The sequence below is a fragment of the Vigna umbellata genome, chromosome 10 (genome assembly GCF_029865625.1).
Source record: "Vigna umbellata cultivar VRB3 chromosome 10, Vumbellata_1.0, whole genome shotgun sequence".
Taxonomy (NCBI): domain Eukaryota; kingdom Viridiplantae; phylum Streptophyta; class Magnoliopsida; order Fabales; family Fabaceae; genus Vigna; species Vigna umbellata.
The window spans coordinates 17,397,462-17,457,795 of NC_142174.1; the positions used below are offsets into that span (position 1 = coordinate 17,397,462).

Genomic DNA, 60,334 nt, shown 5'->3' on the forward strand with positions numbered 1-60,334 from the left:
ATTTAAGAGATTATTTCATTTATTTTATGAATGTAATAAAATAATATTTATTTTAACGTCTTTCATTTATACATTCATAACATGTCTTTTGATGATATCTTAATTGAAGAGATTATATTCCTTTCATACGCAAATCTTAACCCACGAAACACAATTAATCGTCAATTATACATAGGATGATGTATATATGGAAAAAATTGTTAAAATGTCATAATATACTCAAAAGAATATCACAGGATATTGTATTAAATTTCGCAAATATATGGTATTATTAGCTTGGAAAGTCCTTCATTAATTCAAACATACTGAGAGATAGTCCATACAAAATAATCCGTTGTAACTTAATAGATGTATTTTATCAATTTTAACTGAAATAAATATGTAACTAAATTCTTCAGCTATGATTGACAACTATAATTAATATATAACTGAAATAATTGTCAATATAGATTTTCCATAAAAAAATATAATATTAAATTGTGTACGAAAAGGATATTGACGTGAAAAAAAAGATAACAAAAAATTGGATAAAGTGTTTTTTACAAGCGTATTAGATTGTTTGGATTTTAGTTATAGAAAAAGGAAGAATGAGACAAATAGTGGCATTAATATAGAAGAAGTTGTGGGGTGAATTACATTTAATCTAATAACTAAGTCAATGATCATATAACATATAAGTTAATTCAATATAATAAACTTATTTATTGTTCGTTGTTTCGAGATTGATAAATAATAGAGGGGTACGATAAAAATAGAAATGATCAAAAGAGGAAATTAAAATTAATTATATAATGTTAGAATAATATCAGTATACTATTAAAATGTTATAAAAATGATAGATATGTTATAAATCTCGTTTCAGTATTTTATTTAAATAATAGAATAATACCATATAATATACAAATAACAACATTTATTTAAAATAGAACTCGTCTTGTAAGATGCAAAGGAAGAAATAACAATCATAATAAAATAAAGCAACAATGATTAAAAAAATGTATACAAGTAAAATAAATAATGAAATAATTTATATTCAGTGGAAACGTAGATTCTCTTAAAAACTATTTTACAGACGTCATGACAATAAACGATACCGACAAATTTAAATAATATTTTTTAAACTGTGATAAGTTCTAAAAATATAAAAAAAGTTTCTTGCTATTTAACAACAATTATAACATAACTATGTTATTTACACTATACAAAAGACTTTTTAAAATTTTGAAAACATAGAAAAATAACTACTTTTAAATCGTTAGATATAGTAAACATGAGATTATAAATAATAAAGAATAAATGTTTATGGCATTAAATCAATAAGTTAACGATTTTTAATTAAATTATAGCATTGTCTCTTATTAAAATTATATTTAATTTAATACGATCCTAATTAGTTTTATACTTTAATAAATTCCAAATGATTAATATCACTGTAATAAATAAATAACACAAAAATTTCACAAAACAAATTTTAGCACTCTTTTTTCCTCAACACTCTTTCTATTAGTAGACATAATTTGTTGAAATTATAAATTTAGTGAATTTTACTTATAGGTTCAGATAAAGAGTAAGTAGGATTAACAATTAATGTAAGTTATAATAAATTTAAACGAATAAACAAATACAGTGAGCACTTTTTCTTTCATTACATAAGTACAAAAGTTAGTCTTACAAGATGATTTAATAGAACAATTACTTTATTTGATGGATATATATTTTTATAATAAAATAAGTTATTTAGATATAAAAAATAAAAAAATATTGAAATTTTAGAATATAATTGAAATAATTAAATATAAAAAGTCAGAATAAAAGAAGGATAAATAAAAAAAACACGATAAATAATTTTCTCTTTATATATATACAAATGAAATTATTAAATACTTTTTAATTTAAATTTGATTAATGTTTTTTTTAAAGTTAAAGTTTAAAATTGTGTATTTTAAAATAAAATTTATCGGAAAAAAATTAAACATAAAATATTTTAATTACTCTATCGACTAACAAAAATAAAAAGAATTATAATAGACAATTAACTTAGTCTTTAAAAATAAATTTAATTAAATCATATTCCAGAAGAAACTAAGACAAAAATATTGAACAATGTAGTCGTTTATTTATTTTCCACTACTAGGGATGGCGTGAGATATTTTTCTTTCTCGGCGTAACGTAAAAACATTCGGCCAGAAAAAACAAAGAGGAATAAGTTAAAGATGCGTTTCCGAAATTGTTGTATGAAGAGAGGTGTGAGGATATACACTGAATCATGTGATAACGATCGTACATAACGCAAAAGATATTTCATTATTCAGAAGACCATAACCAAAATGGAGCCAATTAAATAATACTACCAACTCGCACTATTGCACCACCAACATTTTTCCACACTCCCTTTTATCTCTCTCTCTTCACCTAACAACTCTCTTTCTCTCTCTTTTTCTGTTCATCGATCTCATCAATCTCTCAGCTACCATGGGTAACACCATACTCTTTCACTCTCACTTCTTACTTTATTCGTCAATCCAATTTGATTCGCTTTTGTCGGTTTCATTGTTTGGATTTCATTTTGATTTTGAAGTGTTTGGTTCGTTCGTGCAGCGACTGAGAATCCGTTCAGTAGCATTCTGAGGACGCTCGAGAAGCCTGCTGGTGGTGGCGAGTTCGGGAAGTACTATAGCTTGCCTGCTCTCAACGATCCTAGAATTGGTGAGTCACTGGATTTTGTTTTGAAATGATTGATGAGAGAAAATGTTGAAGGAAGCGCCGTTCAGTTTTGTTTAGTTTTACTTCCTTGTGTTGATTTGATGGCTCTGTTTTGCGATTGTATTTTTATCTGTTGCTGCGGTGTGTGTCTGGTGAGATCTGCTACTGTTTTTTTTTTTTTGTGATGATGATTTATGAGTCAAGTTTGAATCTGAAGAAGCTGGGAATTGATGGCGGCATTCATTTGTTTGTCACGACAGATAAACTTCCTTATTCTGTGAGGATACTTTTGGAATCTGCAATCCGTAACTGTGATGAGTTTCAAGTTAAGAAACACGACGTTGAAAAAATTATTGATTGGGAGAATACCTCTCCCAAACAAGTGGAGATTCCGTTCAAGCCAGCTAGGGTGCTTCTGCAGGTGAGTAACATGAAGATGTCGGTGCTGAATGTAAATGCTTTTTGTTAAATTCTTGAGTGTCTGCTATATTTGTTTTGTTCAGTTGACCGAGGTTTATTGAATGGTGATGTCAGGATTTTACTGGGGTACCTGCTGTTGTTGATCTTGCTTGCATGCGAGATGCAATGAACAAACTTGGTGGTGATTCAAATAAAATTAACCCCTTGGTAAGCCACGTGTTTGTGAACATTAATGAATTTAGAATGACATTTTTTTTTTCCAATGCAGCGGTTATGTTTTAATGATTTTAAAATTGGTTTCCTTCAGGTACCAGTGGATCTTGTCATTGATCACTCTGTTCAGGTTGATGTGGCAAGATCTGAAAATGCTGTTCAGGCAAACATGGAACTTGAATTCCAGAGAAACAAAGAAAGATTTAGTTTCCTTAAATGGGGTTCAAATGCATTCAATAATATGCTCGTTGTTCCTCCTGGATCAGGGATAGTTCATCAGGTATTTGCTTCATTCAATATCCATTGATGATCTATGTATGTGTGTGGATACAATACATAATATTTTATTTGATTCTGTAATATTTAATTTCTGAATGTTTTTATTTTTTTCATGGAAGAAACACTTTTTCTTCATTAGTCATTCCTACTTGTCTTCGGAATCAAGTTTTATGATTTCAATTTTTGCAGGTTAATTTAGAATACCTTGGTAGAGTTGTGTTCAACACACATGGCGTGCTTTATCCTGACAGTGTTGTTGGAACTGATTCACACACAACTATGATAGATGGCCTCGGTGTCGCTGGATGGGGAGTTGGTGGAATAGAAGCAGAAGCTGCAATGCTTGGCCAGGTAAAACTAACATGCTAATTTGTCATAGAACTCTTGGTTAAAAATTTTAAAATTAGAGTGGAATTAATTTATTGAGTATTTGAAAATTTCAATTCTCTTTGCATTGACATTATGTTCGTGATATTATATTTAGACCTGTGTGGTTTTGACCAATTGAAATTTTTTTCAGATAAATTTATTTATCTCTGATATTTTTGCAGCCCATGAGCATGGTCCTTCCAGGTGTTGTTGGGTTTAAATTATTGGGAAAACTACGAGATGGTGTCACAGCTACTGATTTGGTGTTGACTGTCACTCAAATGCTGAGAAAGCATGGGGTTGTTGGCAAGTTTGTGGAGTTTTATGGTAATACCAATATATGCAAATGATGCAGATGCATCTTTTTGTACCATTACGTCTAGCTGATTAATCTTTACTTGGATAATTGATTTTTACCTCGCTACTACAGGGGAAGGCATGAGTGAACTGCCTTTGGCAGATCGTGCCACCATAGCAAACATGTCCCCTGAGTATGGTGCAACGATGGGCTTCTTTCCTGTGGATCATGTCACTTTGCAATATTTGAGACTGACTGGCAGAAGTGATGAGACTGTAAGTAAACATCCATGTCACTGTCATGATATTTTATGTTGTCTAGTTGTGCTTAGATGTCTTTCTTTCAGGTTTCTATGATAGAATCCTACTTACGAGCAAATAAGATGTTTGTGGATTATAGTGAGGTATGCTATGCATATATTTTTCCATTGGATATATATATCATAAATGTCTGGAAGAACCTCTTCTGAGTGGGATTTTGCTTTTGTACAGCCTCAAGTGGAGAGAGTGTACTCATCCTATTTGGAACTCAATCTTGAGGATGTAGAGTCCTGTGTTTCAGGTCCAAAAAGGTAACGAGTTCTTGTGCTTTCTTCTTAAAAGTAAGGGTAAACTACTCTCCTATATTCTTGTATTGTGCATTTACCACACATGCCCTCCCACTAGAACTTCCTTGCTTTAGATAAATTAAAACGTTACCATCCTAAATGTTATCAGGTCTTACAAATTCATTGAAAACATCATTCCTGCCCTTATTCAGACACATGTTCTAACAAAAAGGGAAGAACGCATTCATTTCGCATAGCACAATTGATGCTAACTTTGACTACAAAACATCTTAAGCTACTTAGTAAACAAGTATGTGATGTTTAATTACATTGTTGAGTATTGCATTTTATATTTTAATGAATATAGGGGAGTTAAGGTTTTAAAATGGAGGGTCTATATAGTAAGTACAGATTAGAAGGGAAGAGGACATTTAATCGTAGAAGTAAAATTACATTTTCAGCTTTTTAATGGTGTAACCGTTGCTTAAATATTTTCAGGCCTCATGATCGTGTCCCTTTGAAAGAAATGAAGGCAGACTGGGTTGCCTGTCTCAACAACAAAGTTGGATTTAAGGTATTCGTTTTATTTTTATTGTTGAAATATATAGTAGTAATGTTGTATATCTTATCTGTTCAATCTATGGTGTCTAAGTTTTCATATCGTAAGTTTTTAGTATGATTTTCAAAAGGCATTGCACTCTAACTACTAGCATGTCTGTGTGTGTGCATGCGAGAGGGGGTTTGCTTTGAAATCATCCTTGAAATGTGCCAATCCAAGGCACCAGTAAGATAAACAGTTTAGTTTTAGTGTGCACGTTCGGCACATCTTAGTGGTTCGGATAAGGCACACCTTTAGCACCTTACTGATATGTAACAGATTAAAAGAGCTAAGCCATCTAACATTTGTGACAGTAAAGGCCGTAAAATAGTGATAAAATAAAAGAGTCCAGCCATTTGATTTTTTTTTTTAATGAATGAGATAGTTATTCAATCAATTCATATGGAAAATTAATACAAAGTACTCATATTTTACTTTTTTTTTTTAAAATTTAATAGCCATCTTGTTTGAAGTGTGCAATGTTTGACCCCTCTTCATGCGTGTTAGCCCCCTTAGCACCTCACAAATGTGCTTCACCTTTGACTGCTTTGGATGAAATTTGAACTTACAATCCTGCAGATATGTCCTGAATGCCTCTTCCAGGAAGTTAAATAGTGCAGTTGACTGTATATTTATCTAGTGAAATAATTTCAGAATTTTGGGGTTCGTTGTTTTTGTTGTTTTAATTGTATAAAACTGCACTGTTACAGGGTTTTGCTGTACCCGTAGAATCTCAGAATAAGGTTGCAGACTTCACATTCCATGCTACACCAGCACATCTTAGGCATGGTGATGTTGTTATAGCTGCTATCACCAGTTGTACAAATACTTCCAATCCTAGTGTTATGCTTGGAGCTGCATTGGTTGCAAAGAAAGCATGTGAATTGGGTTTGCAGGTTAGTAGATTGTTATGTATTTTGTGCCTTCACCATTATAATTCTATGATTTAACTTTATAATGATAGGCTTGCACGCACTATATACATAGATCCAACAAGAAGGTTTGCCCCTTGCTATATGCTTTGGTGCCGTAATTGGGCAATATGATAGAGTAGTGAAAAACATGATCTCAATTTTACTTTCGGTGTCTGATTGCATTTATATATTTATATCATTGTTAAAATGCAATGGAATTGCATTTATATTTTTATATAATTGTTGAAATGCAAGGTAATTGGACTTATATTTATTAAACATTATTGCCTTGGTTAATGTAGCACTTTGTATAGCTTCATATTCTTGCTCCTTTCTCATTTATGAATAATGTTGAAGTTATAGTAGCATTTGTTTTAGGCTTCTTTTCGTTTTTGTCTACTAGTTAGAGAGGTATTTGAAACACAATGATATTCATTTTTTTTTTCTTTTTCCCAATGTTGTTTGTTGCTAATTGTTTGCATTTGTTTCACAATTTGATATTGAATATTAGGTAAAGCCTTGGATTAAAACAAGTCTTGCTCCAGGTTCTGGTGTTGTAACCAAGTATTTGCAGAGGAGGTAGTCTTTAGTATACAGTCAAGTGTATTGAATCTGTAACTTGGTGTACTGAATTGTCCTGATTCCTAAACTGCTCCTGGTGCCTGCAGTGGCTTGCAGAAGTATTTGAATCAGCTAGGTTTCCATATAGTTGGGTACGGATGCACAACTTGCATTGGAAATTCAGGTGATATTGATGAAGCTGTAGCATCTGCAATTACAGAAAACGGTACACACACTTTTGTAAATGATGTTTTCTTAATACTCACTTAACAATCTCTAAGGTTTTACCTAAGCATTGGTTTTCTAAATATTCCAGATATAGTAGCTGCAGCTGTATTGTCTGGAAATAGGAACTTCGAGGGCCGAGTTCACCCTTTAACAAGAGCTAATTATCTTGCTTCTCCTCCTCTTGTTGTTGCCTATGCCCTTGCTGGCACAGTATGTGACTTGTCAATTGATTTCATTTTGTGAGTATGCATTTCAAAACTTGCTGTCACGCTCTAATTTGGACACACTACTCTGTAGGTGAACATTGACTTTGACACTGAACCCATTGGGATAGGCAAGGATGGAACCAATATCTTCTTCAGGGATATTTGGCCATCCAGTGAAGAAATAGCAAATGTAAGTGGCTGTGGATTTAAATGACTTTGTCATAAAACCTTTTATATTAAATTTGAGCCATCACACTTCAAACCTGGGACTTCTCCGACATCAGCCATATCATTTGAACCCCTCAAATACTGTTGTTTAAATTTAGTCAATATCAAATTATCTAGTTAGGACGAAAAGTTTTTATATTTAAAATTTACTCTTCTATTCTAAAAGCCTCATCTCATAAAATTTATTCTTATATAACTAACAATATCAAAATTCTTTATTTTAATTCACTCCTATATGTTGAGATTTTTCATGATTGGTGTGGATATTTGGATTGTGGCAAGTTAGAATAAGGGATTTCGTTGGAGATAGGCTGAGCTTGATTCCTACCCGACCCAAAATTTTAGTAGGGTCGTTCAGTTGGACCCAAAATTTAACAGATCGTGTATTGTAGAGAACCTGATCATCTTGATTTGTTTAATAAAAAATTTTAATATTATGTATAAGCTAAATTATATAATTAAAGTAGTGTAAACCTGAAACTAAGGCATGCTTTAAAATTTTTAGTATATATTGTGAAACGATATTAATATAAATATAACATCATCTCATGCAAGATATCATCTGTTAAGTCTGGAAGTATTACATAATTATCAAAAAGATATATAATTTCAAAAGAATGAGACCTAGTTGGGTTGGAATGACTTGAACCTGAATCTGTCTCCAATATGCTATCAAGTACAGTATTTAAAACCAAAACCCGTCAAAATTAGTTTAGGTCAGGATGTGTATTGAACACCCCTAGTTAGGATATCTCCATTCTTTCTTTTTATCGTGATACTGTACATGATAGTTAGTAAGCCTATTCTTTCTGCTATCTCTTGTATATATTCTTTCCAAAACGATGGGATTCTCCATGTACAGATTTTTCTTGTATAAAGTTGAGAGGATCACTCGAGCAATATTCATACAATTCTGAGTTTCCACTCTATAACAAAATAGAACCTTATCTAAACAATGAGGACATTTCTTATCTTATTATTCCTTCTTATGACGTACTTTTGCCATTTTATAAATTTATATTTTTAGTTTTCTCCTTAATTTGATATACCTGTTATATGCCCCCAAACTAGCAAGTTTAAATAAAAAATATATTGTCTTAGATTCTTCATAATCTTTCCAATCTTCAGGTCGTACAATCAAGTGTGCTGCCTGATATGTTTAAAGAAACATACAACGCGATCACCCAAGGCAATCCCATGTGGAATAATTTATCTGTTCCGTCGGGCACTCTTTATGCTTGGGACCCTACATCAACTTATATTCACGAGCCACCTTATTTCAAAAATATGACCATGTCTCCCTCAGGCTCTAATGGTGTGAAGAATGCTTACTGTTTACTCAACTTTGGAGACAGTATTACAACTGACCACATCTCTCCAGCTGGTAGCATACATAAGGACAGTCCTGCAGCCAGATATCTTATAGAACGTGGAGTTGATAGACGAGACTTCAACTCTTATGGAAGTCGTCGTGGTAATGATGAAGTGATGGCAAGAGGAACATTTGCCAATATTCGCATTGTCAACAAATTTTTGAATGGAGAAGTTGGACCTAAAACTATTCATATTCCTTCCGGGGAGAAGTTATCAGTCTTTGATGCTGCTGAGGTAATATTTCTGAACCATGTAATATGTTGGTGTTTTAGTCAATGCTTTTACTTTCCATCTGATATCCATCACTTTCGGTGGAACTGTATTCTATTTGATTGCTGCTGTATCTATAAAATAACAGTGAGCTATATCTGACATTTCATTGTTCAATAAGTATCGAATAGCCAAAAGGGAAAAAACTAGGGAAAGATAGTGTCAGTAACCTTAGTCAAATGATTTATGATTCCATATCTTTTTCATCCAACTGTCCCAACGATTGGTAGTTGGCTTCTTGTTAATCTTGTATGCTGTCATATTGTCTGAGGTAGATTGCAAAATGCTCAATCTATAAATAAAATTTCTAACTCTTCAACCTTCACTGGTCCCTTATGGTATCGACACTACTTAATTTTCAGAGGTACAAGAGTGAGGGGCATGATATGATTATCTTGGCCGGTGCTGAGTATGGGAGTGGGAGTTCCCGAGATTGGGCTGCAAAAGGGCCAATGCTACTGGTACATTCTGGAGGCCTTTTGTGATCTCACCGATTTATTTGTGCATATTTTGCTGGTTTGTTTAATGCTGAATTCGTTTACTTTTTGTTCTAGGGTGTGAAAGCTGTCATAGCAAAAAGTTTTGAAAGGATTCACCGAAGTAATTTGGTGGGAATGGGTATCATTCCTCTATGTTTTAAGCCTGGGGAGGATGCCGATTCTCTTGGATTAACTGGTCGTGAACGTTACACCATTGATCTACCAAGCAACGTGAATGAAATAAGACCTGGTCAAGATGTCACAGTGGTGACAGATACCGGGAAGACATTCGTATCTATCCTGAGATTTGATACAGAGGTAACATCTTATCTTCCAATCTCTCATGGTGTTGGTGGTAGTGATGAGTTTCTTGTACCTTGCTCTTATTCTTTGGCATTCTCCTTTTCCCTGCTGATGTTTTGGTTACTTGATTACAGGTTGAAATAGCATACTTCAACCATGGAGGCATCTTGCAATATGTCATCAGAAACTTGATTAATGCTAAACATTGAATCAGATATACACCAAAGGTGCAGGCTGAATTGCTAGCTCCCATTGCCACTGATTCTTAATAATTTACTGGTAGTATGGCTGCTACCAGGAGACCCATGCTATCCTCTTAATAAACCAAGGAACTACGTGGCTGCTGCAAGGAAGAGTTATGACTGTCGTTTGTTGGAGAAATGTGATTTTCTTTTTCAAATTTATGTCATTGAGGATGAGAACTGCTTAATTTTTTTACTGGTTTTACTACAGGAAAGTTTCTAGTAAACATTGACCTTCTGCCCCTTGACACTTGAGGATTAAGAAATCAGGAATATTTATTAAAATTAAAAAGGATTGGACCGTAATGTTCTCTATTTCAAGAACTCTTTTGATGATACATTTTGTCTTTTCTATGAATATATTTAGAAAGTTTCAATTTTTTTACTGAAAACTTGTAAAACTAGAAAAGTGAAAAAAAAATTCAAGTTGTTTCAACTTGAAAAAGAGAATAATTTTATTATTTTTCTTTATGATAATTACATTCTTCTTATCTTTATTTGTAGCAATAAAAAGGGAAATAAGGAAACAAAATAATTTAGAAGATTAAACATATATTTTCTTTAATTAGAAGATTATACATATTTGTTGATAAATAAATATTAGTCATTCTTAGTCTACAAGATCTTAAATCTTAAAATCTATTCAGAGAAAACTTTTTTTTGAAAATGTATGGTATATGAAGTCCTATAGGAATATAAGTTATAATTACAAAGTCTCTATTTAGATTATCTTTGATGAGATGTATGATCATAATCCTTACAAAAGTTTGCATCTACCTATATATTTTAAACTGGTCTTATCTTTAGTTGATGGTAGACTTTCAACACACCCTTTCATGTTAAGGTATATATACATTTCGAGTATGAGACTAGACATTAATAAGTGGTTCGATAGCAATCTGATAACGGGTGAAACAATATGCTCAACAAACAACAAATATCGTTAGGATATGCTTTAATTTGGCTCTGATACCATGTTAAGAAATAGACTTTAAGCTTAACTCAATCCCACAAAAATAGCTTGATTCCATTGTTCAAGTTTCATGGCTCCTAGAGTGAGGAAGGAATTTTTGTGGCATCGATGGAAACAATAAAGCTTTTATGCTTATTAGAGAGATTGTTAGTGCAAACATATTTAAAAATATAACATTTAGCACATGATCTTCTTTCTTTCTTAATGCAATGGGTAATTCCTCATTAATACTTACCTTCCCTTCATTGATATCTTCAGGGATTCTCACATTTGGATTAAACAATTTTTCTTGCTCGAGAATCAAAGTGGGTTGTTTTCTATTTTCATATCTTTTGTCAAAAAATTTGTCTTCTTCTCTTTTTCTTCACTATGGACTATGGTAGCTTCATAGCTCATATTTTGGGCATCCTACAAAGACAAACATGATAATGACAAAAAGGAGAGTTCATCCACTTTAAGTGCTTTATCCCTCTCTAAGTGGTGAACTAACATAAAAGGATTGTGTTTCATGAAAGGTGGCATCCATGGTGATAAAGACACGATGATTATGAGGATAATAATATTTGTACCATTTTTATTAGAAATATACCAAACAAAGACACATTTAAGAGGTCTAGGATTTAATTTACTACGGTCAGGATGATGAGAATGAACAAAAACAACACATTCAAAGACTCGATTAGGTAAACTCGTTATTAGAGGAGAAGAAGGAATAAAAGACAATAGATACTCTATAGGACTAATGTCATTTAAGATACAAGTGGGTAACCTGTTGATGAGATATGTGGTAGTTAACACAACTTTTCCCCATTAATTTTTTGGAAGAGACATTTGAAAAAGAAGAGCTCTAGTCACTTTAAGAAGATGGCGATTCTTTCTTTCTTTAACCCCATTTTGTTGAGGGGTGTTTACACATGTTAGTTGATGAATAATACCATTATGAGACAAAAAATTGAGAAATTCATGATTCACATATTCAATTCGGTAACATTATCATATATGATTCTTTTGATATTTTTTCCAAATTAATTTTCGGACAAGACGAAAAAAATGAACAAAAATTTGAAAAACTTCTGATTTATTTTTCATAAAATATGTCCATGTGACATGAGTACAATCGTCAATAAAGGTAATTAATCATTTGGCTTCGAAAATAGATTCTATGACAAGACTCTAAACATTAGAGTTAATTAAATCAAATGAAGAAGTACTCTTTTAATCATTAATAGGATAAGATGCACAATGATGTTTTCACAACTGACAAATATCACAATTAAAAGAGTCTACAAACTATTTGGTAAACAAATGGAAAAATAAGGACTCGATAAAATCAAAGGAAGGATGTACAAGCCTTTAATGATGTAACCATAGTTGGGAATTTGCCCACGTCTCAAATGTAAATGGTTGACTCATGATTTTTGTGTTGCTTTGGTCATCAAACTCTAAAAGATACAACCTATTTTGCTCCTTAGCAATTAAAATCGTCTTCCCCGTGACAAGGTCCTGAAAAATACAATAAGTTGAAAAAAATGTTACTAAACAATTTAATTGAGAAATATGTTAAACATCCTTTAATACAATAGACGAGTCCAAAACTATATTCCCAGAGTCGCATATAAGTATACCCTGACCATTAGCAACTATAATAAGTTGTTCTCTATTTCTTTTACCATGAGTCGAAGGACACATGAAAATGTGTCATATGATTAGTTGCTCCTTAATCAAGGATCCAAATACCTTGAGACACATGACCAAGAGTATTGAGACAAATCTTACCTTTCATGGACAAAGTACATGATCCAAAGGGCTTACTCATTGATTCACCAATTGCTTTCAAGCGCTCGAGTTCCTCCTTATAAGCTTTCATATCAAGATCCAGTGATGGTGAAGAACTAGAATGTGAAGATTGATTGGTGGCTTCCTATTCTAAGGTAGTATGATTGACCCATTTTTGAGTAAATCCTTTGTTGTTTCCCATGCTCTCGAGAACATTTTTCTTCCATGGACTTTGAAACATGTTTCCTTGATGTGTCCAGATCTTTTACAATAGGAACAATAGTTTCCATGAATACCTTTTTCAAACGAATTTTCTTCAGCATTTGTTCCTTTATGGACTTCTTTTCCAATTGTCATGGCAGAGCCTCAATTGGAGGTCCCCCATCAAGCATGACAGTTCTCTGAGTTTCTTTTCCTCTTACTACCATAAAAAAAACTTCTGATAGGGATGATAATTTTCTTCCTACGATTTGTACCCGGATTGGGTCGTATTCATGATTCAGGCCATGGAGAAATTTAAAGATTCTTCTTTTTTCCATGACTTCAGCAAGTGCGGTAACATTTGTTTTACACATCTTTATTGTTTGGTTATGATATAATTCAATCCAAATCCATTCAGGATTCCATGATATTCTGATACAGAAAGAGAACCTTGTTTTGTATTAAATATCCTACTTTCAATGTTATAGAAGGCAGCAAAATCCTTTTTTACTGAAAAATCACTTTGTAAATCATCCCATATTTCTTTGGGAGAAGAATGAAACATGTAATTTCTACTTATCTTAGGAATCATTGACTGTTACATCCAAGTCATAATTAGTGAATCTTCATCGTCCCAAATTGGAAAATGTGTGTCATCCGGTCCTGGTCCTCCTCCATCTATGTGATCTAGTCTTGAACGTCCCCTGAGAATCCTTTGAATATATTGACTCCATTGTAGGAAATTTCGACCATCCAATCGATAGACACCCATCATATCAGGTATATCATTAGGATCTAAAGGAATAATTTTTACTTCAAACATTACGTAGAACGCAATCAGATGTCTTCGGTGACCTTATCCGAGGCGACAACGACGTGTGGGTTACACCAAGAAAAGGAGCAAAACTTAAAACTCAGATCTACGCAAATTTGGGTCAAAAGGGACGTCTCCGACCCGTGGAACGGACTCAGGAGGCTCCAACGACCCTATCTATGATGACGGCGGCGAGTGAGTCGCACCGAAACTAGGCACATGGGCTACACGTGCCGGTGACGATGGTGGCGCGTGGCGACTGCTTTCCCGAAGGGATTTCTTGTGTTGTGATTGGTGGAGTTGGTGCACCTTTCTGCCCTATCAACGACACCCAATTGGCTACGACAACGACTGTGGTGGTCGAACAACGGTGGTGGTGACTACTATTGCAGCGGAAACGGATCTCCCAAGATCAAGAGTTCTGATACCAATTTGAAGAAGAGAATGATTTTATTATTTTCATTCATGATAATTACATTCTTCTTACTTTTATTTGTAACAATTTAATCTTCTAGAAACGGAAATAAAAAAACAAAATAATATAAAAGATCATATACATATTTTTTTTAATTAGAAAAATTCTACAAATATTTTCTATATTTGAAGATTATGTAGATATTTTCTTTAATTTTAAACTGAATTGAATCAAATTTTCCCTTTTAACTAAAAAGGCAATTTGACATTCTTTCCTCAAATGTTAAAAAACAAAAAATTCTTTTCTTTTTGTCATTGAATCTATTTTAAAGCAAGGGTGGAAACTTCTGAGATATTTACCTTTAGTTAGGAATGGAAATGAGTCTCTTCAAGGGTGGGTTTATGTTACCTCAATCATCTGTATCAAAAGTAGCGCGGAGCGGATAGATTTAAAATTTAAAATTTTATTTTCATCTTTGTCGGTTTTATCCTTCAATTATGAATAACTTACCCGTCATTATATTTTTTTACAGAATTTTAATTTATAGATTTTTAAAGCAAACACATGTGCCTTTATTTACTTTTTCTTATTATGATAACTATAAAAATAGTTTTTATCATAATTATTAAAAGAAATGATATATAAAATAAATAACTATAATTTTATTGTAAGCAATTAAATTTCAAAAACTATTATAAATTTTAAAGAGTAAATTAATAAAATGATTTATAGATATATAGAATTTGACTCAAATATAATAATCTAATTTTATATAAAATAAGATTTATGAATAATATATTTAATTAATTACAAAATCTAATATAAAATGATAATGAATTAATGTCAAAATGCGCAATAAATGTTTAATTATATTTTAAGTTTCTCGTAAATTTATAATGAAATTTTTATTTTTTATTTATTGAGTAAAATTTTTATATTTTTTAATTGAGTTCACGTTAATTTTTTACTTTTATTTAAGTGATATTATTATCTTACATTAAACATTAATGTATTTTATAGTTGATATAATTATGAATAACAATATATAATTATAAACATTTAAACGTAATTATGTTGTAAATAAATTATTTATTTAAATATAATAATTATTATATAAATTGTCTTAATACAGATTAAATTATTTATTTAAATATAATAATTATTATATTAATTGTCTTAATACATATTAAAAAGAGAGACCCCACAGTATTATTTATTTTCTTACTATTAATATTTTTAATAATATTATTATTTTTAATTAATATTTATTATAATTATTAACCGTACATTATTATTATTAACATTAACGTTAATATTAACTTTATTAGCATCAGTATTATTATTACTTTTTTATTATTATTAGTATTATTAACATTATTATTAGTAAGAGTAAATTCTTATATCATAAATTTACAAATAACAAAAGACAAATTAAAACATTTCATTTAATATAATATATAATTAAAAAGTGTAATTCAAAATTTTAATCATATAACTACACACTACTAATAAATTATTAAGTCAATTTTGTAATTTAGTACAAAATAAATTCATATCTAAATGTTATTTATTAATCTTAATATTTGTTATTAAAAATAATATTTTTTTTTCTGATTTCATATATCAGTATCTTTCCATATATCTTTGTATGTTTATACGTGCATTTGTTTTTACTCTTAAATTTTAAGATCAACTTCGTATTATTTTTATTTTGTACATGAGCAAATTTTCATGTCTATATTTTATTTAAAAGTGACCCATTTATATGCATTTCATTTTAATATACACATCACTGATAAAATTATTATGTAAATTTTACAATATCCAAATATTATTAGTTAATCTTCCTTATTATCATTCCAAACAAAAAAAATGACGTTCGTAAGCATTAATAATTAGTTATTATAAATTTTATGTCTACATTGATAAGAATATATGTATTTATTTTTCTTTAAACAATTTAATCTCAATTTTATGTTACTTAAACTTTATTAATAGAAATTATAAAGTTGATTATTTCTACATATTACTTTTGTTTATAATATTTTAAGTTTAATTCATCTGTTACTCAATTCATATGTTAATATTTCTGTTTTTAAGCTGATTCTATTTATATGTTTTTATTTACAAATTTTAATATTAACTTCGTGTTTTTTTTAAAGTAGCATATTTTACAATATACTTATATTTTACTTTAGGTTTAATCATTCATTAAGTTCCTATTTTTGCATGAAATCTCAATTTCGTCCCTTTCTTTTTGAAAATCTCAATTGGGTCCCAAATTTATGAAAATTGCAACAATTAGGTCATTTCCGTTAAATTATCTCTAACGGTGTTAGTATGTGTTTCACATGGCACTCTGTACGTGGCTGATCGAGCAAGTGGAGAGACTTGAGTTTCGACCGGTTTCACGAGAGTGGAGCTCGGCGATTCGTTTGCGTACCTGAGAGTGGAGCTCGGCGATTTCGTGGCGTACATTGCATCCGGCAACATCCTTCTGGAGTACGTGGTGGGCGGCGCCGCCGTGGCACGCTCCTGGACCTCCTATTTCGCCACTCTCTGCAACCAAGACCCCGACAAGCTCCTCGTCCATGCCCACCACCTCTCTGCCGACTACAGCAACCTCGACCCCATCGTCGTCGCCGTCCTCTTCATCATTGGCCTCTTCGCCGTCTCCAGCACCAAGGGCTCCTCCCGCTTCAACTACCTCGCCTCCATCCTCCACCTCCTCGTCCTCCTCTTCATCATCGTCGCCGGCCTCACCAAAGCCAACGCCGCTAACTACTCCTCCTTTCTTCCCTTCGGCCGCGACATCTTCCAGGTAAAGAAAACTTAGATCATTTGCATGATTCAAAACCAGTTCTGGTGGTGGCTTGTTCCAAGGTGGAAGGCACAACGACATCCCCCAAGTCGGAGGGAAGACATATCTCACAGAAAAAGAAGAGGGGAGCAGCACCACCGGCTCTAAATCAATGATATAGTCACACTTCCAAAACTGTATAATTTGCTTCTATGTTTGTGTGTCCCTGTCTCCGGCCACAACTTTCCGGTGGCGTCTACTACTCGGTCTCCGTTCTTTTCCGTGCTTTCCAGGGCCCCTCCTGGCAACCTTTTCTGATGATGTTTCATGCACACGTTGCAATGGAGGACTGAGAGCAAATGCCACCGGAGCAGCCAGACGTTCCAATATATCCCTATGGTATTTCTGTAACCAACAAAAACAAATCATCAGTGACAATAAAGTTGACTTCATTATCAACATGTTTTCCTGAGTAATTATCAAACTATCCTTTTATTGAAAAAACACACGAACTTATCATTCATAATATAATTTGTAATTAGAAAACAATTCTTTCACGGTAAACACAATACATGTTGAGTAAAAAGTTTATAACTTGATAGTGTGAAGCGAGCTTATCCAATCATGTATGATAAATGTACTGATTTAACAATAATTACTTTAATAATTGTATTTATTAAAAAGTTTGTTCGCAGAGAGTTAAAAAAATAAAATATATTGTTACAGATCAATCATGTTGTTCTGTAAGAAGCCTCTGCTCTGAGATTGTTTTATACAAACGAAATAAAATCTTTACCTGAACTACAAAGTTGCGTCTTTCACAATCCAAGAACATGAGAAGATGAAAATCCACCCTGGACAAAAGTTTGTCCCTGACAGTTGAGAAACTAATCTGGTCTCTTGAAGTGAACCGGTCAACTTCGTTGAACCAAAGACAAGTAAAAAGGTTGCTGATGGGAACATGCTCTCTTACAATTACACATCCTTCAGGAACATCTGCAATTTAGCCATCAGGGTTGAGAAATGAAGCAGAAGCAGAAGTAGAGGCATGTCATCCAACTGGGAAACGAAGTTTAGCTTACCACTTATAAGAGGAAGTTTGGCCTCTGTATATGGAGTCAGTCCCTCATTCTTGTAAAACTCAATCTGAAAGTCTATAGAGGCATTATCATACTTTCCAGCAGCTTTATTTGCCTCGGCCTCAGCAAATACATCGAAGCGTCTATAATGTTTAGATATTGCAAAAGTTGCATTCTTCCTCCACAAAAACCTAAACAAGGATTACTGCATGCTGTCGGTGACCCTATGTTTGATGCAGAGGTTTTCAGAGGTTGACGAGAAAGCTGCTTTCTCTGTGGCGTTTGAAGCGGTAGGGATGAGTTGGGCGAAGTACATAGTTGCATTTGGGGCGTTGAAAGGAATAACAAGCGTTCTCCTTGTTGGTGTTGTGGGACAAGCCAGGTATCTCACTCACATTGCTAGAACGCAGTTGCCACGTCAGTTAAGAAACTGACTACAGAGTGCCATGTGAAACACATACTAACACCGTTAGAGATAATTTAACGGAAAGGACCCAATTGTTGCAATTTTCATAAATTTGGGACCCAATTGAGATTTTCAAAAAGAAAGGGACGAAATTGAGATTCCATGTGAAAATAGGGACTTAATGAATGATTAAACCTTTACTTTAACAACTATCTATATATATACAATTTATGTTAATATAATATATAACTTAAAATGTACAACATATATTTAATTATATTTTATATTTCCTGTAAATTTTCATATTTTAATTTATTTTTTATTTATTGATTAAAAAATTTATATTTTTTCAACTGAGTTTACGTTATTTTTTTATTTGAATGATATTATTATCTTACATTAAGCATTAATGTTATTTTGTAATTAATATAAAAAAATTAAATTTAATATTAAACGACAAATAATTTTTATTATTTTAATTATAATTTATTGTTCCTATAATCAATGGTAATAATAACAGCAACAAAATTCTTTAGTTGTCACAGTCAACTCACTTATTGTATTACTAAAATCAATTAGTCACAATTATTTAACTCTAAGAAAGCGAGATAAACAATCTAGTTATTAGCTTCTATTAAACGAGCTTTTATAATCTATTTAAGATTAACATAACTCATTATTTAATAAATAAACAAATATAGAATATTACAGTCATGGCATTGACGGAGTTCAGTTTGGCAAACACGTTTATTATATATCATTATGCATATCCTTTTACCCTAATACAAAATTAATTCAGAGATATTGAAAAGAAATTAAATTTTAAGAATAGTTAAGAATGACTAAAAATAAGTTTTCATAAAAGAAATACTGACATCTAACTTTATAACAACAAAGTTTTCCTACTAGTTTCCTTTTCTTAATCAACTTTCCCACCCAAAAAAAAAACAATTTACATGCAAAAACACATTATTCACATTAATAGTGAAAATTTATAGAAACTTCTTCTATAAGTGTCTATTAGTATTCTCCTATATCCTAAGAATTACATAAATACAAATATTTCTTTTTATCTTGAAATGGTTTCCTCAACTAAATTTTGCTATTACTACTAGAACTTTCGCTGATCCAACTAGTTCTCAGTAAAAATGGAACATGAATTTCCTAGCTACATGGATTCTTTCCACGTGAGTGGAAGATATCTAATTACTACACCATCCAATTGGCTTACCTAATAATAGGCTTTACCGTCATCACATTAATTTATTAAGTATAGCAACCAAGAATTTCAATAACTCAACATCAATTTTCTGCAGAAAATTTATAGCTGTTATTAAAGGCGAGATATAGGGGTATAAGGGTAACAACACGAGCAGACATGTAACAACGATCACAACCAAAGGTACAGGAGTTCCGAGGAAAAAAAACTGGTATACTTGCTCCGTCTATTGGTTTCATACATTTTCTTGAACATCCCTATTGTAAATTAACCAGTACATAATCTTTTTTTATTGTATTTTCAAATATCATAAATGAAAAGGTAGGGGAAAAAATGAGTTAGCTTACAACTGAACATCCAAAACTACAGAATGCCACATCATGCTGTAATATTTCCTTCCAAATCTGAAGCATTATCACGCAAAGCTTTAGCTGAGATTCAAATCGTACACAACTGGCGTGACGAATTCAGAAAAACCTGATAACTAAACAGATAAACAGGAAAGATAATTAGCGACAACTTAGCATATTAAACATTATCAAACAAAAAGCAACAACTTGGAATAATCCTAAGCAAGACACCATCGAGCTGTGAATACAATTCGGTAATAAGTGAAAAATGTGAAGCATACATATATCAGTTTTCCCATTTTAGCAGTCTCACTCCTAAAGAATTGAACGGTTTGCAGAAGATTCTGACTAACCTTCACATAAACAGATATTTTGGGACTACATCTATGATCTGACTATCTTAACATCAATTGAATCCAAAAACTAGAGAACAAGATAGTGTAACACAAATCAACACTAATGGTCACATTTATATAAAGTCGTATTCAGTGCAAGCAATCTATTGGCCAAGTCTCAAACAGTTAACATAATAATGTAAAACATCGCCAGATAAGCATGGATGTCTTTCCCCAACTGTAAAGTGTAAATAATACATTTCGAGAGTATTACAGGAAAAGGTGAGATAACTACCTATATCAATGTATACTCAAGCTTTGTATTCGTTGACACGCATCCATTTGGTACTTGACCACTTATTACCCTTAATCACTGGACAACCTCCTGAAAATAATCAAGAAAACAGTTTTGTTAATTTATCTCCTCCATTCACTACTAAACCTTGTTTACGTAGCAGCACTGATATAATTAGAATTAGAGAAACTAACCATGTAAGCTTGATGGATCTAATGTTGCATCTGGCTTCATGCTCCAAAAAAGTAAAGCATCGCCTCGCTTCGGCTTAATTGAAAGTCCTTTTTTTCCACAATCAGAAAGCTCATTCCACCATGGCACAGAACTAAAATTCCCTTTCGCAGCTGGGAACACAGTCTCACCCCCTTCTTCAACATCAGTACTGCATCATCGAAAAAGCGACAGAGTATGAACACCTTCCTCATATACAAGAACATTTGAAGTTAACAACTAAGAAAACACATTATGTCACTTACAGATACATCAGCACTGTTGCAATTCGCTGACCCCCATTCTTAGTGTTAAAATCATCCAGAAAGTAGTCATAGTGAGGCTCATACTTTTGTCCAACTTCATAGTGCAGAACTTGAAGTCCTTCACCATGCTCTGTATATTGTGAGACACAGCTTATGTAATGCTTTGTGAAGTATATAATGAAAAATAGTGTACTATCCTAGATCATACACCAGAAAACCAAAGCCAAAGGCGACTGAAAGTATTCCATTAAAGGCACATGCACAACATGTACAACTACACAAAACATCTCGATCATAGACAAAATGTTCACCAGAGAAAAGCAATTTATGGCGAACAAATAGAAAAGTTATGAATTATCATCAACTTAAACATGTAGGTGAACCAGAAAAAATAAAAAGAAACAACAACACATATTTGTCATAATAATATTTTTAAGGTACTATAAACAAGATAAAAAGTGTAAAATACTTACCAACAGGAATGAAACTAAAGTGAGCAAGTTTTTTCTCAATCTTCCTGATAATCTTATCGCGACCTCTGGCCAGAAAAGTTCCAGAGCTTGTACGTACTCTAAATGTTAAAGGAAAACATACAGGTAAATTTATCATTTTGGCAGTTTTAATTAACGAAAAAAAAATCATTATCAATACCAAAGGACTTGAGACAAAATAGGAAATAGTCCAACCTGCTGTCTTTACTCTTTCCTGTGTCACTGTCGACAACCGTTGACTTTTGCATGTTTGGCTTTGCTACGTCAATTAGATAATCACATTCCTCCTTCGTCTACCAGATCATTCAGAATAAGATTTAGTATTTCAAAGGTGAAGACATTGCAATGCATCATATCAAATCATTAATGCTACAAATGAGTAAGAACCTTAACCAAAACACAATGTCATCCCACCATGCCAAAATCACATCCAAACATTGAAATACACCATTCGAACATTATGCCAAGCATAATTCAGCCAACGAAAACTCAAAAAATTGCAACGATATCATAACCTTTCATTTACAAAGACAGTAAAAAAAGTCAAACTCCAAATCGAGAACTATAAGGTCCTAAAACACCATGAAAACTGCATCAAGATGAAATCTTAGCACTAAACCCTATGTCCATTCCTCTTCAGCACAATCTTCGTAAATCTAACCCTAATTGCACTTTATCATTAACATAAGATCCACCGATATTAACTTTAAACCTCATTTCTCAGAAAATTTTCAACGAGCCAACAATATTCCACATTAGTATGCATTTCCTTTTAATTTTCCAACATTAACCACAATTACAACATCAAGAAAAATCAAGGCAAAATATCGTGAATAGGCGAATGGCAACACGAAATAACTTCGATTAAAATCAATTACAACATCAGCTCACAGCGATTTTTCAACCGCGAGGAAGAATTTGGCATAACGCGAAACCTACCAGAAAATTGTGATAAACAAAAGCTCTCGGCTCCCACGACACTACTTCAACCCACTGCTCTCCCCTATCGTCGTCAACGTCGGAACTGAAACACACAAAAATAGAAAAGGAGAAATAATTAAATAATAGATTAATAACAGACAATGAGGAAGGTGAGGTAACGTACGCTTGGGTTGTGCTGTGAACAATGGAAGTTAGATCGTTAGGTTTGGGCAAATCGGTGCGCGAGGATGAGGGAATGGAGAGGATACCAAGCGCGAGGAGAATGAGGACGAGGAAGGTGAAGACGAGGAAGAGAGTGAGGATGAGCGTTGACGAAGACGATGATTTGCGAGGTTGAAGACGAGAGTACCTCGGTTTCGCCATTGTTTGTTACGCTTGAGCTCGGATCCACGAGATCTGAAACTGCGATCAAACTCAACACGTGGAATGGATTTTAACAGAGTGCGTTATTTTGTTATTATGTCAATAATCGTGTGAGAGTGTGTGTATGTATTGTATTGTGTTGTCTTTGGACCAGAGAAGGTGGAACGAAGAAAAGGTGGAAGAGGGCTTGTCTCTTTCTCCTCTTCCTTTTCTTATTTCTACACTGCACTCGTCATGCAACTTTCTAAACTTATTTATTCACGCCATTTAATTTATTTTTATTTAATTTAATTTTTCAATTTCTACACTTTTATTATATTATTTCATTTAATTTACCATTTTTTCAATAATTTTTAATTAAATTCCAAAATTAGCAACAAGGATAGCTTAATTATATAAACTTAATAGCCTCCACTTTTTCTCACGTTGAGAATAATTTAAGAATTTCATTCGTTGACATTAAGCTGCGCAACTGTAGTCTCTGTTTTTTCTCTTCCAATTAAGCGTAAAATTAGCTGGCAGAGATAATAAGGTAGAAAATATAATAAAAACTCTGACATCTGTGTAAAAATATTCTTAAAATAATTACGTCCCATCTTTTCTTATTAAAAAAATGGCATATTTGCATCCAGCTATATTTGAGAAATTCTGCGAAGCTGACCGGTGAACAGAAGATCTTGCAATCATAAAAGTTGGCCAAAAACCACATCACTGACAAATCAAAACTGATAAACTTGGCTCACTTTGTAAAAATCTTTCATACTATTCACGTTTCATAGTGGCATTGGTTTTTTTTTGTTTTTCTTCTTACAAACGAGTAAATTTGGAATGAGTATTAATAATTGGAGTTCATCTGTTTTTTTTTTTCAGAGTTGGTATGCTGTGGATTCGGTCAAATTTGGATGATTAAATTTTAGAAATTGTCTAACTTCATATTCAATTTACCTGGATGAATGATTTAATTCTTTAGAAAAACGTTCGTTTTAGTCCTCAAAATTTTGTTTTTAGTCCTCGTTTTAGTCCTCAAAACGTTCGTTTTTTCGACTAAAACGAACGTTTTTTAAAGATTGAGGACCAAATCGTACCTTAGTTTGGAAGAGGGACGAAAACCAGAAACGGTCAATAGTTTAGGGACTAAAAACATATTTAACCCAAAATTGTTGATTTCTTTGATTGGTAAGGGTGTGTTCGTTTGAAGCGATTTAACTGTTCACACAGTTTTGCGAGCGAGGAATTAAGCTCGTTATGCGTTCGGTTGGAGTGAAATGCACGAACGGATTTGCGGTGAAATGCGGGATGGTTGCACTGTTCAGTCACCCGCGGTTGTGAAGAGATTTGCGCGGATTGTGAGCGAAATGTCGTGTGTGCCCTCGGTTAAGAAACGCACCAGATTGGTGGAAACGCGTAACCGGTTACATGTTCGCGTAACCGGTTACGCGTTCACGTAACAGGCGCGTAACCGGTTACGAGTTCGCGTAACCGGTTACGCGATTTCCTATTTATTTTTTTTCCAAGTTTTTTTATAATTATTTAAATATTAATAAAATTAGGTATATTATATTTTTTTTTATTAAAAATAAATTGATTATTATATTTTCTAATTTATTTTTAATAAATTGATTATTATATTTTCTAATTTATTTTTAATAAATTGATTATTTAGTTTTCTAATTTATTAAAAAAAATTGATTATTTAGTTTTTTTAATTTTTAAACATTAATTTTATAAATTATTCATAATTTTTTTTTCTTTATAAACATTTTTACAATTAAATATAACATTTATAAATAACATTTTATATTACTTTTATAATTAGGGGTATTTTGGTAGTCTTTAATTTCTATCAATTAAACTAATTTTTAAAATCTATCACATCAATCAAATCCTACACTAATTCTCACAAACTTTACTTCCAAATCCACTCTCAATTACCCACAAATACACTCAAAAAAACAACAAAATAAATGTTGTTGTAAAAAAAAAAAGATAAATGTATATAGAATTATAGCTGGGACTTACATGAAAATGGGTCATGTGAGTTAGACTTTGTATCATCTAAGTCTTTTTGTCTAACGACAGTACTTTTCACATTTATTCTTATGCTTTTAAATAGTTTATTTGTTTTAAGAATTCACGTTGGAACATCTTTTTTTTAAAATAGATTTAGAAACTTATTTGTAGATACATTTATAGTCATAAACTTGAAATCCTAAATAAGTTAATAGGTATATATATTTTTAAAATGATATACTTGAAATTAGGTATATTGTTTTTCGTTGAGAAAGAGAGTAAAAAAAAATGTTATACTGACAAACTTTTTGTAAGATGTAAGTTATTTAGTTTAAAGGAATATGATTTTAAATTGAATGGAGAATAGAAATATTTTAAGAAATGTTTATAAGTAGATTAAAAACAAATAACTTTTTATTTATTTTAAGATTTTATCTCTCTATACTTGTTTACTTTCTTGAAAACAATATTGATTGTTTGATTAATTGTTTATCGCTTTTACTGTAAAATTATTTCTAAGTAGATAATCACATAGATTAATCAAAATCTTGATTTATATAATAGTTTTGTCTTTTATAGTTTATATTTTTTTTTTTCTTTTTCGAATATGTAGGAGTAAAAATCATTTAATGATCTAACAAGTGGGGATGTTGTATATTGACATAGTGGATATTTCTCCTTTTAAGTGGAAAGATTGTATGTGTTGAGATTTTTCTTTCTTTTTTTGAAGTTAGTTATCTATCTCCGTGTAAGAAAAAGTAAATAGATGTGAAAAATACATTAATGTTAACGCTATTCATATACAAATATAAAAAATAATTTGTTTTAGCAGAAAAGACAATTTTAACCTTCATGTTGATTAAGTTGGAGAATTGTTCAAGTTCTCAAATATCATTTTGGAGAATTTTTTTTTTGTTTTATTATACAAATTCTAGTTTTTCTGTACAATATGTTATCATTGAGTTATTTGGTATTTGGAATGGTATTAAGACCCTTTATAGTTGAGTCATTGAATATAATTATTACTCATTAAGAAAAATATATCTTCTAACTTTACTTTTCTAAATCACATATAGAAGTGATAACTTACATTAAATTTGTTTTTATAATAATAGAACAAAAACATTATCACATATTTTAAAAAAAAAATCTACTAAAATTACATAAAACATGTGCTAAAGAAAGGTTCATTAATTATTTGGTTAATATAAAAAGATGGTCATTTTTTAAGTAAAAAAGCATTTTACCTATAAGAAATAATATAAGAATTTATTAGACTAAAAAGGGATATATCATTTTAAAATATATTACAAATGTACCACTTACTTAGTTTAATTTAATAAACATATTATTTTACAGTAAAATGAAGCAATTATTTTTCTTAAATGAGTTTACCTTTTTAAAACATGTATATTAAGAACTTGTACACTTATGTTAGTTTTAATTTTACATTTTACCAACTTTATACATTTCGTGAATTATATTATTAAATTTTTTATAATACAATTTATCATGTAAGTGTAAAAATTAAACGAATTTTACCAATTCACCCGTTGGAAGACAACAATGCTAATGTGACAAATAAAACATGGCTAAAATTATAAGATGGAAACATTACTTGATAAATGGAACATGATGTGGGCTATGTTTTTTTTGGGAGGTAACCCAACCATCACATTTACAAATTAAACACTTAAGGTATACCTATGGTTTGTTGAAGTAGTATTATTCTTCACCGTATATTTTGTTAAGAGAGCTTTGTATATTTGCTAAGGAAGAACAGATTGAATAAAAGGAGGACATCGTTACTCTCTATGTGAAGAATAACAATGGAAATGTTGAAGATTTTGGTCCTTTTGCAATTAAACAAAAAAGGATGTATTGTTATCATAGACACAAGAGTTGGGGTGTGTTCACTTGAGAGAGATGATTTGAGAGAGAAAGTTTGAGAAAAAACAAGTGGATGAATTTGAGTATAAATTATGTATTGTATTTTTAAAGGAATTTATAATTGATTACATTTTTCAATGTGAGAGCATGAAATCGCATCCAAATAATTGGAAGTGAACACGAATTCCTCTAAAGAGTAAATTAATTCCAAACGAACATAGTCAATAGTAGAATTTGATATAAAATAGAAAAACATTTGAGTTATTATGTATTAACCGCTATTTAGTATCAATATTATAAAAACATTATGAAATATGAGTTTAATGATAATTTATTGTTTTTTTAATCATAAAATCTTTTTAGTTATTAATTTATTTTTTTGTTATTAAATTTTTTTCTGTGACATCTACTTTTATATGTGAGTAAATCCTAAAAGATTAAATTATTTAAGCATATATATATAATTTTTTTAAATTATTAGAAAGTATGTTAAATATTTCATATATTAATTAAATATATTTCTAAATATAGATTATTCTAACAAATTTTACTAGTTCTATAATATTATCTGTCATCATGCTATCACACAACAATTTATAAATATTTGATCTCATATATACGTGGAAAGTAGCACAAAACATAACATAATAAAAAAACGAAATATTTAAATTTATAATAATTAAATATGTTTTACTGAGTATTATTTTTACTGGGTGGTTTCATTAACGAGTATTTTAGAAGGCATTTGTGAACTATAACTCGTATGTAAGTAGAGTTTTAATATTCATATAGCAATCCTATATATCACTGACAGAGAACGGAGCAATATAGAATGATACATAGACATTACAAAATAGTGGCATGTTATTTAGAATGTCCAGGACTGTACATAAAAGGACATGGACACACATTTGAATGACAAACCAAACACTGAAGAAGGGTGTTCCCCCACAAAAAAAAAATGACGAATGAAACGACGACGTGAGAACTACCAGCAATTTCAGATAATTATTAATCGACAAACTGCATGCAATGTGGCTTAAAAGACACCAATAGCAGAAGCATACAAAGGCTTGGGCTGGTAAGAGAGAAAATTGGGAACATAGGTAGAGCTTCGTTTCTTAGGAAGATCCATGGAATCTATTGCTGGTTGATTCAAATACGCATATTTGCTTTTTGTCCACCTGCACGCGTCACAGCAAATTATATATCTTATTCTTTACTATTAAAAAAATCCTGTAATAAAATTATTTATAAAATTAAAAAATAGGGAAAAAAAACTTGGTGATATCATAAATTTAAATTATGATTTTGTTTAGAGCTAGTAATATCATAAATTTCATGGTGGGATCCTACCAATGGAAATCAAAAGTGTGAAGCAATTTTTGTAGTCCAGATACATTGTTATGATTCGTCCCATCTCTCAATTTCCGATTATGTACATCATTTTGTCCAGTCAGCCATATATATCCCAAAATCAACATTATTACTTCATATTTAAGTTTTGTAACAAAAATATTAGAAGAAAAATAATTAAAAATAATAAAAATAAAACAAAAATATTTCGTAGTTAAAATAATAAGATGCCTAAGATTCAACCAAAATGATTAATTATGTCTATGTTTTAATACTTTTTTGTGTCATCTTAACCCCACAGCCCCACGTCAACCATTGAATAGAAACTGCAACTTGCTGCATCTATCTGGAATAGAAGGGCCAATAACCTAGTAGAATAAAATATTCTTGTACAATGGAGTGAACTTAAATCTCTCTTCCGTTTTTCCCTGTCGAACCATTCATTTTCTATGAATTACTTTTGAAAAAACAAAACTCTGAAAGAATAATAATTACCTCTACGGAATAACTAATCCAAGTATTTTCGTAATAAAGTCTGATTAATTGTCAAAACTTTAAACAACCATAATATAAAAAATAAGTTAAATGTTTATAATTTTTCGTTATTAAAATTGTATTACATTATTAAATTTATTTTTAATATTAAAAAGTTAAATATACTTAAATAAAGTCTTGATGGTTTAATATATTTTTTGTTATAAATCAATTTTCATTATACTCTATTCTTTTCTGAAAAAAAAAATTATTTACACATTGTGTATTCTAAATTCTAAATATTAATACAAATAAAATATACTGACCAATCCTTGATTCCAACGCGCACTTCTTGGTCCTTAGCAAGAGTTTTGCTATGAACATTTGTCTCTCCTTTCCATTTCACACTCTCTTTCTCGGTTTCAGCATAGTCATTATCGGTCTTCAGGGACAACTCGAATCTCTGATAATCTTGCTCCTGTAAGACATTAATTACAGAACAAAATTACGCAAAAAAGAAGAATCACAATAATATCACATGTATAAAGTAATTAATCAACTCCACGAATAAACAGTTTTCTTTCTGTGGAACAACAAGGCCAATTAAGATATACATCATTCATGAGAGAGGATTGAATCAATAATGGCTAAATTTTAATTACTGCATGCTTGATTCATATTGAATGTAGTTTTGTGCATTTAAGCACTGAATTATGAAACATAAATGATAATTAATAATTACCGTGAGATTGCGTGCACGGAGTCTAGCAGCAGCTTTGATAGCAGCAAGGAGGTGGTCCTCTTCCTCGATCCTCTTTTGCCTCCAAAACCTGGCAATTTCTCGGTTTGTGACACTCTCTTCTGGCTTTCGTTTTGAGAATTTTGGAAGTGGAGGTGGTGGCGGCGGCGGAACCGGTGACCTAGGAACCACCTCCGCCATAGATTCATAAACATCACCTTCTGATTTTTCCTTTCTCTGCTTCATCCTCAATCACAAAGACACGAATTCAATTGTGAGCTCTGTTGCTGAGCTTGATCTGTTATATGATCCAAAGAAAAAGTTGAGATGACAGAAAATGACAATTAATTTGATGAGCTAGCTAACTCACCATCAAACCTACCTTTCCTCTCGCTAATTGTAGAAGAATTGATGGTTGAATTTCAGAGTCAGGCAGAATATTGAATATGCAATGCCTCCACTATATAGTTGCGTGTGGATGGTGAGAAACGATAAAAGGAAATTGGAATGGTGGTTGGTTGTTTCTTTATCTTGTTCTAAATTGACTGACTTAAACGTCTTCAGTCTTAACTCGTAAGAATATATAATAATTACTTACCCTCTTATCTCCCTCATGCACTCAATTTCACTCCTCTTTCTTTTAATAAAAAGGACCTTCATTTATTTCAATATAAATAAGTCTCTTTTCCTTTTCCCGCATCATGAATGAAGCTTCCCATCGCTGTCAAAGAATATTCAATACGTAACTGTGGTGGCCCTAGATTAACATGTTGATATTTTATAAATTCATATTTTTTTTACTGTTAAATAATTTATATCACTATTATTCTGATTTGGCTTAAGAGTAATGATTGCATATATCTGTGGTTATGGACTTATGAATTAATGTCTCTCTAAATGCAAATTTAAAATGTTTAGGTTAGAGAAATTGGGTATTATGGGACGATTAAAAAAAGTATTTATGTGTCTTAAAAATTATATTTTAAGTTTAATTGAATTTCACAAAATCGATCGGAAGACGAGATTTACAGTTATTTTTATATTATAAATTAGTTTTATCTCTAGTTGATAAGTGAATTTTAAGTTTAATTCAATCCTACAAAATTGATTTGGAAGGTAACGTTTATACTTACTTATATATTATAAGTTGGTCGAGACTTTTGACAAAGATTTTTTTGTAATTTAAACAAAAAAAATTATTTATTAGTAATGATTCATCTTATTTGACAAGTGGACTTGTCTAATGGATAATTTAAAACCTAAGTTTACATGTGAATGTCCAAACAATTGTTATTATGTTAATTTTTTTTTCATTTTATTTATTTTACTCATCGTATTATTCAAATGTTCAAATTTATTATTTAATTGATAAACTATATTTGCCGTTGTTGTTCCATCCTTTTTATGGTAATGATACTAGTAACCAGATACGATTTATTTTTTCAGATAAAATATTTAAATATTATTTATTTTTACTAATAGTTATCGTCTTTTAATTTAAGAGGTATAAATAAATATATTTACAGGACTTTTATACTCCTCTTTTAGTATTACTAATTTCATTCTGAGTGATTGAAAAATTAAATTTTATTTATTAACCTATCTAGTAAGCTTAAATATCAATATTATATGGATTTTTCATAGTTTAAGATTATTAACCTTAAGATTTTGTTTCGACTAATGGGTTGGAAACGATAAAAAAATGTGAAATTGAGTGAGAAATGAGATTGTTTAAATGGAGAACTAGAAAGAGAAAAGTTGCTTGATAAAATAAATTTGGTAGTATATTAGTATATTTAGAGAATAATCTATAAAATATAATTTTAAAATAATTTAATGTAAAAAGTAGTGTTGTCAAAATGGACTAAAATCCGTAGGTCAACCCGGTCCACCACGGGTTAGAATCCATTTAGGTTTAAAAAAAATAAAAATTTATATGGACCAATTTTCAACCCGGCTTACTAACGTTAAACCCTTGATGAGCTGGTTGGTTTTTTTATTGTATTGTAAATGGAAATAAAGAAAAAAATGTTTCAAGACAGCAAAATATTATAAACTTGTTTATTCACTTTTTGAGCTTGCTTTTATATTACATTTGAGTTGTATGCTAATTTTTTTATTTCAAATTGTTTTTGGAGTTTAACATCATTTTAAAATAAAATGAAATTATTTAAATTACAAAAAAAACGTATTTTTTTAAATTAAAAAAAAGTTGTAATTAAGTGAGTTAGTAAACCAACCCATTTAATCCACCAACCCGTCATGAGTCGAACCAAGTTTGAATTTTTTTCAACTTGTTAATAAATGAGTCAAGTGAAGTTGACTCACTAAGTGATCAACCCGTAAACCGAACCGAGTTGAATGATTGACCGTTTTAAAAATAAAAAGTGATGTTTTAATAAGGTAAAGTTAAAATAAAATTTAAATTAAAATACAAAAAATATTATAAAGTTATAATTGATTTATTGGTAGGAAACACATGTATTTAAGATAAAATATTTTACTCCCGGAGATTTTCTAACCATCACATTAATTTTTTTATTAAATTAGTTTTTTAAAGTTATAGTTTAAATTTATTATAAAAATAAAATATTCAATAGTTTTACATGTACAATATTTAATATGCTATTAATATTAATATTTAAAAATAAAAAATATTTTATTACTTTACATAGTATTTCTTTATAAACAGTTTTTATTGTGTTTAATACATCATTTCAGATTTTATATCTTTTTTATGTCATATGTTATATTGATATTATTTCTTAAAGGTAAAAATTATAACACAAACAATGTCTAGATACCTATCTGGGACTGAATTTAACATATAATATTGATAAAAATATAAAGTTAAAAATATTCACATACATAAATAATAAATAATATATAAATAATAATTTCAATAAGTTGATGTAATTTTAATAAAACTTGAAATATCAGTATTAGTATAGATACTGCATAAGTAAAAAATATTAAATTATAATCTGTAATAAAATTATGTAGTGACGGTTAAAAATATTGGTTTGTTAAAAATAAATATTTTAAATACGAGTGTTTACTGAGTTAAAAACCACTATACGAAAATTTAACCTTCTTTTTCTTATTCTTATGTTATGCTATATATAATGTGTGTTTAAATTTATTACTTGATTTATATAATTAAAGATTAAGTTATATATAATTTTAGGTATTTTTTTACACGAATATACCGATAGTTTCGTAAGAGGAAAGATAATGATGATTAGATTTAACAACTTATATAAGAGGACTTTATGTAACCAACGGTCCTCTCTGTTATAACCTAACCATCAAATAATCAATTATTATCACTCTAAACGAAGATTAATTAATAACATAAGACCTTGTAATATTATACTTTTACGAATAAATTTTACACCCAAAGGACTTACTGTTCTTCCAACCAAAAAGAAATGAAAAAAATTTATTTAAATATTGTTTCCTTATTTAAAATAAAAATAATATTAATTTTCTCAATATACATTGAATACATGTTGTGTATAGTATTAACGGAACGTTGAGCCATTACAGATTTTAGGATAATCTTCGCCATGTCCGTGTTTAACGGAATATTGTGCCATGACGTACGTAATGTTATTCAAAGTTCTATTTCTTTTAATTTTAATAGGTGATAATGATCCGTTAATTAAAAAAAGACTATAGTCTAGGTTGTTTGTACGAATCTTATATCCTTTGACAAAACAAAAAAAATAAAAATAGTTGTTTGTACCAACCACTAGACACTTCCTCGTGGCCCTTTCCCAAATCAAAAGGGTGAAAACTAGTATTGTCAAATATTTTAAAGGCAAAACAACTCGTAGCACTTATGACTAATTCAAGAAGATTAGGTGTATCATATTTCAAGGTGAATATAATGTATTATAAAAAAATGTTTGTTTAACAATTGTAATTATAAAGAGATATTGATAAAAGGAAGGATTCTTCTTCTCATTTCTTTTCATTTCAAAGAAGATTTTGAGTTCAATCATCATAATAATAATAATAATATTAATATTAATAATAATAATATTATTATTATTGTTATTATTATTATTATTATTCTGATTAAAATAAAATATCTCATTAAAAGGAGTTATTTAATGAAAAAATTTATTATCATACTATTAAAATTAAGAGTATACATCTGAAATAATTTATTAAGATTTTTATTAAAATTTCGTTTGAATGATAGGAAAGTATTGTTAGGATGAGAAACCTTAAGATATTTTCCACCACGAGAAAAAAAAAGGATTAAGTTTTAGAATTAATTTATGGATTATTTTTCTCTCTCCGTTTGTTGATCTCCGTTGTCCATTCAGACAGTTGACCAGAGTACAGGTGGTAAAGTTCAAGGTTTTGGAGTAAGTATTTTAAATTAAATGTCAAGCAGGAGCACCTTCGGAATAGGTTTATTTTTTTATTTAAATTTTTTTAAAATAGTTTTGGACAGCTTCAATTTAAAGTTTATTAATATTAAGTACTTAGTACGGTATAGTCATTAAAAAAACACGTGACCAAATTAGTTATTTAATTGAGTTTAATGATTAAACACTTATATTAAAAATATTATATTGATTAAAAACGTATTGAAGCAAATATTATATTGACAATATAATTATTTTCAATAACTAAAAATATTATTATGACATATGAAGATTAGTTAAGTAACTTTTTTAAGATTTTAAGATTGTCTTACCGTTTGAGAGTACAATATTTTATAATTTAATAGTTAAAAATTGTTTGGTCATTTAGGATTGTTTTATTTAGTAATTTTTAGTCAGATATTAATGGATTTTAAACTTAATTTATTTAATAAAATTGATTTAAAAAGTTGATTTAGTGTTACTTTTTTATAAGTTAAATATGTTTTTTGTTTGTAAAATTGAAAATGGTTCTACGTAAAATTTTAAAGAATTTTGATCCATATCTTTTCAAAAATAATGGTTTTAGTCACTAATTTTGAACGTTTAAAATGTTGTTTATTATATGGCAAACGATATTTTGTCACCTATAATTGCACGTGGTTGTCATCATCTTTTTTTTTTAGTAAAATTGATTTTTTTATAAAATCCTAACAATAACATGTGAAAATAAAAATTGGAGGTTGCATAAAAAAATTGGATTCAATACATTGGTTAACTCTTGTTCGAAAGAAAACTCTAAGAAATAAGAGTTTTTTTTTTATATCTTTTATCATGCACAATCTTAACACCACTTTTCTTATTCACGATCACACCTTCCACACCTGGATAAAGAAACTACTATCGACATAAACCATCATCAGAAACTTTGAAAAATGGATTTTAAATCTAACTTAACCTCATAAAACCAGTTTATAAGGTAAGATTTTCGATAGCAACCTGACAACGGATGAAATAGAAATGCTCAAGAAATAAGAAATATCATTATCTCGAGTCGTTAGAATAGACTCCAATCATTCTTCTGATACCATATTAGAAAGTGAGTATTAAGTCTAATTCAACTCCACAAAACTAACTTGTAAGATGAGGTTCATTTATATATTATAATTTATAATTTGGCCTTAGGACTTCCAACATTTGTGCCATAAATTGGTGAGACTCCATCGTGCGACACTACACTTTAACCATGTTTGTTTTCCCTTCAATTGATTATTGTGTTGTTGAAATGTGTGTTTGGTAGTATCTGAAGGGAGGACCCCTGATTTTTCTGGTCTATATGTATATCCTAGTGTTGTGTGTTTATATGAAGGTGAAGATGATGATGTTTGTGTGATCATGGTGCAAATGTAGTTTTTTTGTAGGTGAAGATGGATGTTATGATGATTGTGTGGGTCTATGTTGCATGGTAACGGATGAAGGTGTAAATGGGAGAAAACTGTAATGAAGGTGGAGATGATTGGATATTATTTAAATAAGATAATGAAGGAAAATAGGGGATGATGAAGACGAGATGAGGAAGAAAAATAATGATGATCAAGTTTATGTAATGGAACACTGGATATACATGTGCGAGAATGATCATGATGGCGTCGTTTGAGAGTTAGGAAGAATAGAGAAATGGAAGAATGAAGAAGATTGGTGGGTGGAGGAATGTAGAAGATTGGTTGGTAGTGGCAAATAATGGGTAGAGAAGAAAGAAAAAACATTGGATAAAGAATTTTTTTTCAAGCTTAAAAGCCCATACAAATTTTATAAAAAAATAATTTTAATTATAAAAAGTAAACATATGACAACCACATGTCATTATACGTGGAACATCATCTTCCATGTGGTGAAATTGTAACTCTATTCAAAACCAATTACTAAAATCATTGTTTTTGAAAGAAACGAGAATTTAAATGATTCAAAGCTTCACATAGGATTATTTCTAATTCTCCATGATACATAAACTAAAATTATATTTAATCATTTTTTAACAAGAATAATGTTAAAGATTATCTTAATAAAATTTATTATTTTATAGTCAATATGATATATAACTCAATATTATAATGTTAAAAATTTCATATCAAGATAAAATTAAATTATGATATATAAATTAATATAAATTTCACTTTAAAAATTAATTTTATAGGATTAAATTAAATTTAAATTCTATTATTTATAATTAACGTGTCTATGTTTAGAAAATATATCAGGTGTTGGATGTTAAATTTCTTCTTTTCTCATTAGATATTAAAGTTAATAATTAATGTTTCAATTGAACCACATTGACTATTTGTATTTTCTTAAACTCGGTTTGATTATTCTTTGTAAATTTTAAGACATACTTTGGTAGCATCCATCACCCTTTTACCCTGTCTCCCTTCCCTTTTCACCGTTATTTTCCCCTTTTTCATCCATACTTTAACATTTCCTATTTATTTTTATTCTTGTTCCTCCATTCTACCTCAAGCCCAATACACTTTTTCCTTTTTTTATTCTTCTATTTTTTTTCCTCATTTTTTTTTCTTTTCACATTTCAAAGAAATAATAAAATCCCGCTTTTTAAACTTAACTCGCAATAAGTGAGATTTTTTCATGGTTAAACTTTTTGATTTTGAGTTGTTTGTAAAAAAGAGAAGACGGGATATTAAGTGGAATGTGTAATGAAGAAGAGACATGACGGTAGAAGGTGAAAGATGATTTAAAGGGTTAGAAGTTGACTTCCAACACACGCTGTCGCGTCGTGGTATATATATCTCGAGTGTAGAATTAAACATTTTTAATGGGTGGTCCGATAGCAGGTGAAAAAATATGTCCAGCAAACAGCCCGATAGCGGGTGGAAAAATATGTCCAGCAAACAACAAATTGTCGTTAGGATAGACTCTAACCATGACTCTGATACGATGTTAGAAGTGGACTTTAAGCCTAATTCAACCCCACAAAACCGACGGTTTGCACCCACTTATATACACTGAATTGACCTTATCTCTAGCCGACATGGGACTTCCAACATAAAGCATATTTAATTATGTAAATATTTTTTAACTTTTTAATTGATTAATTAATATTTTTAATTAAATAAATTAAAATAATTATTACATATGTTAAATTAAATTATAACTAATAATTAAAACTTAATTTGTAAATGTTAATGATTTATTTTACAGTCTATACTTATATTTTAAAAGAATATAATATAAAATTACTTTTATTTTCATATAAAATAAGATCAGTAGGCTAATCTATTCCATTTTTTACTCACCAATTTGACGAATTAAAAATTTGAATCAAAATCAATTAACGGGTTAAAAATTTCAACTTTAGTCATATAATTTTGAACGGACTGAAGCCACAAAATATGACCTATTTTATCCTTTTTAATTTTAATTATTTTTACTATATTTAGGTCAATTTATGATAACATAAAGTGATTTTTACCCTATCAAACACAAACATTTTTTTAGAATAAATTTTACAACCAAGTCTATTTTTTTTTCATTTTTAAAAAACAATTACCAAACAATTGTTTTAATAAACTTAAAAAAATGATAAATAAAACAGTTTCGAAACGCCTTTCATACTTGAAGTGAATCTCGTTGGTGCTTGGGTTGTGATGGAAGCACACGGCAACAAATTCCTTTCTACTTTCTTCTCTTTTTCCTCTGCGTGCACCAGAGCGGTGAAATCCATTCTTTACTTGCAACTATCATCAGCATCATCATCGTTTATTTATAGGCTGCACTTTCTTCAAACTAACTTTGATGCAGAATGGATGCAGTTGACGAGGAGTATCTCAAGGAAATAGAGATAGCTCGACGTGAACTTCGTTCTTTCATCACCAACAATAAATGCGCCCCTCTCATTATTCAACTAGCGTACGTCACTCCCTACTAACTTAACGCTTTAATTTCTTCCAATATGATTCGAAATTCAACGATACTCACTCATTTTTGTTGTTTAGATCCAAAATGTAGGTCTATTATCTAAATCTCTGTTCATTTTCATACTTTTAACGTGTTTGGATGATGGTTAATATGTGAAGGTGGTTTTAAAAATCTAGCTTAAAATCGGAAAAGTCTGTGATTACTTTATGTTCCACAGGTGGAACGATGCTGCAACGTATGATGCCAGAAGCAGAACAGGAGGCCCCAATGGTTCTATTAGATTCATCACTAAACACGAAGCAATCAAGGAACTGCAAAAAGCAGTTCAATACTGTGGTAAAATTAATTTTTTCTTATTTCCTTAGTTTTATTTAAGATTAAATATATTGATAATCCCTTAACTGATATAGAATTGAAATTTGTTATGATTTCAAGATGTAATATAATTTGATCAAAATTTTAAAAATAAATAAATAATGTAATTTTACATGAAAATATTTGAGATGTTAAATGATGTTTATTGGTTCAAACTAATTTGACACATTCTGCTTAAATAATACTTAAAAAAAATAATGCACATTGAATTAAAAAAAAAACTATATTTATTTATTTTTTAAGTTTTGACACTAAAATGTATCTAAATTTAGAACAAAGATAAATTTTAATTTTGCATCTATATTTATGGACTAAAACTTTATTTAACATTTTTATTTGTATCGACATTCTTTTAGTTTTTATTTTATTTAAATTTGTTAATTTCTTCCCCCAAACAGATATAGTGAAGCACAGACTTAAACTTAAGAAGGTTTCATACGCAGACCTTTACCAGGTTATTTGTTTTCAATCTGCAACTATTTAATGATAAAAAAAAATAATTATACTAGAGTAGATTCAATCACCTTAAGTTTATTATATTAACTTGTATAATTGGATGAATTTGCGTTTCAGCTTGCTGGTGTTGTTGCAATAGAGGTTACACAGGGTCCAATTATTGACTTTGTTCCTGGCAGAAAGGTATACTCATGTGTGTGTGTGTCTATATATACAAAGTTTTGGTTCATAAAAAAGTTTAGATATAAGACACTCTTGAAAAGTATAGCATGTTACCGGGCTATTTAGTAAAATAGATTGATTGAGCATAATGAAAACTGATGTCTTTCAAATTCAACACTTAAAAAGGTGTGAGTAGTTAACAGTGAATGAACACTTTATAGCAAGACAATTGAATATTTGATTTTTTTTTCTTTAATCACATTTAATGAGGGTGACATTATTTTCTTATTATATATATCACACATTTGAGGATTTCGTTGAGGTCTCTTGACCTTTGATTTATCATTGAAATATATGAATGTCATTCATTGTATTATTTGTTTGATTTGAAAGTTCTTAATAATTCTTTGTTAGGATTCAAATGAATCTCCACGAGTCCAAGCACACTTTCTAAATGGTGAAGAAGGTAATGTTGGTTGTTAAGTCTCTAATTTTTGCAACCGTTTATTAATGTATATCCCTTTGGGTTGTCTTCCCAGTTAAAGTTGAAATTAGATTTTGTTAACAATGATTAAAAAAACTTTATAAAATTAAAAATGCATGTATCACTTTTTGTATTTTAATATATAATGAAATTTTCTCAATAACTTTTTTATTTTTACATCTTTAATCAATAACCAATGGTTAAAAAGTCAATTTAGTTTTCTCGTGCTAACTAGTTATAGTTTATCGTTCCACCACCTGAAACTTTGTTTAAATACTAGTTATGTTTATGTATACAAAAAGGTGAACAACCGCAATAGACTGTGAATTATGTGATTCTAGAATTTACTTAATTTTTCTAATATAAAGTTTAACAATCTTTTGTAGAAATTGTTGTTCATGTGTCCTATATGAGATTTTGACCTTCATTTCCGAAGTAATCAACTTTTTCATAGAAATCGTTGATATATAATTTGCCCGTACATGCCTGCTAATTGTTTGATTTTATCCTTCTGACCACCTCTAATCTGGATCTAGCTATTAAAACATTTTAAAAACATAGTTTTCTTTACAATAATTGCTTATTCTTATTCTGTTGATGGTATGCAACGTATCTGTAATCTTGGCTCGCCATTATTATGAAAATTCTTTTTTATATGGAAAATTTTCAGATGCAAGGAGTTTAAGGAGAAAATTTTCTCGCATGGGACTAAGTGAAGACGAAGACATAGTAGTTCTATGTGGAGGCCACGCTTTGATAAGAGCTATGCATCCAAAAGTAGCAACGGTAAGCACGATATACTCATAATCATTAGAAAAACTGAGTGATATGTCCAGGAGTCGCTACTTATATGCATAACTTCATTTTATTCACTTCAACTGACAAGAGAGAGACACCTAAGGGTGAGACGCATGAAGATCGCAGCAAGTTCGAAGAAAGAAAATGGACAAAGGAACCTTTGAAGTTTGATAACTCCTATTTTAAGTAAGATATTTATTTACACGATGATAATTATTTGTCCATTTAAAAGTATACAATTGAAATTCCACGCAACACTTAACTATATTCTTTGAATGGGGGAAGCAGGGAACTACTGAGTAAGGGTGCATCCTTTTCGAGGCTTCCCATGGACTCTGCTTTAGTAGAGGATCAAAGATTTTATCACTATGTTGAACGGTATGCTAAGGTAACTAACTATCAAAGGCTTCCTTTTTTATCAAATACATTTTTTCCATTTGAGACAAATAGAAATTTAACGCAGTTACAAATTATACACTGGGGCAGTTAGTAAATTACATTTATCAGATAAAATCGAATAGTTCAAATTTCAATATCAGAAAATCAAATTTAAATCTTGAAACGAATGCTGAGTTTTATTCAGTGATCACGATGTCATAACCGCATCAACTGTGCTAACTTTTTATTATATTGATATCTCGATCTATATTTTAATTTTAACAGGATGAGGATATCTTTTTTAAAGAATATGCAATTTCACATAAGAAACTCTCAGAGCTGGGCTTCGATCCCCAAAATCTAAACATGTCCAAGGGACTATATCAGAAGCTAAATCAGCACAGGGGACTCGTAGGAATCGGTATAATATCAGTTGCGGTGGCCGGAATATTAGGTTACTTACATAAGAAGAAGAAAAATCAATTGAAAGATTGATCCAAAATTGGAGTTTGAGCTTGTTATCATCAACATCTTCTTCTAAAAAATGCTTACAATTTGTGAACTTCAAAAGTCACCAAATATCTCTCGAATATAATGTACATTCTATTTAACTCATCCTGGTTTACTACTACCAGGTTCTTTCATCCACCAAGCAGCTTTGGTAGCTTGGAGAAGATTGGTTTAATTTTTCTGGTCAATAGTAGTAGCCCATAGTTCAATAATCAGTGGAAAAGAACAATGTAGAAACCAGAGGAATTTATTACTGAGGCTTAGCTGACTGAACGAAAACAAATTTCAATGAGACATCAAAGATGGCTCAGTTTTCTGGTAAGTGTACTGATACGTTCTTATTGTAATACTAATAATTTTGTCTACTTTAATGTACATGGAGTACTATAATCAACCAAGTACTCTTACCACAAAACTGGTGAACGTAAAGCTGAACATCAAAGATTTCCGCACCTCAAGAGCACTACAGAACATTGATCTAATCTCTCAAGATAAATATGAAATACAACTTTATAGTCAATTTTATCTTAGTATAATATGTGAATGATCAACGTCCTACCAACCACATCCTGATCCTGCCCATATTACCCACCTTCACTCTTCCCTTCCCAGGTTAACCATAGCACAATGCCAATTTGTCAGAACAAACCATTTTATGAGTACCATCAAACTGAAGGGGTCTGGCAAGAAATATAAAAAAGAATGTTATAAGAGGACACTGATCAGAAAAGTTATAGAAATTAGTTCACATCCTCCAAACAAAACACAAAGAAAACTTTATCAAGTTTGAAGGAACTGTTATGTTTTTTCTCTCCATAGCAGAGAATTTTACTTCCAGTCCCTCAGCCTAGGAGGAGCAGAACTTAGTGACAGATTCTTTTGTAATTACAATGGTTGTTGTAGAATATAATTATAATAATTAATAGACAATTTAATTTCAGACTCCATAGATTAGATTCTTAAGCTCTTAAAGTTGCCTCTACCCTTTTATTCTTAAATGAAATGCCATGAATTCTATATTTACATATAGAGTGGTTTTTCCCTACTTTGTAATCATCATATCAGAAATAAACTTACGTTCCAGTTTTCTTCTTTCAAATCTCTCTATTTTCTAGTTAGTATAGTGTATCCAAAATCTATATTATTAGGTCACCTGAAACAGCACACTCTAGACTATAACCGTAGACGTGAAGATAATGATTGTTGAAAAGCAAGTTTGATTCATTTTCTAATCAAACCAAAAACTCATCTTTCTAAAGACCTAAACTACCTGCCACATCCAATTTGCAATGCAATCTGTAATCGAAGTATAAACCAGTGTTCTATTATGATTCTAAACACAAAATGCCAATCAAGAACGGAGATTACATATAGTAACAGCAAAAATGTACACACAAATTCAAAGAGAAGAGTACAATATTACAGAAGCTATAAGCTACGGTGGTCTGTATAACAAAGGACATAGTTTGAAATTAAGTAGAAGAGATTGTGATGGCTTTGGTCTTAAACCTATATCTTGGTGCTCGGGGGATGACTTGGCTGGGTCCCATGTGAAACTGACCGGGAGAATTGGTAAGCGGTGGACCGTCGTCGTAGATATGGCCAAGGAGAGAGGAGCAGGTGTTGCACTTGATCTTGGTTCTCTTCCTCTGAATTCCCCAGTAGTTGACGGTTTCGAAGAAGGGGCGAATCTTGTCCTCCATCTCGAACTTGAACTTGGCTTCGTCTACGGTGGAGAAAGAGACGGAGTCCTTGTTTCCGGCCTCAAAGTAGAAGTCCGGGGGGAAGGCGTAGGCGGAGTTGAGATTGAGGTTGGAGCCGCACGCCGTGCAGGTGTACTCAGAGGCCATGATCGGCAATGGTGTGAGGAGAGGGTGTTGAATGTGCCAGAAGTAGAAATACAAGGTGCTTGCGAAAAGTCCAAAGCGTGTAGTTGTGGAAAAAGGACACGATGGGACTGCTTCATTGCTAAGGTGAAATTATTTTTAATTTTTAAATCAAATTTTGCAGATCATATATGACAATATTCAATGACTTAAAATCAATTTTTCTATCTTGTTTTTATTTATAACATAAAATAAAAAACATCTTAAAACCTGTTTTTAAACTATGTAAAAAACCTTTTTCTTATAACTAACTTTAATACCTCCTATACCACACCAAAGTGAAAGAAAATTAAATAAACAAAATAAACATGTTTAACCAATGGTAGGTGGAAAGTAATAAAGAGAAGATAAATCATTCGCTTACAAAATAATTATACATTCCATCTTATATTTTATCTAAAAGGATACATAAGATGTTATATTTTATCTAAAAGGATACATAAGATGTTATATTAATTTGTATTTATTTACTAAATATACTTTTTGAAAAAAGATTGCAGAGTTGTTTAATTTTGCCAATCACATAATTGTCTGATAAACTTATACATCGAGCTCAAAGCCTTGAATCAGAGAGGTGCTTGTGTTGTGTTGGATAATCAAAAGTAACAAAAAGTGCTATCTCTGAAATTTATGAAGTGTTTTATAGACAATTTGGTTTTGGATCGAGCGTGATTTAAGCAACTAAGCAGAAAAGTCATGCCGATTGTGTTGTTGTTACTTTAACTGAGGAATTGTTAGTTTCTGCTAAATCTCTCTTGGAAGTCCTCTGCTTCATGCAACTTTGTTTCAGTACTTGGATATATCTTCAAAAACTTCAGCTATTTTAAATTGCAATTTCTGTAGTTGTTTGTTCAGGACGAGTCTCTCAGACACAGAGGAAGTCAAAAAACAACTCCAACTTTTGAAAGATTTAGACCAAGAAAAGAAGATTAGCTGTTGACAAATTTTGCATCCCTTTTGTGTATGGAAATTTTAGGACAAATACAATATTGAATTATATTTAATGAAATGTATTTAAATGATAGAAAAATAACAACATTTCCATCAAATAAAAAAAAAATGTTACCTATCATATATAATGTCTGATTTCAATTTTCAACAACTGGAATGGGATTTATATTGAAATTAAGTTTTATGCTAAGAATTGTATAGTGAAAACTCTAGGCAAGGATGATTTTTTTTCTCTCTATCTGCTGTGTGTCATAGAAAAGCACACCACATTTATTGTGTTTGACTAAAAATAGAATATGGATAGAGATAAAATAAGAAAAATATTTTTACATTTGATTCATTTAAACTTTTTACATACTACTTTTATTTTTTTTTGGGTTAAATATGTTTTTAGTCCCTAAACTATTGACCGTTTCTGGTTTTCGTCCCTCTTCCAAAATAAGGTACAATTTAGTCCTCAATCTTTAAAAAACGTTCGTTTTAGTCGAAAAAACGAACGTTTTGAGGACTAAAACGAGGACTAAAAACAAAATTTTGAGGACTAAAACGAACGTTTTTCTAAAGAATGAGGACCAAATTGTACCTTACTTTGGAAGAGGGACGAAAACCAGAAATGACCAATAGTTTAGGGACTAAAAACATATTTAACCCTTTTTTTTTTTTAAATATAAAACCTTACATTTATTATCATTTTATTTTTATATTTTGTATTAAAATGAATGTAAAAGTCTCTCCTCGTATTATTTTTCATAAAATAATATTAGTATGAAACATATTCATAAAATAATCTTACTGAATTTTTGTAATTAAAAAAAAGCAAAAAATAAATAAGAAGAGTGTCAATAAAAAAAGAATTATGTATGTTAAAGTATTATTTTTCTTAAAATTATGAAATAAACAATAAAAAAAAAAAAATTAAATTTCATGCCAGAATACCATCTTATAAAACTTTGACTAAATACATGCATAATCGAGATCTTATTTACACAATCTTTTGAATAAGCAATTTTGAAAAAGAAAAATTAGTTTCTTAAAACTACAGTGTATTTATGCATAGATTAATTTGTAGAATTTGTTTTCTGACAAAGTAATTTTAGTTTATGAGAAAATTAAATTTATTTTTCATGTTTTCTTATAAAAGTTTGTGGAAAAGTTATTTTTTAAGCAGGTTGTGAAACAGATGGTTATTTGTTTGATCTATTCTCTGTATGAAAAATATTTATGAAGAAGTATAAATTTTTTAAGGGTGTGTTCTTTTAGGTGTATTTGAAAGAGATGATTTGAATGAATTTGAGTGGATTTGAGGGTAATTTTTTAATTGTCTTTTTGAGTGAATTTGTGGTTAATTGAGAGTGGATTTGGAAGTAAAGTTTGTGAGAATTAGTGTAGGATTTGATTGATGTGACTGATTAAAATAATTTGTTTAATTGATAAAAATTGAAGATTACCAAAATATCCCTAGTTATTAAATTAATATAAAATAATAATTGTTAATGTTATATTTAATTGTAAAAATGTTTATAGAGAGTAAAAAATTAATATTAATTATTAAAATTAATTTTAATATTATACAAAAATTGAATTTTATTAAAATGAATTTATTTTTAATTGTTATATTTTTGTAATATTATTTACCCCATCATCAAATAAACATAAGATTAAAAAAACAGAAAAAAACTATCAATATAATTCCGAAAAGAAATATTAGAGCAACAAACTTTAGGATTTATTTTGGGTATTCTTCTACTCTTAATTTACTGAATAAAAAACACAAAAAGACATAATAAGAACTACTAAATAAAAATCAAGAAAGTAATGATGGAAAAAAGAGCTTGATGGAGTGGAGAGGGTGAAAGCAGCGTCCCCTATGAAGAATGAAAAAAAAAATTGAATAAGTGTGGTGTAACCGAATACATGGAGGTGTAACCGAATACATCCCTTCACTTCTCAAGGAATTCTTTTTGTACGTTTTATTTTTCGGTTGGTATTTTACAAACATACATGGAATTTTACTTCAAATCATCGCATTATGCAGAGATCATAGAAACCCATATATCTCGAAAATCATCTTAATTCCATCATTCCAAATCATGTCAAACGAAATCAGTTTTTATTGCAAATCATTCCTCCCATTTTTCACTTGAACAGTAACATCCACCCAAACGAACACAGCCTAAATGAGTATTAGTCTTTTGATGAAATAGTTATTTGCTTTTGATGATGCTTGATTGTTCTAAAAAACATAGACGGGAGTTGTGGCTAGTAAAGAAATTAGTTAAGGTGCATGAAAAAGAAAAGGAATAAAAATGACTATCATGGTTTTTGTTTTCGATATAATTAAAAAATAAAAAATAAAAAATAAAAATAAAAAATAAAAATAAAAATATATTGTAATTCAGAAATGACATACCTGGTCTATCAATGCAATTTTGCCTCTTATTGGAACTTTAGCTGTGCTAATTATCTTTTTGTGTCTAGTTTAACTTTCCAGGAAACTGCAATTATTGGGTTGGACCAAGAATGTTTAAAAGAGGTGGAAACTTCTATCATTTCAAACAAAAAAAAATGAGGGCATATATATATATATATATATATATATATATATATAAAAATAAATCATAAGTGATTGTACACCCTTCGTTAACATAATACACTACAAATTGCTTATATTTTTTAATAATACAAAACACTAACAATTATTGATCATTTTTAGGTAGCTATTATAACTATTTTATTTATTAAAAAATATAGAAGTTTCCTTTATCTACCAATATTTTAAAAAATAACTAGACACACAAATTATTAGACCACATGATTAATTGGGTATGTGATTGTTTACTTTGTTTCAAGATTAAAATATAAAGCTTAGGACTTGGTGATCACTGATCAATATTATTAATAAATAATAGTTTTTTAATATACATATCATATCATCTTACAATTTTATATTTTTATATTTTTTTTAAAATATATATTATTGTTTATCCTTTTAAATATAATTAATTTCACCATGAATAAAAATATAACAATTCACAACAATTTTTTACATTTTTTCACTTTTTATAATTTTAATATAAATTTTAACTATATTTTTTAATAATTATTATGATAAATATTTTTTTATTTTTATGGTAAAGCAAAAGGGGACAGGGGCATAGTTACCTATGTTTTTCCTGGTATTTAAGAAAACCAATGAACAAATTGATACATAATCTCTCACGTTGTTTTAAGTTCTAGGGCTTGCGCTGCCCCTAATGCTTCTGAAGAAAGGAACAAACCAATCTATAATCTCTTACTTCATTCTGCTATTGAAAAATAGAGACTAGGGTTTGCAGAAACCCTACGCAAAGAGCAAAAATCCTCTGCAGCGAACAGAAATCTACTCCTCTAACTCTAGAGCTCTTGCGTTAATCTTTGCAGCGACCAGAAATTCTTTCCTCCAATCCTTGACATGGATATTCGATTTCCGTTCTCTCCGGCGGAGGTCGCCAAAGTCCGGATGGTTCAGTTCGGAATACTCAGTCCCGATGAGATCGTAATAAACCCTAAGCTACTATCTAATTCTTTCACTTTGTTTCGAAATTTCTCGAATGAATGTAAATGGATTCGAGTGTTTCTTTCCAGTTTTGTGGTTCTATGAAGTTGATGATTGGTTTATGTGTGTCTTTCAGAGACAAATGTCTGTGGTGCAAATTGAGCACGGTGAGACGACGGAGAGAGGGAAACCGAAGGTTGGAGGATTGAGTGACCCTCGACTTGGAACTATTGACAGAAAGCTCAAGTGCGAGACTTGCACGGCTAGTATGGCTGAATGTCCTGGCCACTTTGGACACTTGGAGCTTGCTAAGCCAATGTTTCACATTGGGTTTTTAAAGACAGTGTTGACTATAATGCGTTGTGTTTGCTTCAACTGCTCTAAAATTCTAGCTGACGAGGTATTTTTGCAAGTGGACTTTGCATAATATTGACTTAGTTATTTAGGTTATGGGAAATGAGAAAATAGAGGAATCTGAGTTCCATTGGTTGTGAATTGTGGTCAATTGGAGTTTTTGTCTGTTTAGTAGAAGGAGAGGGGAATTTGTTGTTCCAATTATTGTTTAATCTTCTATTTTGTTAGTGTAGTAGAATGAAATCAAATGTTTTTTATTTTTTTAAGTTGATTGCCTTTTATGCAGAATGATCACAAATTTAAGCTAGCTTTGAGGATCAGGAATCCCAAGAACAGGCTGAAAAAGATTCTGGATGCTTGCAAAAACAAAGGCAAGTGTGAAGGGGGAGATGAAATTGATATTCCTGGACAAGATACCGATGAACCAGTTAAAAAGAGTCGCGGTGGCTGTGGTGCTCAGCAACCAAAGATTACGATTGAGGGGATGAAAATGATTGCAGAGTACAAAGCTCAAAGGAAAAAAAGTGATGACCAAGAACAGCTTCCTGAACCTGTAGAGAGGAAACAGACCCTTTCTGCAGAAAGGGTAATTTTTCGTAATTCTGGATATTTAGCATGAGCACTTTTACGATCACTGTTGCAGGAATTGATGTAGTTGGTGACTTGTTATATCTGTTGAAGGTTCTTGGTGTTCTGAAAAGGATAAGCGACGAGGACTGTCAGTTGTTGGGCTTGAACCCTAAGTATGCCCGTCCTGACTGGATGATTTTACAAGTTCTTCCAATTCCTCCTCCACCTGTGAGACCTTCTGTGATGATGGACACATCCTCTAGGAGTGAGGCAAGTTTTTTATGTTTTCTTGGTTGTTGCAATTTTTGCAAGTGTATGTTGTTTAATTATAATTTTCTCTGGTTATTTTGACTGATATCGTTTGGGGTAAAACTTTTAATCCTTGTTACTTGCTGACTTTTTTTGGTCTTCCTTATTTGTAGGATGATTTAACTCATCAGCTGGCTATGATCATCAGGCACAATGAGAATCTTAAGAGACAGGAGAGGAACGGATCTCCTGCACATATTATTTCTGAGTTTGCTCAGTTATTGCAGTTCCACATTGCAACATATTTTGATAATGAGTTGCCTGGACTGCCAAGGGTATTATAGGAATTGAACATTTACTATGGATATATACTTCCTGTAATCTTCATCAGCTTTTTAATTTTTGGTGAAGTATTGATTAGTTGCTATTTATTTTTGCAGGCTACTCAAAGATCCGGAAGGCCTATCAAATCAATATGTAGCAGGCTCAAGGCAAAAGAAGGACGGATTAGAGGTAACTTGATGGGTAAAAGAGTTGATTTTTCAGCTCGAACAGTCATTACACCTGATCCAACAATCAACATTGATCAATTGGGAGTGCCGTGGAGTATTGCTTTGAATCTAACATACCCTGAGACCGTGACTCCATACAACATTGAAAGGTTGTGTTTTGGTATGCATTTCCTGTTGCAATTGGTGCATTCTCTTCCATTTTTAACAGAAAATATTTGAAATCAAAAAAATCAGGTTGAAGGAACTTGTTGAGTATGGACCCCATCCTCCACCTGGAAAAACTGGTGCCAAGTACATCATTCGAGATGATGGACAAAGGCTCGATCTCAGATATTTAAAGAAAAGTAGTGATCACCATTTGGAGCTTGGGTACAAGGTACTGCTTTTAAACAATGATGATATTGTTCATTTTGGTTTTCTCTCAGTGCCTTCTAATAGCTTTTGATGTTGTGGTTTTAGGTTGAGCGTCATTTGAATGATGGAGACTTTGTTCTCTTCAATCGTCAGCCTAGTCTTCATAAAATGTCCATCATGGGGCATAGAATCAAAATCATGCCATATTCTACATTCCGACTTAACTTGTCTGTAACTTCACCATATAATGCTGATTTTGATGGGGATGAAATGAATATGCATGTTCCTCAGTCTTTTGAAACCAGAGCTGAGGTGTTGGAACTTATGATGGTGCCTAAATGCATTGTGTCACCACAGTCAAACAGGCCAGTGATGGGAATTGTCCAAGATTCACTTTTAGGATGCAGAAAAATCACTAAGAGAGATACTTTTATCCCAAAGGTTAGACAAAGTGAATTTTTCTGCTGTTGCAGTTTATTTAAGCTGCATGGTTATTGTACAGACTTTTTTTATAATCTTATCAGAACTTTCCTTCTTTTTCTTAACTAGGATGTTTTTATGAACATATTGATGTGGTGGGAAGATTTTGATGGGAAAGTTCCTACTCCTGCAATATTGAAGCCAGAACCATTATGGACAGGGAAACAAGTTTTCAATCTCATCATTCCTAAGCCTATAAATCTAATTAGGTATTCTAGTTGGCACAGTGAGAATGAAAGGGGATCCATAACCCCTGGGGATACCATGGTCAGAATTGAGAAAGGTGAACTACTTACTGGAACACTTTGCAAAAAGACACTTGGAACATCTACTGGAAGTCTCATTCACGTGATTTGGTATGCAGCTTATCGTTATCGTTTTATATTGTCATTATGCTATTTTTAATAAATTTGTCGTTTTATTGTTTTATTAGTGTGTATAACTTATCGGCCACAATTCCGGCCACCACATCATGTGTGATATTTATAAGGCGGGTTTTTGGCTCAGCCAGATGCCACTTTTGGTATTTGATAACATTGCTTAATAGATGAATTGGTTTATGTAATAATCAATCTACCTCTACAGGATCAGGAGAGGGGTTGTTTCTATTAATCTAAACTCCAACTCTTAAGTGACTTTGTTGTTCTGGAAACTACTTCAATCGATTCCTTTTTTCTATGTTTACATCACTGAATGTCTACTTTAATACAGGGAAGAGGTTGGCCCTGATGCAGCTCGGAAATTTCTTGGGCATACTCAGTGGCTTGTAAATTACTGGCTTTTGCAGCATGCTTTTAGCATTGGAATTGGTGATACAATTGCTGATGCTTCCACTATGGAAACCATAAATCAGACTATATCAGCAGCTAAGGAGAAAGTGAAACAACTTATCAGGGATGCCCAAGAGAAAAAGTTGGAGGCTGAGCCTGGTCGGACAATGATGGATTCATTTGAAAACAGAGTGAATCAGGTTTAATTTGGAATGTTTTTTACATTGTTATAATATTAAAATTTTATTTTGGGTAAATATGACAAACTTCCATATGTGATAATTTCAGACACTAAATAGAGCTCGTGATGATGCTGGAAATAGTGCTCAAAAAAGTTTATCCGAGAGCAACAATCTGAAAGCAATGGTGACAGCTGGTTCCAAAGGAAGTTTTATCAACATATCTCAAATGACTGCTTGTGTGGGTCAACAGAACGTTGAGGGTAAACGAATTCCATATGGGTTCATAGATAGGACATTGCCTCATTTCACAAAAGATGATTATGGGCCTGAAAGTCGTGGCTTTGTGGAGAACTCATATCTGCGAGGATTGACCCCTCAAGAGTTCTTTTTTCATGCCATGGGTGGTAGGGAAGGTCTTATTGATACTGCCGTGAAGACATCTGAAACTGGGTACATCCAGAGGCGACTGGTGAAGGCTATGGAGGACATCATGGTTAAATATGATGGGACTGTTAGAAATTCTTTGGGAGACGTCATACAGTTTCTTTATGGGGAAGATGGTATGGATGCGGTTTGGATTGAAACACAGAAGCTGGATTCACTTAAAATGAAAAAGACAGAATTTGATAGGGTGTTTAGGTATGAATTTGATGATGAAAACTGGAAGCCTACCTACATGCTTGAAGAGCCTGTAGAAGACTTAAAAACCATCCGAGAATTTCGTAATGTGTTTGAGGCTGAGGTTCAGAAACTTGAAGCTGATAGATATCAACTTGCAACTGAGATAGCCCCTAGTGGTGACAGTTCTCTCCCACTGCCTGTTAACTTGAAGAGGCTTATCTGGAATGCTCAGAAGACATTTAAGGTTGATTTCCGAAGGCCTTCTGATATGCACCCAATGGAAATTGTGGAAGCCATTGATAAGCTGCAGGAGCGGCTTAAGGTTGTTCCTGGTGAAGATCTTTTAAGTCAAGAAGCTCAAAAGAATGCTACTCTCCTGTTTAACATTCTTCTTCGCAGCACTTTTGCAAGTAAAAGGGTCTTGGAGGAATACAGGCTTTCTCGTGAGGCATTTGAGTGGGTAGTGGGAGAAATAGAATCAAGGTTCTTGCAGTCGCTCGTAGCCTCTGGAGAAATGATTGGTTGTGTAGCTGCCCAATCAATTGGTGAACCTGCTACTCAGATGACTCTTAACACTTTCCATTATGCTGGTGTTAGTGCAAAGAATGTTACTCTTGGTGTTCCTAGGTTAAGGGAAATCATTAATGTGGCAAAGAGAATTAAAACACCTTCTCTGTCTGTTTACTTGAATGCTGATGTTGGTAAGACTAAAGAGAGAGCCAAGAGTGTGCAGTGTGCTTTAGAATATACCACTCTAAGGAGTGTGACTCAAGCTACAGAGGTGTGGTATGATCCGGATCCAATGAGTACAATAATTGAAGAGGATGTTGATTTCGTGAAGTCCTACTATGAAATGCCCGATGAAGAAGTTGCCCTTGAAAAAATCTCACCTTGGTTGCTTCGCATAGAGCTGAATCGTGAAATGATGGTGGATAAGAAGTTGAGTATGGCTGACATTGCAGAGAAGATTAACCTTGAATTTGATGATGATTTGACTTGTATATTTAATGATGATAATGCTGAAAAACTTATACTTCGTATCCGAATTATGAATGATGAAGCACCCAAGGGTGAGATTCAGGATGAATCTGCTGAAGATGATGTTTTCTTAAAGAAAATAGAAAGCAACATGCTGACTGAAATGACCTTACGTGGTATCCCTGACATCAACAAAGTTTTTATAAAGAATACTAAAATCCAGAAGTTTGATGAGAGTGAAGGTTTTAAGCCTAATGAGGAATGGATGCTTGATACTGAAGGTGTCAACCTTCTAGCTGTGATGTGCCATGAAGATGTTGATGCGACCAGAACCACAAGCAACCACTTAATAGAAGTTATTGAAGTTCTTGGTATTGAGGCAGTTCGGCGAGCTCTTTTGGATGAATTGCGTGTTGTCATTTCGTTTGATGGTTCCTATGTCAATTACAGGCATTTGGCTATTCTTTGTGATACAATGACTTATCGGGGGCATCTGATGGCCATTACACGTCATGGTATCAACCGGAATGATACTGGGCCAATGATGAGATGCTCATTTGAAGAGACAGTTGATATTCTGCTTGATGCTGCAGTATATGCTGAGACTGATTACTTAAGGGGTGTCACTGAAAACATTATGCTAGGTCAGCTTGCCCCCATTGGCACAGGTGAATGTGCATTGTATCTTAATGATGAGATGCTGAAGAATGCCATTGAGCTCCAACTGCCTAGTTATATGGATGGTCTTGATTTTGGCATGACTCCTGCTCGCTCTCCAATATCTGGAACTCCATATCATGAAGGCTTGATGTCTCCTAGTTATTTGTTGAGTCCAAATTTGCGTCTGTCTCCTACGTCGGATGCCCAGTTTTCACCTTATGTTGGTGGGATGGCGTTTTCTCCCACCTCATCTCCTGGGTACAGTCCATCATCTCCAGGCTATAGTCCATCATCGCCTGGGTACAGCCCCACATCACCTGGGTACAGTCCCACATCTCCGGGCTACAGTCCCACATCACCAGGTTACAGTCCGACCTCTCCCACATATAGCCCTAGTTCTCCAGGATATAGTCCTACAAGTCCGGCTTATTCGCCAACCAGTCCATCCTACTCTCCCACATCACCCAGCTATAGCCCAACATCACCCAGCTACAGTCCTACATCACCCAGCTACAGTCCCACATCACCCAGTTATAGCCCGACTTCTCCCAGCTACAGCCCGACTTCACCTGCATACAGCCCCACTTCACCTGCCTATAGCCCCACTTCACCTGCTTACAGTCCCACTTCACCTTCCTACAGTCCTACGTCACCTTCTTATAGTCCTACCTCACCTTCATACAGCCCCACTTCACCCTCTTACAGCCCTACCTCCCCATCATATAGCCCTGCATCCCCTGCTTACAGCCCCACTTCACCTGGATACAGCCCTACGTCACCCTCATATAGCCCAACATCCCCATCGTATAGTCCTACTTCCCCTAGTTACAATCCCCAGTCAGCAAAGTACAGTCCTTCGTTAGCATATTCTCCAAGCAGTCCAAGATTGTCTCCATCAAGTCCATATAGTCCCACATCCCCAAACTACAGGTGAGTTATTCTCTGGACTTCTTTAATATTTATTTTTGGTATTGTTTGCAAAACCTTTAAAGTTCAAACACTGGTTTCCCTTGATTTTTTAGCCAAAAACTTGGGTTTGATTGCATATTTATTTTAGTTAATTTTGTATTCCAAGCATATGTCTAATTTATCATTTTCCAGCCCCACGTCCCCATCATATTCACCGACATCACCGTCTTATTCACCATCAAGCCCCACATACAGTCCCAGCAGGTAAGTTAAGTTCATTTGTTGTCCTGTCAAGCGTTTATACAGTTTATCTCTTGTCCGTGATAAGGACAGTGGCAGCATTGGAGATTGTGTTATAATAGACTTTTGGAGGCCTATGTATGACTTGTTCATTCTTTCTTTATTCTAGCCCATTTAATTCTAGTGGGAGCCCAGACTATAGCCCAAGTTCACCCCAATATAGGTATGCGTTTGTACGCTGATAATTCTTTAACTTATAAATTGTAAGAAAGCCATATTCCTGAGCACGGTCTGTTTTTGTTCTTTTTCCGTTTTATCATTTGCAGTCCCAGTACGGGTTACTCACCAAGTCAACCTGGTTACTCACCATCATCAACCAGCCAGTACACTCCTCAAACTAGTGATAAGGATGATAGAGGCACTCGCTGAGGTAAACTAACAGCTTTGCTGAAGCGCGGATATATTGACTTATTTTTTTTATCTTATTGGGTGGAGAATCTTCGATATAAATAGTTCTGAAATTCTACAACTAGAGGCCTAGACTGTAAAAATTTCTTGGTTCTGCAATTTCCTCTCCTTTTGGTTCAAAATTGTGAAAAAGGGAATTTGGCAACGAGGTGTTTAGGAAGATTTGCAATTGATGTCCGATAATTGGAAGTGTGAAGGGTTTTTAATGATCATATTTCTAGAAATCCCCAAATTTAAGGAAACAATTGCTGTTAATTTTGGAATTGGGAAAGCTGATTTAGATTTTAGACTATATAGACAGACAACTAGGAATGTTGTAAAGAAGTGATGTGCATTTGGCATTTTCATCGAAGTATTGTGCATATGTGAAAACAAATTCTCATTCTCTCCCAAGTTTGAATGTAAGCCTTATTGAAAAAGTACCTATGTCCGGTAAAATGTTCAGGACAACTTGAGGCTGGACAGAGGAGGACTTTGAGTTCTGCAGGGATCAGACATCGAGATGCTCGAAGTCTATTTCTTTGCATCGTAGTGTCGAACTATGAATTCAAATTGTGGTTTAATAGTTTGAACATTCTTTGAGGAATGGCTTGTGAACTGTGATTGTTCATCCTCTTAATGCATTTATTCAACCCATGCCCCAAAAGTTGAGGATGATATAAATCACTGTAAAATATTTATTTGTAAAAAATGTATGGTATATGTTGAACAAAGGATATTCTGATCTACTTCTAAAATAATGATACATTTGGGTTTATCTTAAATGCTTTTTTTTCTCTTTAAATATGCCGTGGATTCAGCTGTGGCTTTAGGTTATTTTAAGGGTATGGTGCAATTACATCAATTTTGGTATGAAAAATGAAAATATTTGTACTTTTTTTCTTATATTTTTTTAAACCTTTTATTGGTACGAAAATGTTTTCTCATTACGTAAATTGAACAATTTAATATTATTTAGTATATTCTTTTGTAAATTTTGTAAAAATTAGAAATGTAATCTTCAAGATAATTTTTTAATTTTGGTAAACTTGATATCAATGGAATGCATCTAATTAATTTGCTTAGTAATCTCGAATAAACCTCATTAAATCTAGAGCGTGATTATTTGTAATAAAAAGGGGTTGGAAAATATTGATTCTGCAACAGGAACCTGCTTGCTCAAGCGGTACACGTTTGTCATATTCTCCATGTCACATCATTTTCTTATTCAACGATTTCTCGTTTTCTTTTATCCCTTGAATAATGGAATTTTTTAAACTCGTCTTTCATGCTTAATATGTTGAAACATGGTTTATTTGCCATTAAAAAGTTGAAAAACGGCTAAGTAATAGTTAATTGCGACAGGGGTTCAAACATTTTCTTTTATTATTGAGACGATCTGAAAATACTTGTTCCAAATACATATTTTCCACAGATATTACTCTTATGCCTTCTCTTTACAACAATTACGACAAATGAAAACATCCCCTAATATTGTAAAGTGATCATACGTAAAATGCTGTAACTTTCAGAAAAAGGATGAGTAATTGATACCTCATCACTTTCCCCAATCACTAAAATCAGTTCTTAGCTTACTCTTTACAATACATCAGAACTGAACAATACAGACTTCTGAAAAGACAAGAAAACAAGAAAAGAAGCAACAAATAATCAAAATCATACTAAAAGTCAGTGTCACAATGACGCACCAATCTGTGAAACCACGACCAAATCCAATCTTGGTGTAATTTTATATGTCTTCGTGTAATTTTATAATGTGCCGGCAACGACGGCGTATTGCGACAAAACTTTTCTTCCTCTCCAAAAGCACGCCACAGCATATCAATGTCAACCATAGCGCTTTTTTAATGGCCCCCTGCTTTTGTTTTTGGCTGATTAAATGATTTATAACCATGCATCGTCCCTCTCTGTATCATAGTTACACCGTGGTTGATATCATATATTGTGTAGAATATCATCATGGAGAAACTGTTTCAGATGAGAAGAAGTTTCCTGAAGTTTCTGACAAAACAACCTGCCACTTTGGTAGTAGCGTTTCGGAACCCAACTCCTAGTCCTTGTCGATCACCGGCACGAATGGTTTCGATAATTCCCAGGGAAGCGCGAAGGAAGCGCCGAGGCGAGAGCTTTAGCACGAAAGAGCCCACTTCTCCCAAAGTATCGTGCATGGGCCAAGTTCAAGGCAGGAAGAAGAGGAAGGCCCGGAAACAGAAAAAGGCCCATACCCAGGCCCATACCCAGAAGGATTCAACAAAAACGGTTGACTCTGTTGGAGAATTGAAGAAGATTGTGCTTTGGATTCGGAAGGGAAGTGATGAGAGACAAAAGCATAAGGTTTTGGAAGAGAAGAGAGTGGAAGCTCCATCGTTGAATACAATGAAGAAGTTTGCCAGTGGGAGAGGATCCTTGTATGATTTTGATGTTACAATTGCAGAAAGGTAAACTTTTCACTTTCAGCAAAAATCATAATAAATTGTTTCTCTTTATCAATCTCTTTTTTCTTCGTCTCACTGTCTTTATATGTTAGTTTATGGTTGAATGATGAAAGCTTTATCTATTGAAATACAGATACGTTTAATCAAATTATTTATTAAATAGTTCATACATGTAAGGTGATATAAAAGAATGTTCGTATATATTTTGTTAAAAATTTGTTTTTGTAATTGTAGTTTTAAATATAGATTACCGTTTTATTAATTTAAAATTATTGTTAACTTTTTTACAGTTTAATCTTAGTGCCCGAAAGTTTTTTCAAATTAAAAAAAAATATTATGATTTTTCTTTTTTCAGCTTAAAACAAATAAGAAGAGGGGAGTGCAGTCGAGAATAATGGAATGAATATCTTGAGTTCAGAAGTCTAAGTTTTTCCTTTTCATTTCTTTTACATTGATTAAAATTTTAAATATTTCTAGAGAATGAATTTGATTTAGTTTTTTTTTATAGAAAATAAATACATAAAAATAATACCACTTACACATAAGTTACTTATAGTGTATTACTTAACGTAAAAGCGTTAATTTATAAAGGTTAACCTAAATAAATTTTACAAATGTTATTCCAAACACACACAAAAGGTTATTCTTCCATAATCATACAAATACAGACAAAGTATAAAGTAATGGATTGATTATTAATGTACATTAATATTAATTAATTTAGAGTAAGATGTAATTATCAGCAATTGAACAATAACTTTTAAGTTTATAAATATAAATTTGAATTAAAAATATAAATGATTGTATTTAATACGTATTATATTAAATCATACATTAAAGAGTAAATGATTAACTTTTCCACCCTATAACCTTAATATCATAAAAATAAATAAATATTAACATTGGTGAATGCCACTGGCAGTAGTTTTATGAGTGAGATTAGATATTTCTAATATTTGTGAGTGGTCTATATTACATTTTATTTATATATTATAATTTTATTTTATTTATAATTAATGTGAGATTCCATATATATTTTTCTATCATAAGACAGTTTCTGGAATGTGCATGTAGAGTGGTACATAAATTTTTGTTATTGTGTGAAAGTTCATTTAATGTTTCAATTGGTGTAATTCATCCACTGAATTATTAAAACGAGACTGCAGAATGTAATTTAAAGAAGTGTTGCTTTACCATCATAAAAATTATTGCTTGGCTTGAACTTTTAATATTTAAGGTTATTAAATAGGATGCTTCAGAAACATGAAGTACTTTGAACTTTTTAACTGGAACATATCACTGTCTTGTACTTGGATATTGCATTGCAATATATAACTTCAATGGAAAAACAAGTTTTCATACCCAAAAACATAAAATTTTAAGACATCATTTATGTGTAAATCTTTAAAGGAGATTTCATGATTTATTGTAATAAAATATCGTGACATTTATGCTTTGTTCACTTGGAGGAGAGTGAATAGATGGATTTAAAGGGATTTGAGGATAAATTTTTGGTTGTTTATTTGAGTAGATTTGGAGATAAGTGAGACTAAATTTGGAAGTAAAGTTTGTTAAAAATAGTGTAAGATTTGATTGATGTAACAGAAAACAAAAATTTGTTTAATTGGTAGAAATTAAAGATTATCAAAATACTCATAGTTATTAAAGTAATATAAAATGATAATTGTTAATGTTATATTTAATTGTAAAAATGTAAAAAATTATAATTTAGTAAAAAGATTTTTTTTAAAATTTAATGAAACTTTTAAACATAAAAAATTACAAAACTTGTTAGGGAGGTTTTAATTAATCTTAAACTAGGTTTTCTTATTTATTTTAACTTTTAAGTTTAAAATAACTTTTTTACATTTTAAAAGAGTAAGTAAAAGTGCAATTCCAAATATCTTAAAGTTAAAAGCATGCTTCATTCAAAAAGGACACTTAAAATTGGAAGTGGAATTATATGGGTATAGAGGGACACATCAGAATTTTTTGACTTGGATCCCTCCAAATTTCACCTTCTTCGCAGGTGATTAAAAAATACATAATCTCACAATTCCCTTTGATTTCTTCTGCTCATTTCTCTCCATGTGAACACAAGTTTCCCTTATATTTGTTGCTCGCAAAAATGCGTTAACAGTAACTTCCCTCCAAGTGAACACAGTGTTAAATAGATAATAATGTAAGATAATTCCTTTGTTTGAGGGGAGGATGTTGGGTACAAACAAAGTCCCATATCAGATAAAACAAGAGATGAACATGAGTTTATATACACATAAGATATCTCCATTGGTAAGAGACTTTTTGAAATGGTACAAAAAAACAAATCTGTGAAGGCTTGACCCAAAGCTGACAATATCCTACCATGGATCTTGAAAGAGATCAAAGAGAAATAATGATCATAGTGTACTCGAGGAAAAGACCTAAATTTTAAAGGTTATGAGAAAAATAAAAAAAATTTATTGAAGATTTAAATTAATAGTTAAATATTCTCAATTGATAAAAAATAATCAATAAATAAAATATTAAAATAATAAATAAATTATAAGATTGAGGTTTATATTCATAAACTATAAAATTTCATTCTACCAAAATTAAATAAAAAATCAAATGTGTATCAAGTATGTATTTAAAATTGTGATACAAAATATATTAGGAAATCAAAGTGAATTATGATGGTTGGATTCCTAAGAAATTGATGGACATTAAATTAATTAACAACCTCTGAGATAATTAAAAATTTTGTATAGCAAGACTTTTCAAATAAAATACAAGATAATAATAAAGATAAATTTATAACATTACTCAATAAATTAAAAATATGTTACTAATTTACAATGAAGATAATAGAGAAGGAGTGTATACCCATCTTCTTATTTATTGTCTTCTTCTATCTCATTTAAAAATTTAGGTATTAGATGCACCCATTTCAATTCAGATGAGAATACCATAATTTATTTTTCTTTTGTGAAGGATGTTGAGTTGACAGATTCGATATTTTTACATTATTTATTTATTAATATTATTATTATTACTATTATTGTCAAATATGTTAAAAGTAAATGAATACAG

The 60,334-nt window shown here is 31.3% G+C and overlaps 7 protein-coding genes and 1 pseudogene across 11 annotated transcripts; 4 read left to right on the forward strand and 4 right to left on the reverse strand.

The window, feature by feature from the left end:
• The first annotated feature begins 2,317 nt into the window (after positions 1-2,317).
• On the forward strand, positions 2,318-10,570 carry ACO1 (aconitase 1). Its single transcript, XM_047326121.2, has 20 exons — positions 2,318-2,476; positions 2,599-2,706; positions 2,964-3,124; positions 3,238-3,330; positions 3,431-3,616; positions 3,805-3,966; positions 4,167-4,311; positions 4,415-4,557; positions 4,629-4,685; positions 4,774-4,853; positions 5,328-5,403; positions 6,138-6,323; positions 6,853-6,920; positions 7,010-7,128; positions 7,219-7,340; positions 7,428-7,526; positions 8,693-9,172; positions 9,571-9,669; positions 9,763-10,005; positions 10,125-10,570. Exons 1-20 carry the CDS (start codon positions 2,473-2,475, stop codon positions 10,197-10,199), a joined length of 2,706 nt encoding a protein of 901 aa, XP_047182077.2. The 5' UTR covers positions 2,318-2,472; the 3' UTR covers positions 10,200-10,570.
• Positions 10,571-17,392: 6,822 nt separating this feature from the next.
• LOC148192067 (putative hexosyltransferase MUCI70 pseudogene) lies at positions 17,393-18,486 on the reverse strand (annotated as a pseudogene). The gene is made up of 3 exons (XR_015782506.1): positions 18,294-18,486; positions 18,008-18,207; positions 17,393-17,616 (listed from the first exon to the last, which is right to left on the reverse strand). The product of XR_015782506.1 is annotated as a putative hexosyltransferase MUCI70 pseudogene (transcript).
• Positions 18,487-20,099: 1,613 nt separating this feature from the next.
• On the reverse strand, positions 20,100-23,379 carry LOC148192068 (putative prolyl 4-hydroxylase 10). The gene is made up of 8 exons (XM_088100940.1): positions 22,968-23,379; positions 22,802-22,886; positions 22,058-22,155; positions 21,845-21,942; positions 21,372-21,501; positions 21,090-21,277; positions 20,896-20,985; positions 20,100-20,399 (listed from the first exon to the last, which is right to left on the reverse strand). Exons 1-7 carry the CDS (start codon positions 23,165-23,167, stop codon positions 20,912-20,914), a joined length of 873 nt encoding a protein of 290 aa, XP_087957066.1. The 5' UTR covers positions 23,168-23,379; the 3' UTR covers positions 20,100-20,399; positions 20,896-20,911.
• A 4,447-nt stretch (positions 23,380-27,826) lies between these two features.
• On the reverse strand, positions 27,827-30,194 carry LOC124848327 (Big1). 2 transcript variants are annotated; one of them, XM_088100233.1, is made up of 4 exons: positions 30,007-30,194; positions 29,640-29,934; positions 29,224-29,375; positions 27,827-28,251 (listed from the first exon to the last, which is right to left on the reverse strand). In XM_088100233.1, exons 2-4 carry the CDS (start codon positions 29,880-29,882, stop codon positions 28,107-28,109), a joined length of 540 nt encoding a protein of 179 aa, XP_087956359.1. In that variant the 5' UTR covers positions 29,883-29,934; positions 30,007-30,194; the 3' UTR covers positions 27,827-28,106. The 2 variants fall into 2 exon arrangements, with proteins under 2 accessions (XP_087956359.1, XP_087956358.1); XM_088100232.1 differs by having other exon boundaries at positions 30,019-30,193.
• Positions 30,195-37,653: 7,459 nt separating this feature from the next.
• Positions 37,654-42,525, forward strand: LOC124848328 (L-ascorbate peroxidase 5, peroxisomal-like). Of its 2 annotated transcripts, none has more exons than XM_047325980.2 (9): positions 37,654-37,936; positions 38,163-38,281; positions 38,719-38,774; positions 38,894-38,959; positions 39,353-39,404; positions 40,093-40,208; positions 40,309-40,406; positions 40,509-40,608; positions 40,884-42,525. In XM_047325980.2, the coding sequence occupies exons 1-9, from the start codon at positions 37,830-37,832 to the stop codon at positions 41,091-41,093; spliced, it is 924 nt and encodes a 307-aa protein (XP_047181936.1). In that variant the 5' UTR covers positions 37,654-37,829; the 3' UTR covers positions 41,094-42,525. The 2 variants fall into 2 exon arrangements, with proteins under 2 accessions (XP_047181936.1, XP_087957225.1); XM_088101099.1 differs by having other exon boundaries at positions 40,509-40,598; positions 40,884-41,093.
• LOC124848326 (methionine-S-oxide reductase) lies at positions 42,406-43,052 on the reverse strand. The gene has a single exon (XM_047325977.2). It carries the CDS (start codon positions 42,956-42,958, stop codon positions 42,581-42,583), a length of 378 nt encoding a protein of 125 aa, XP_047181933.1. The 5' UTR covers positions 42,959-43,052; the 3' UTR covers positions 42,406-42,580.
• Positions 43,053-47,158: 4,106 nt separating this feature from the next.
• On the forward strand, positions 47,159-55,591 carry NRPB1 (RNA polymerase II large subunit). Of its 2 annotated transcripts, XM_047325983.2 has the most exons (15): positions 47,159-47,480; positions 47,617-47,880; positions 48,121-48,420; positions 48,516-48,674; positions 48,827-48,988; positions 49,094-49,314; positions 49,400-49,541; positions 49,625-49,960; positions 50,069-50,355; positions 50,711-50,969; positions 51,058-54,140; positions 54,312-54,383; positions 54,529-54,582; positions 54,686-54,789; positions 55,273-55,591. In XM_047325983.2, the coding sequence occupies exons 1-14, from the start codon at positions 47,397-47,399 to the stop codon at positions 54,786-54,788; spliced, it is 5,526 nt and encodes a 1,841-aa protein (XP_047181939.1). In that variant the 5' UTR covers positions 47,159-47,396; the 3' UTR covers position 54,789; positions 55,273-55,591. The 2 variants fall into 2 exon arrangements, with proteins under 2 accessions (XP_047181939.1, XP_047181940.1); XM_047325984.2 differs by having other exon boundaries at positions 54,686-55,591.
• A 622-nt stretch (positions 55,592-56,213) lies between these two features.
• On the forward strand, positions 56,214-57,371 carry LOC124848330 (uncharacterized protein At1g76070-like). The gene has a single exon (XM_047325982.2). The coding sequence runs from the start codon at positions 56,787-56,789 to the stop codon at positions 57,267-57,269; it is 483 nt and encodes a 160-aa protein (XP_047181938.1). The 5' UTR covers positions 56,214-56,786; the 3' UTR covers positions 57,270-57,371.
• The last annotated feature ends 2,963 nt before the right edge of the window (positions 57,372-60,334 follow it).

Excerpts from the sequence above, each read along its gene's own strand:
- LOC124848328 (XM_047325980.2), top strand. The coding sequence starts at position 37,830 with ATGGATGCAGTTGACGAGGAGTATCTCAAGGAAATAGAGATAGCTCGA. Across the intron at positions 38,775-38,893 it reads CATACGCAGACCTTTACCAG|CTTGCTGGTGTTGTTGCAAT; the intron begins GTTATTTGTTTT and ends TTTGCGTTTCAG. Across the intron at positions 39,405-40,092 it reads CTTTCTAAATGGTGAAGAAG|ATGCAAGGAGTTTAAGGAGA; the intron begins GTAATGTTGGTT and ends GAAAATTTTCAG.
- LOC124848330 (XM_047325982.2), top strand. The coding sequence starts at position 56,787 with ATGGAGAAACTGTTTCAGATGAGAAGAAGTTTCCTGAAGTTTCTGACA.
- LOC124848327 (XM_088100233.1), bottom strand. The coding sequence starts at position 29,882 with ATGAAGCAGAGAAAGGAAAAATCAGAAGGTGATGTTTATGAATCTATG. Across the intron at positions 29,376-29,639 it reads TCCGTGCACGCAATCTCACG|GAGCAAGATTATCAGAGATT; the intron begins GTAATTATTAAT and ends AATGTCTTACAG. Across the intron at positions 28,252-29,223 it reads CGCGTTGGAATCAAGGATTG|GTGGACAAAAAGCAAATATG; the intron begins GTCAGTATATTT and ends TGACGCGTGCAG.
- NRPB1 (XM_047325984.2), top strand. The coding sequence starts at position 47,397 with ATGGATATTCGATTTCCGTTCTCTCCGGCGGAGGTCGCCAAAGTCCGG. Across the intron at positions 49,542-49,624 it reads ATTTGGAGCTTGGGTACAAG|GTTGAGCGTCATTTGAATGA; the intron begins GTACTGCTTTTA and ends TTGTGGTTTTAG. Across the intron at positions 49,961-50,068 it reads GAGATACTTTTATCCCAAAG|GATGTTTTTATGAACATATT; the intron begins GTTAGACAAAGT and ends TTTCTTAACTAG.
- ACO1 (XM_047326121.2), top strand. Across the intron at positions 7,341-7,427 it reads CCTATGCCCTTGCTGGCACA|GTGAACATTGACTTTGACAC; the intron begins GTATGTGACTTG and ends ACTACTCTGTAG. Across the intron at positions 9,173-9,570 it reads CAGTCTTTGATGCTGCTGAG|AGGTACAAGAGTGAGGGGCA; the intron begins GTAATATTTCTG and ends CTTAATTTTCAG.
- LOC124848326 (XM_047325977.2), bottom strand. The coding sequence starts at position 42,958 with ATGGCCTCTGAGTACACCTGCACGGCGTGCGGCTCCAACCTCAATCTC.
- LOC148192068 (XM_088100940.1), bottom strand. The coding sequence starts at position 23,167 with ATGGCGAAACCGAGGTACTCTCGTCTTCAACCTCGCAAATCATCGTCT. Across the intron at positions 22,887-22,967 it reads GTTCACAGCACAACCCAAGC|TTCCGACGTTGACGACGATA; the intron begins GTACGTTACCTC and ends TGTGTGTTTCAG. Across the intron at positions 20,986-21,089 it reads AGATCCATCAAGCTTACATG|GAGGTTGTCCAGTGATTAAG; the intron begins GTTAGTTTCTCT and ends GATTATTTTCAG.